Source organism: Medicago truncatula, chromosome 1, assembly GCF_003473485.1.
Source record: "Medicago truncatula cultivar Jemalong A17 chromosome 1, MtrunA17r5.0-ANR, whole genome shotgun sequence".
Lineage (NCBI taxonomy): Eukaryota > Viridiplantae > Streptophyta > Magnoliopsida > Fabales > Fabaceae > Medicago > Medicago truncatula.
Window position 1 is genome coordinate 55,225 of NC_053042.1, and position 63,214 is coordinate 118,438.

The window sequence follows — 63,214 nt, forward strand, 5'->3', positions numbered from 1 at the left end:
ATCAATCATCAACAGTTGAATCAAGTTGTTACCTTGATGTAGAGATTGCATATCTAGATTAGAAAAAACTAAAAGAACAAAGACAAATAAAATGAATAAATGCAACAGATAATAAGAACCAACAAAGAAATAAAAGTGCAGAATCTACATATACCTATAGTTAATCCAAGCTTGTTGCACCAGTCGGGAAAATGTAGGGAACCACGGGTTTTAAGGAAAGGGTAGAGAGTGGGCGTTTATCCAAGCTTGCTGCTAGAGTTGTACTTTGAAATCCTATGAAAGTTCAGATGCAACAAGGTGGGTGTTTATAAGACTTGGTGACACCAGAAACTATGAATGAAATTCCACCACTTGCATATTCAGCGTTAACCTATTTATGAGTTTTTGAATTAAAAAATTCATGTGTTACATTTAGAATGGGTAAAATAGTATAAATAGGACATATGAAAATGTGTCTATGTTTTCTCCAAGTCATATAAAACCTACCTTGTTGCATCTCAGCTTTTATAGGGTTTCAAACAACAACCCTAGAAGCTACCACTCTCTTCCCTTTCCCTAGAACCCTCCATTCCCTACATTTTCCCGAACTGTGCCGTGAGCTTGGATTAACTATTGGTATATTTTTTTGGATTAACTATTGGTATATGTAAATTCTGCACTTTTATTTATTTGTTGGATGTTATTATTTATTGTTTTTATTATTTTCATTTGTGTATGCTTTTTTTAAATAATTTTTACTAATCTAGATCTACAATCTCTACGCCATGGAATAACTTGATTTAGCTTCAATTGTTGATGATAATTTTGATTTCATCATCATCCTTGATGTCATTCTTTTTGTCGGGAAATTTCGCTATATTGGAAATTTTACAAGGATTAAAATGTGTGACTTTTTTTTGTAAGAATTAAAAATGAAATTCATAGTATTTATAGAGACCATTTACTTAATTAACTCAAATTAATATTATAAATATGCGATAAAATCATAGTTTTGATGTAAAATATGACATATAATATCTTTAAAATGAATAAGGGTTATATAAGTTTTTGTTTATAAAAATATAGCGAAATTTCATTTTAGTCCCTTAACAATAAAAAAATAAATGCTTTCTTGTTCACAAAAGTTTTCGCTTTCTTTTTGCTCCCCAATTGATGTGATTTTGATTTTGTTTTTCCTCCTTAAAAGGTGCACATTAATATTAATTAACCAAACATATTTTTTTAAAATACACTCAAATAAGATACCCGTTATTATTTTTCATAAAAGTTAGTCCTTGGCGTGGAATTCTCCAAAAAGTGATGGTTCTAACACAGAATCATTCACTATTTTATACTTTTTCAATATGTTTTGAATCTACCGCTATGTTTGAAACCTCGTTTTCTTCTTGTCAAAAATTAATTTTGAGATTTTTATTTGATATCCATGAATATTAAGATAAAATTAATTCAAAATTTAAATTCAATTAATAATTATTAAATATAAAATATAAATTGACATCAAATAGTGTCGAATAAATCTCAACTATAGGAGTCTAGAAGTCCTAACTCAACTGGCAAATGCCGAAATTGCAAGGCAGGACGCCGTGACCCGGATTCGAACCCGGGACCTCACAGTTGTGTGTGAGTTTATTTTTAGTGGATTACCACTTCATCTAAGACTAAATAAAAAAAAAAATCTCAACGATAGGAGAGTGTGCACCTTTCAATTATGTCAGGCTGAGAGTAACATTCTCAGCTAAGAGTGGTTTTCCATCTTCATTGATCGCATGTTCTTCATTGATCTCTATTAGGTTTAATGTTGAAAATTGCATTTCCTTCACAACCTATACTACAAAAAAAACATAAAAATAAAAAATAAAAAAAAAAAAAAAAATTGTTTTTAGTTGAATTTTGGAATCTTTGAAATTGATAAAAAATTTGTAGTATATTAAAAGTGGCCACCATACTAGAAGTTAATATATATATATTTTAAAAAGTTAATATATTTTGATTGAATTAAATCCAGATTTTTTTTTTTTATTTGCACGCCCTTCTTGTATGTAACATAGACAATCTAATGGTGAGAGAACATTTGATGGTCCAGGATTAAGATAAAGATTTTCCAAGCTAATTTCATAGCTAGAAAAAAAAAAAAAAAACATAAAAACTCAAGCAATATACATAGTAAGCAAACATATTTTTTACATTGGTGCTTCTTAGGTGATTTTAACACCATTTTTGGTGCTCATGAACAAAGAAGCATGTATTGGAATTTTGCTTGGTCCGCCAGCTTGGAGTACCCAAAGTCATGGTACTTTTGTTGGTTTTACCATTGGGGTCCGCCACAGTGGCATCACCGTTACTTTCTGAAGTAACGTTATTATGTAGGCCCAACATGAATAAAGAGTTGTGATACATATATAAATACCAATATAATATTAGTATGTGAGATAAAATTGTGGGATCCAATATGAGTTTCTAAGGTTGCACTATTAGAGTGAAAAATAAGTGAGTTGCTTCAAAATAATGTGACATTAATAGAACCCACAAAATAACTTTGGGTGAATTCACCATTGGAGATATCTTATTCATCTTCCAACTAAGGGTGTCGCTTTTACCTGGGCCAATGGAAGAAGAGGGAGACATCACACACAAAGGAGATTTCATAGAGCCATATGTTGTCAAGATTGGACCACTACTTGAAATACGGTAAGCTGCCTACAAAGAGAACCAATCAAACAAAAGAACTGGTAAGGATACGAGCAGTCAAACAAATTTTTGATGAACCACATTTTTTTTTTATTTGCACGCCCTTCTTGTATGTAACATAAAAATTATTTTTCCTGATGGACAAACAAACGATTAGTGTATATAAATACAAACATAAATGAAAGGAAAATACCAACAAGATACGATAATATGTTAAGAAAACTAATTGTTCGGATCATCCATGGTCAAATTTATGGTGCAACCGATTGCAGACCATAAGATTAATATAGATAAAATTAATCTCTCTTAATCTAATAGTCTAAACTTGCATGCACCATAAATCTAGTTGTAGCGAATCTGATTTTCTATTTCAGGTGACACAAAGTTAACAAAACACTCATAAGAATGACTTTCATTTGAACATCATTGAACATGTATAAATAAGGTTGTACAAGAATTTATTATAACAATAACCACTCCTCCATGTAAAAATGTACAATTCCTTCTTTATATTTAATGAATACTTGACTGGTAATTAAAAAACTGTAAATTTAGTCAATAATCATAACATACCTCAATTCACTACTAACTATTAAGGGTTCGACTTATCAACAACACAATAAAGCAAATGTCATTGGATCTACATGTAAATCCTTAATTTGTCAAATAATTAAAATTAAACAAAAGATATTTAAATAAAAAATGAAACCACAAAGTTATAAAAAAAATATTTAAATTTTCAAATTTTCAATAATTAATCCCTAAAAAGCCCCATTTACTAGTTGCAACAAATTGAACAACAATTAATATCCAATTTAATGATCATGGAACTATTTAAGTTGTTCGAATTGCCAAATTTAAGTTAAGTATGATAATGTTGTCGTCTTTAAGTTATCCAATGCCATCTTAAATTTAAATAACTAGTAACCCTGATACTCTTAAGAAAATCCTAAAACCCTAATATGTGGGCATATATATGAATTTGAATTTAAAGCTCCTTGAATTCAAATTGAAGGTTTGACTCTTAGATCTATAAATAAATTTGTCTTTGGACATGATTAACAAATAGATCACCTATTTCTAGACATGTCTAATTCTTTCATCTACCATTTAGACAAAGAAAACATTATAATTTCTTAAGAATAAATAAATATGTTTATGTCACAATATAGTTGAATCATGATTGACGTGGAAAACAAAATTGAATAGTACAAGAGTGTATACCTGATTCTCCTGCTTGATGTGATTCGGTTTTGACAAATTTCATTGTGCTAGATGTTTATCGAGGTTTTGTCTTCCGCCACTAAAGAAAACCTATTGCAGTCTCAATGCTAGAAACACTAATATTATGGTATTGAGCAAATGTATAGATTGAAGAATGGGCCGATCTTGAGTGTCTAGACCCAAACCATGGTAAACAACATATAATTGAGAGCCAAATTAGACGAAGTTTGTTTTGGCACCTCCCTATTTTTCTTATAAGCTACTCATGTCCACACGTTTTTGCACAAAATACTCTTTTAAAATATTCTATACAAACTACTTTTTTTATTTTCTTAAAATTACACGTACATATGTGTTCCAAAATTATAATTTTATATCATTTTTATTTAAAATTCTATTTTCTAAAAAACAGGTATGTGTTGCAAAATTCAATTTTTAGAGTGTATATACCGAGAAAAACTAACTTCTACAATTAAATATTACCTCAAAACAAAAATTCTATAATTACTAGAGTTCACAATGCAGATGGTAGGGACAGTGCACTTGAATATGTAGAGGTCGATGTTTGAATCCTAGATTTTTTGTTTATTCACCTTTATAATAAAATTCTAGCTATTAGATTACTAAAAAGAAAAAAAAATACTGAGAAATAATTAATTGCTTGGTCAACATAAAACATTCTGGTAACCCCAAACATTAAACAATACTATCACCCTTTTGTAGAGTGTCTTGAGAGTTGAAACTTTGTAAATCTTATTTCAAGCTAATAAAAAAAACAGTTATACTAATACCCATCTTATTTTTGGTACAAAGAAGGAAGGTTGGTAATACTTCATTGTTTAAGAATTTCTAAGTTGAAATCTAACTCCAAATTTTTTAATTTTGTTAGCATACTTTCCCAAATATATCCCAACTTAATCTAAACCACGCTACAACCCTGAAAAACCTCCAAAGTTTGTAAATAGTATGATCTTGAATGTCTGCTTAGAATTGTTTCAAGTTCATAGCAAGGTGCATTCACATGAAGACTAGAGTGGAAAAATGTTGTGACCAGTCCTACTGGCTTTAGGAGGTACATACATGTATCCTGGAAAATAATGTGATTAAGAGCGTAAACTATCTTCTCTAAGCATGTCCTACTTGCTTGGAAGTGGTAAGTCCTGATGTTAATAACCATACGAAGGCAAACGAGACACGTTAGGATTGACGACCATGTACCACATATTGTACATATAGCCTCAAGGTGATAAGCAGGCGCAACTTGACATCTGGAGGGACGACGTTAAAATCCAACTATCTCGCCATGTAAATAGAACCCTTTCTCTCATAACTAATAATTGTTTGTCCTTAATCCTACAAGGAAATAGAGGGAATTCGAAAAATCCTAACCGCGAAAAAAATCTGCAATGAAACCCCATTTAATTTTCTACAATTAACTCAACTACTTTGCACAGTCACATTAAACTTGCAAACTCCTCCCATTTTATATGCTTTTAATTTACTGTTTTAATAAGTTTAGCTAGTTTCCTAGTTTAAACTGCAATCCATGTTGACACAATTTTACTTACTACTTTATAACTTGAAAATTGTTTGGTGCATATGACAAATTTAGTCATCAGATACCTTTTATTCTATTTGATGTCATTATATACTCTTAATTTATCAAAAAAGAAAAGCATTTCAATCAAATATATATTATATATAGTTTTGAAAATGAATTCTGAAAATAGATTGAATATTGATATAGGTTATGAAAAAATTCAAAATATTATCTTTGTGTTTCTGAAAACGTGACCACTCTTGCTTGCTTTGATCTTAAATTTATCATTATTAAAAAATCATAAATAAATATAATTGCGCCCATCACATACAAACAATAATAATAAATATATTTAGAAAGTAAACAGACCTTAGAACCCTAAATGGTCCAATTCATTATCTCCACCACAAATCAATATGTTTCGGTATTTTGCAATTAATGTAAAACCTCTCGCAACAACAAGTTGTGTACCAGCATCTTGAACATTGTCTTATACCACCTGTCTCTTAAAATTGAAATAAAGTGAGCATACCAAATTATTTCACTATCAAACTTGTTTCCTCAATTTTAATTTTCACATTAAACAACCAACGAGGATGTTAATTTCAATCCTTTCTGTATTTCCTTCTCTTGGTATTCCTCTTATTTTTTGATCTTCTTTTACTTCTGCTCCTCTTTTCAAACTTTGCCTTTTCTCCAATTGCTTCAAAACATATTGAATTTCCCATCAAACCATTTTCATTTTCAACACTATAAGGTAATTTGTTTACAAGGATATCTGCAATCTCATGCATGAGTGCATCGTCAACATCGTGTGTGACATCCCCACAGTCATTTTCTTTAGTTTGTACACTATTTTCCTGCAAGAATGAAATATATTTTTTATCACTAGAAATCGAATTTAGTACTCTTAAATTTACAACATTTATGAAGTTTGCACAACAATCACTTGCATTAGGTTTCAGTGTTGCGTAATTTTATGTGCAATACCCGATGATACAAGAATGAAATATGATAATATGTAAAACACATACATAACCAATAATGATTTCATGTTTACGTAAATTAATCTAAAAAAATAAAAAATAAATAACAAGAATTGATGTGTGAAAATTTTGTCACATGTTATTTTTTCATATGATAGATAAAATAGATTAATTGGAAACTAAAACCAAAGCAAAAAATTCACGCAGTTGATTAATAATGTATTTGTAAAATGAGGACTATTGGCATGATTACTAGCTAGAATCACATCGACATAACTAAAAATAGGGAAATAAAACTATTTAATGGTTACGAACAATGTCAGGCCTAAAAATTTTAAGTTGGGCTACAACTCACATCAAAAAATTATAGATAGTGAAAATTTAGTAAAATATATTTGACAAAAAAAGTACTAATATTTGAATATAATAAAATTGGACATCTTTTTGGTAAAAATATGCCTACAACGACCAATGCAAGTACATCCTTAATTATTCATGTAAATTGCATATTTAAATTTCAACACTTTATTCTTTTTACTAAGTGTATGTTGGAATGAATAAGGAGTTAGTTTGGTAAAATCACCATAATTATATCAATTCAAACATGCATTAAGAAAAATAATTTTAGAAGTGAGTATTATAAGTTAAGAGTATTTACCCGGATATTGTTTGGAATGTGAAAATATTCCAATGAATTTTCATTAATTCCTTCTTCAATATTGAGATGGTGCCTTGAATTAGTTCCCTCTAGAAAAGACTTTGAGGCGCCTTCCCCAAATTGCAGTGGATATTGAAAGATCAGCGAATTTTGTAATGCTAATCTTAACTCCACATCTTCAGAAAAGGATGAAAAATCTGACTCTACATTAGTTTGAATCATCTTCGCTTTTCCTTTATGAAGAGAATTTGATTCAGCATCATCATTGTTATTCAAAACATTGTACATACCCTTTATTCCAATTTTCCTTGGTTCGGAAATAACAATGCCTCCAACTATATTAGATTCAATATCACTAACTTTTGGTTCTTCTTTTGATTTTAGGACTAGACTTTCAGCATTTTTGCATCTTTCATCCCATGGTACTTGTGTCTTTCTACTTTTTCTCCTTGATTTTTTTGAGGTCATGCATTTTTGAACAACGACATCATTGGGATGGAAAGTGGTCTCACCAGGCCCTAATTCCTTCTTTGTTTTAGACAAAATATGCATCTTTTTAGATTTTACATCTTCATCGATTGGATCATCTTCTTGGATCAGAGTTAGTGCTGATTTCCTTGACAGTGTATTGAGTTTTCTTTTCCCTTTCCTAGAGGTTTTACTTTCTAGAAGAAAAAATATTTGTTAGGATCCACAGATACTCATGGATAGTCACAATACCAAATAACCAACAAAAGATCAAATCATGATGATAAAGAAATCACCATCAAAAGAACTAATCATTAAATACCATAAGCATATACATTCCTAAACTTTGAGAAGTGAAAAGCAGAATAGTGGCAAAGTTGTTCAACGAGAATTGAAAGAAGCTCTACATAACATCTTAACAACAATATCAATAGTATATTACCTTATAGTAAAATTGTATGCAATTACAGAATGTATCTTAAAGTTACTTGGACAATCTTCTCATTATGGAGCACAAGATAGGGCGATTCCAATTATTTTCAAAGAAGTTAATGCATTTTTAATTCTAACAAAAATAAATTTACATAAAAAAAAAAAACTTAAAGTTATAAAAGAATATTAAAACATCCAATGTTGAGCCTTTTTCTTTTTGCATATTAAGTATACCCAATATATATATATATATATATATAAAAGGAGAATGTTAAACAGTGCCCTCAGGAAATTGGTTAAACAAGTAACTTTTTATAAAAAGTAGTGTAATTATTACTTAATCAAAAGTCAAAACTTATATTTTAAAGACAAATTTTTTATTTATAGTTCCCTTAATCATTGTCGTGAGGGCACTGGTTAGCAAGACCCATAATATAAACATCAATGATATTTTGATACCTCTAATTATCTAACATTCATTCAACACATATTATTCTCTATATATTTTTATTCAATCATATTACAAGCATTTTCTCTCTCTCTCTCTCCAAATATATTTTTAAATATAAAATAAAAAGAAATATAAATACTATTTTTATTCAATCATATTACAAGCATACTCTCTCTCTATAGTGGGTGTATGGGTGTCCAAATATATTTTTAAATATAAAATAAAAAGAAGTATAAATACTAATGATCTTTTTAGTTACCTGTTCTTCTAACAATTGGACCAATATCTTCATCCATATCATCATCGTTGGTCAGATCGATGATATCATTGTCGGTCAGATCGATGACATTGTCGTCCGTCAAATCAATGACATTGTCTTCAGTCAGATCAATGACATCATCATCAGACAGATAAATGACATCATTGGTCGGATCAATGACATCATTTTTATTAATCTCTATTTGCTCATGTGAAGCTTCTAATGGTGGACTTGATGACTTTTGGTTGGAGACATTATAACTGAATCAACCATAAAAAATGCGTTAAGATGTTAATTTCTATCAAATATATTCTTAAGCAAAAATTTGTTTTAAAAAATTATTTTCAATACATATATAATAATAACAACCTTTTATACTTGGTGGTGTAAGACATGGTTTCTGTTACAATCTTATTTACTATACTAGATATTTCTTATCAACATCTACATAGTTAACATCAAATATATAAAACACTAAATTACTACAAATATGTATATAACTTTTATTAATGCATGTGCTTATTTTAAAGAGTTCATGGAGAACTGGTAGCAATAAAGGTTAATGGTTAAGACCGTCTCTAACTAAAATTTGAAAAATTGGGTATATCAGTTGCCTCTTTTATATATCTTTAATTTAGTTCATTTTTAGCTGATGTGTGGATAATCGCTTATATATTAAAGCTAAAAAAATTTGTTCAAGCATGAGTCTCTCATATAACTATACTTACATACCAACTAACGAAACACATCGTCTAACTGTATGGCTTATAAAATTTTCGAAACAAAAGTGCATATACCTAGATCTAATCCCTACCATAAAGGTTGTACACCACTCGTTGGGTAAAGATATTACACAATAAAAACATCTAAGAGACCTTGTGATCTCATCTTCACCTAAAATATATTCTTTTTTCATATGTGACTAATCACTTAGACTTGAACTCCATCAATCTCCCTCAAAATGTGTGTCTCTCTCATATCATTATACTAAACCAATTACACAGGAATCCACTCACACTCCCCATCAAGTAGAATCAAGAGTGTGAGATCACTTGTTAGAGCGTCCAAAAACTACTAAGACGAACAACAAACTAGTGATCATGACTGCCAAGAGACGCTCACGCCTCATAAGAAAGTACCTATTATGTTAGATAATCATATTTGAGTAATGGGATAGATAATAATGAATAACTCTTACCCCACACTGAAAGGTTCACAATTGTGTGTATCTTGATGATCATATTTGGACAAATCAATGAAGAATGAACCGATTTTGACAAATGATCCCATGACTAGCTTGATGACTAAAAATTAGAGTATGCTTTCAAGTTATTCTCAACACCTCTTTTTGTCTCTCTGCATGCACAAAACAAACAACTAGTTTATATAAATATCAACATAATTTTTTTATTTAAAAACAAATCAAATATTAATATTTTAAAAAAAAAATATGCTCTAATAGTCAAATAAAGTTATTGTTAATCAAATTATTACGAGTCTACATAAATGAAATAAAAATACCAATAACCTAAGACAATAATATCTTATGCAAACTTTTTAGCTTAGGATTTATGCAAGGCTTCTAAGAGTCTAACATCAAATATGTGCTAAACAATTTAAGATTTTAAGCATAAATAATACATACATACATGTATAAATATAACCCATTAGAATAAAAAATGTCAAAAAAAAATTCAAGGATTCATTGAGGAGAAATTACATTTTACTTCATACCATTAATTGGCAGTTACACACAAAAAAGCATTTATTAAATAAGTATTTTTCAAATCAATGAGTTCACAACATTGAATATATATATATATATGCTAGAAAGAGTTTACAACATCGGGCGTAAGTTGTTTTTTAAGGAAAAGCTAGGCGGTAAGCTAGTTGATTAGTTTTAGCAATTAAAACTTTAATTGTAAGATGTTTATAAAATATGGTAAACTAAAATTCACTTAAAGAGAGCTAAAAAAAAAAAGCTCTTTTGAATCATCTATAGTCGATTATACAATGTTCAAATTATAGGTCATTAGATTATGATATATAAAAATTATCTCTCTTGATTTAACAATCTATAGCCGGATGCACCATACAGGTGATAGGCCAACGCAATAACTTTCAATAGATAATGAGGCTTAAAGTAAATTTTAATAAATTAAAACTTATTGTATACATATGGGGCCTTTTTTAATTTATAAAAACTTATCCCAGATTATTTTTATTAGTGAACCACAACTTAGGGATTCAGGAGCTTTACCCTTGAATCGACCCTAACAGTTGATTGTAGGGATCTTACTAATTAGTTGCACATTGATGGGTAATTTTTTTTAATAGATCCGCACAAATTAAACAAAATAAAATAATTTGTGTAATTAAGACAAATTACATTAATAGCCAATTTTTTTTTTTTTTTTTTTGTCAAGTAGCCAGGCTAGAACTCACACAATTTAATTGTGGAGAAGTGGAGCGTCCGGGGTTCGAACCCCGGCTCCTGCATATAAAATGCAATATCCCTACTAACTGAATTAAGTTCACGGGGATACATTAATAGCCAATTTAATGGTCAGGGTACCATTTCATATGTTCAGATAGTCCAAGTTAAATCTGATTAAGTTGTAACCCTAAAATGTGAAACTCCTCAGAAAACCCTAAAATCCAAATATGTTTTCATATGAGTTTGGATACCTGATTCGCCTATCTGAATTGATTACACCTGAGCTAAATCAAAATTAAATTGGATACCTGAATTGATTACAATAGAACTTAATCATCATGAATCGTAAACCAAAATTAAATTGTAGAAAGATTTGATACCTAATTCGCCAGTCAGAATTGATTACACCTGAACTAAATCGGTGTTTAGATATTCTCTTGCGCCGCGATAAGAAGTGGTTTCACTCTCATGAGAAGATGAATAGGTTTTTAATTGGGCCGACTATAAGTGTCCATATCCAAACAATGGTGAACAGTATATGAATGAGCAAAATTAGATAAAGGTACTTTTCGCACCTCCTTATTTTTCTTATAAGCTACTCATTCACACTTTTTATACACAATAATCAATTTTAAAGTCTTTTATACAAAATACTAGTTATTTTAATTTTTACAAATGAAACTTAATTTTCAGAACACAACACATTGTATGTATGTATGTATGTGTTTTATGAGTTCTTCTCTCTGCCACAAACTTTTTTGTGGTCTATAATGGAATGATCCACTTCTTTCAAAGAAGGGACCTCTATTTATATATTTTCAAAATTAGATTTTCATTCGGCAAATGTTGCTCGCCTAGCGAATCTGAGCTTTCTTTAAATGGAGGAAAGTGATAGCTCATCCTCAAGGTCACTAAACTATCTTACATTGATGGAAAAATAGATGATCGCCCAACAAATTTTCTCTTGTATTTTCCGTCAAAACTCTCTGGAATCCTTCGCTTTTAGCTTGCTCATCTTAACTAGCAAAAGTACTTTGGATCATAATCCTGGATCTTTATCCTTCTTGGTCATTAATCTCAAAAATCTACAACATATGAAAGGAAATAGTTCAAGGTAGCTTAATTAGCATAAAACTATGTATTTATATGAAATTGGAGATTTTCCTATATTACTTGCAAAATAAGTTATTAAACGCTTTAATTAAATAGGTCAAATAACCAAAATTTGGGATATATACCAACTCTCTCCAACTTAGAAATTTCTTTTGTCCTCAAACAAAAATCCTCAAAAAAATTTCAAAAAGTAAATCAACAATGATGCATATTAAAGTTTGGCTTAAATGCACTTTTAGTAACCCCCTAACTTTGTCCCTTTTTCAAGTAGTCAATTTTGACTCGTGCGTGATTATAGTTGAACTATGCATGATTCTACTAACTTTACCCCCTTTTACAAGTAGCCAATCATTTTGAATCTTTGCACCATGCATGATTCCACTAAATTGCACAACTAAGACAAATGTGCACAACCCTCCTAAGATCAAAACATGAATATGAGAATGACTCGGATTTAAGAAAATCATAAATTACAGCGGGGTGTCTACAAAACAAACTATGAAACTAGCAATGCTCAACAACTCTAAAAAGGAATCAAAGAATCAAAAGTCAAACACATCGACCACGAACAGAAACTCAACCGCAACAACTCTAGCACTGCCGTCGGCAGATCCTGGAGCCATAACCATCAAGAACCCATCCAGATATCTAAGAAAACCGAAATTTTTGAAATATCTACCGTTAAATAGATCTGTGCATACGACATCCAACTTCTACCACTGTGAAGTATGTGTAAATGACCCTTGTATGGACCACCGCCATGATAAAAGGCGGAGGTTGTTGATGCTCACCCAAACAGAGGTTGCTGCGAACAGCCCAAACCAATGGAGCTTTGGAGGACGTCAGGAGGATGGAGACACCGCGAACTAGAACAACCTCAACCAAAATAACCGATGTCGAAAACGCCGACAAATCTAGGATGTGGGTGGTGCGGAAAAAGAATTGATTCTTTTTAAATACATATATTGCTTATCGAATAACGTTAGCAATTCTCGTAGCAATTGCATGTGCAAAACGTAGTTGTATAACTTGTTTTATCATCTATTAAAAAGAAATTTTAAATGAAATATATTTATTATAATGATTTAATAAACGATTTTTCATCTCAAAAGCTCAAAAAATAAAATTTAAATAATATATTTTTCCAAAAACAAACTAATTTGAAAAGGACCCAATTCTTATAATTTGCTTTAGACCTTTTTTTTTTTTTTTGAGCAAAATTTGCTTTAGACCTTATTGGTTGAGACGGTCCATATGTATAATTAATTTGGTTAAATAAATTATAATTTATTGTTTAAATACTTCTATTTTCAATATTAATCAAAGTTAAATGAATTGCAACCAAAGTTGTTTGGGCTCCAGTGGCAATGAGCTCCTTCCAAGGACGTACCGGGGGAATATCGGGTCCGATTCCCAGGAGGAACAACGCTTGGTCAGTGCACATGCCTCTACGCATGAGCCGAATTAGTCGTCTACTTTTGATGGATCGGAAACCGATACGAAAGCAAAAAAAAAAAAAGTTAGATGAATTGCACCCCCAACTCAGGCTCCTAGATCCACCATTGTATACAAACATCATCACACGAATGCGGTTTCGTTTTTTACCTTTGGCTCAACTCATTTGATATTTGATAAGATGTTAAATAATTATAAGATCGGACAATAAATTAATGTTGTGTCAATTTTAAATAAATAGAAAAGAAAAAAACAATTCAAAAGCACATGTAGAAACTTCCACGAAGCCAAGGTATGAAAAAGAGGTATATAGCACGAGAAAGTAATATAAAATATCTACAAACCCAGACAGAAAATAGACATTAGATTATAAATAGAATTGGAAAAGCATTTGGTGTATTGCAATATATTTTTAAGTTAAAAATGCAATATAAAGCATATTTAAAAGAAAATTACAATATAAATTATTATGTAAATAATTAAGCATTCAAACGAAAACAAAATATTGAAATAAATCACGTGAATCAAGACATTCACTATTTGTTTCTATTAACTTGATTTAGTGTATTAAAACTTAAGTATATTAAGTTAAAATATGCAATTGCTAACTTGGTAATAATATTTAGGCTTAAATATGAACATGATCCCTGCAAATATCTGACGTTTTGGTTTTAGTCCCTATAAAAATATTTTTCTAGTTTTAGTCTCTGCAAATATAAAATATTTGGTTTTGGTCCTTGGTATTTTGTTTTAATCCTTGTAAAATCATTTCATATTGAAAATGGTCCCTATAATATTCATTTTAGTCCTCGTTTTGAGGGACTAAAATCAAATATTCTACATATTACAAGGACAAAATCCAATATGAATCAATTTTACAAGGACTAAAATAAAATACCAAGGACCAAAACCAAATTTTTTATATTTACAGAGAATAAAACCAAAAAAATATTTTTACAGGGACTAAAACCAAAATGTCAGATATTTGTAGAGATTATTTTCTTATTTAAGCCTAATATTTACGAAGAAAAAAACATATATAATGATAATATAAATGAATGCGTAGTAAAAGTCACTTGTCAATTGAGTTAAAAACAATTCACGTTTAAAAATGAACACTTGAGTTAATTATGTTAATTATGTAGGAGTTTTTTTTCTTTCGTGTCGGTTTTCAACCCTCATCAATGGTGGACGACTAATTCGATTCATGCTTAGAGACATGCATACTGATCAGACGTTATTTTTTTTTAAATTGAACCCGATATTTCTTAAGTACATAAATGAGCTCCTTATCAATGAAGCTCAAACAATTTGGTTAATTATGTAAGAGTTAATTATGAGAAGAACGCAACTCTCCATATGTCTGTTTGGACCTTGGCTCAAGACCACTTCATAAGGGTAACAGTGAACTATAAAATATATTTTACCGAAAAAAGTAATCTGCATATAAACTTGGCAAAACATACATGAAGACAAAGTGTGACAAATGATGTCATCGATCGTGAGAAAAAACTAAAATAAAATAATATGAGTACAAACCTGTACAGAAAATTGAATTGACTAGAAAAATTTACTTTAACTCCTTTATTTAAGTTATTAACAAATCCAGCTATTTCATACGTAACATAATCATTTTTTAATTAAAAATTTGTTACACAAAACTATTAGATCAAAATAAATAACAAAATCCTTAAAAAAAACATATATTACTTTGGGAAGGTCATACTTCATATACTTTTTCACAAAGAATCAAGTATATTAATTGTATATATATATATATAAAAAAAAATACACATGAGTAAAAAGCATGCGGACAAGAACCTATGTCACTACTTGTAAAAAAAAAAAAAACCTATGTCACTAAACATTTTTAGACGGCAAAATCATTTATCATAAACTTACAATCTTCTGTAAATGTTTAGAAAACCAATCGAAAAATTGAACATTACATTTACTACACTTAGCGGAACAAACCCAAGACACTAATTTAATTTACGCAATAATTCCATCAAAAGATGCCACTTGTCCATCAAAAATTATCTTATTGTAAAACACTAATGGCTTCATAGATAACAACAACCATAGTCAACGTGACTAATCATTCACACTTGAATTCAGCGATCTCCCATCAAGAGCATGGTTGTATCAGCACACTCATGTAGTGTTGTAGGCGTTCCTTTTTCCACATCACTATACTTGATCAAAAACCTAACCTTACTTCCGCTTTTCCACTAAGTTGAACCAGACTCCGTAACACTTGTTAGAGATATCAGAGGAGCATTTAGAGCAACAAGTTAACGCTCCAAGATTATAAGAGATGTTACATCTCTATCCAAAATTTTAAAACATTAGATATACAAACCACATCTCTTATATTCAACATTTTATCCATAATTCATAATCGATGTGAAACTAATCACCCACACTTAATCTCAACAAATTTCAAATTCTTTATGCATTCCACATTCCCATTGGAAGAGATTTCTTCCCCAACTCCAATCCCATTGCCAACCATCCGCACATTAATTTTTTATTTTTTTTTGCTTATAAGAACTCCTCTTAATGAAAAATGTAACAAATATCTTGTATTATAGGTCACATTTCACTAATCCCTATTATTTTTGTTATTGATGTTGATGAATAACAAATATAATTTTTCCTTAAAAAAACAAATAAAAGTTTTAATACTAATAATAATAATATTATTACGTAACATTAAAAAAACACTTAAAATAATAAGAAGAGTTGTGAATGAATAAAAAATGAGGTGAAAATTTGTTATAAGGAGAAAGTGACAAACTTTACTGCTTTTAAGGACAACGAAATGCAACTAATGTACGCAACGAAGAAAATTTTGTCAAACCACGTCACCAACAACCTTTTAAAAACAAAACATGAAATTCCAATAATAACCTTAACCATCTTATCTATTCTCTTTTATCTCCTTCTGTTTTGTTCCTCGATATATACGAAACCAACTGAAGCAACAAACTCAGAAAGCAAAAGTTAGTTGTTTGTTTTTTATCGCTTTCTCTGGAAAATCATCAGTTGTTTTTCCATTCTCATTGTTTGGTTTTTGATGGAAAAGGTTGTTGGAGGAAAGTATAGAATTGGTAGGAAAATTGGCAGTGGATCATTTGGTGAAATTTATATTGGTATGAATTATAAGAAACTTTATTTCATTTTGCATGTTTGATTTTTTTTATTTTTTTGTTTAATGTTTGAGTTGTTTTATGATCATTTTCAGGGGCACATGTTGTGACTTCTGAGCTTGTGGCCATTAAGAAGGTGAGTCTATTGGAAATTGTTGCTTTGATTTTTGGTTATTGCTTAGAATTTTCCTTTTTATTTTCTTTATTTGTTGTAATAATTGTGATTAGGAAGTGATCATTTTGAGTTTGTTATTGCATTTTAAATAATTACAAATACTCTTGGGATTAGGCGTCCTGAGAATAGGCGTATCTTAGTTGTACGACACTCGTATGACACCTGTGTAACACATGTCTGACAACTTAGACAAGTGTCTCAAAGAAACTTAGTTTTCTTTGCTTTTATATATATCTTGGATACTCTCGGACACATTTTAGTCGCATTTAAGGTAATAATAGTGATGATCAATGAGAGAGTTAAATTAAAGACCTTAAATTTGATTACATCGTTTTTATCTTTTCCGTAGTAGATGGATGGATGAAGCTTAAAGACTATCATATCTTGTATTACAATTTTTGTAGTGGATCAAATTTCTCAATTAGATGCATGTTTAAATTTTGATTGTTAATTTACATCTTTTGGTCACTGAACGTGTAAAAAGTCCTCAACTTTGTGATGGTTTATAATAGACATATTCTTGTGTAATAGGAGAAGAAGAAAACTCAACAACCACAGCTACTATATGAGGCAAAGTTATATAACATTCTTAAAGGAGGAAGTAAGTTATAAAAGCATAGCTTCAATTTATGTTGAATCTTGTTTCCCTCACAATATTTTTCCCTTTGTTTTCTCAGTCCTTTCTAATTTATTATAGTAATGGAATTTAAGGTGGTATTCCAAGAATGAAATGGTTTGGTACTGACGGAGACTATAATGTTCTAGTTCTTGAACTTATGGGCCCGAGTCTCGATGACCTGCTTTACTACTGCAGTGGGAAGTTTTCGCTAAAATCGGTTTTGATGTTAGCCGATCAAATGGTAATCATTGATTCATTTATGGATTGGTTGTTTAGTTATCATTGAATGCATCTTTTCCTTTCTGTTTTTAAATTTAGCTTCTCTATATGACCATGTTTTCTGTATGAAGGGTCTGTTTCGATAAACAGCTTAATTAAATGCTTATAACATAAATGTTTATCATAAGCTCTCTCTAACAATCACAAAAGTGTTTATATTAGTAGATATACTCAAATAAGTAAATCAAACAGGCCCTAAGCCTGTTTTATTTCTTTGATGACAGCTTACGAGGATAGAGTATTTACATTCCAAAGGATTACTACACAGAGATATCAAACCAGATAACTTTCTTATGGGTCTTGGGAAGAAAGCAAACCAGGTAGCTTCAATGCTTCATGAGTATTCTTTCAAAAATCAGAAAACTTAAATGGATAGTTTTTCTATGTTATAATTCCTCTATATTTCCAAATTTAACATATGATATATGAATTATGTTACATTCACAGGTTTGTATGATTGATTTTGGACTTTCAAAAGGATACAGGGATCCTATCAGTTACAAGCATATTCCTTACAGGTATATTTTTTATCTAGCTTTATAGTTTTTGTTTGATCTCTTCTTGACATGGATCATATTTATGTGTCGTGAACCATCTTTACAAGCGATGAAACATCTTTCTGTCGTGGATCATTTCTCTTTCTGTCAATGTGAAATCTTCAAAATTGTCATATATTGATTTTATCTAAGGATTTTGCTTGATTCATTCTTAGTGACTTGTGCCTTACCACTTTGAATTTAGCCATCTATGTTTACGTTGTTTAATATTGTTTTATCTTGATAAACTCATCCAGAGAGAACAAAAACTTAACAGGAACTGCACGTTATGCAAGTAGCAATACTCACAAAGGAATTGGTTAGTACATGAGAGAATTTTTCCTTCGTTATTGTCTTAAGATATGACGTAAGCTACAATTTTCACTCACAATTTTGGTTTAACTTCTTCAGAGCAAAGCCGCAGAGATGATTTGGAGTCTCTTGGTTATGTTCTTTTGTACTTTTTGAGAGGAAGGTATGTCTCATCCTATTGATTATACTTTTACCATGCATCATAAAGATGTCGCTTGCGACTCTCAATGGTGCAGGGTTATTTTGGTAAACGTAAGACTTGACTATTTGGTTTTTGCATTTTAGCCTTCCTTGGCAAGGTCTGCAAGCTGCCACCAGAATGCAAAAATATGAAAAAATATGCGAAACGAAGTTAAACACTCCCATTGAGGTATGCGGATCATGTTTCCCCTAAGGTACATGTATTTGGTCTATAAATGTTTTCTGACTATGAATTTCTTGTTCTTAGGTACTTTGCAAGTCATGCCCCGTGGAGTTTGCTTCTTACTTTCATTATTGCCGCTCCTTGACATTTGATCAACGACCAGATTATGGATATTTGAAGCGCCTGTTTCGTGAATTGTTCACTTCTAAAGGTAATAACTGTTTGTTTATTAATCTGCTAGCAACAGGTTCTTTAAGATGGCAATTTACATGTTGGTTGATTATTTTTGTTTCATTGGCATTAAATGTCATTGTAGCATTATTTTGCACTCTATTCATTATCCAAATCATAATAAGTTTGTAGGTATCCATGTCCAAAGAAATTTATTCTCTGAAATTATCATAACTTCAAATGATCTCTGAGATTGATAATTCTCGATAGCATTAGTCTTTTCAAGAAAGCATACAGTTGAGGATTTTCAATTTCAGAAATTACTTTAGAATTTCATTAATGTCAGAGACCAAATTTTCTGATACTTACAGTTTAAGAAACTAAATTGAAATGTAATTCACTTCCTAAATTTATGTTTGGCAGGATATGCTGCTGACTATTTATATGACTGGACGATTTTAAAATATCAGGAGATTCAACAGATAAAGGAACAAAATCAATCAATAGTGCGTCGTTCCTTTTCCAACATTTTAGTTTCAATTATGGCTTCCCTATTTTCATTTGTAGAAATGTGAAATGTATATGGATTTTCTGATAGCTTTCGCATTAAATTTGTACTGATTTTGTTTGATTTCTCAATGACAATTTGTAGGCTCCAGTTGCCGTGCCTACCAGTCTTGAACCAGGGGATGTGGATGAGCATAGAGGTAACTTCATTCTTGTAGTCGAAGTATTGTTTGCGCATTCATTCACAATATTTTCATTATTGTGAAGGAATTTACTCCAGAGCATGTTCTAATGACTTTAGTTCCTTTTTCAGAATACAATGACTGTACTCAAAATGTTGTGCCAAAGCCAAAAATCTATACCGACCGTCCACGTGTGTGTATGAAGCTCAGGGTAGCTAACGTCGACAATCTTGATGATGAGATTCAAACAGATAAACAAGTATACCTCTCTGCATGATGAAGTTATTAGTTATTACTTAAACTATACTGATATTAAAGTTACATTCATATATTTTGCTAAAGTAACTCACTTAAATGGGATATGTTTTTGCAGAAAGTGAATACTGATTTGCCTATTTCCACTGTCATGCCTACGGAAGATGTTCCAAAACCAGAAACGACTGTGGAAACCTCAAACCCTAATGACGTGTTAGGGAGTAAATGTGGTGCTTCTGATGACTTGGTTCCTTCAATACGCCGAGTTTCATCCATCAATTAGACGGTAGGGGACATTTTTCCAACCTAACAAACTTGTGGATTTGGCCAGATTGATGCACGGGCTACAACTCATAGACATCTCGGTAGAATATTTTGTCGTGTTGCTTACTTGGTTTATTTCTCAGTGTTGGAATTTGAATTACTCGCGACGAAGAAATTTTCCACGAATTTGCTATGAAGCTTCATTGAGATTGAAAATTCGAGTATGAGGAGAAGCATGATTTGAAGTTGATCAAAGTGTTTTGACCCATTTTCGAAGATGTCTTTGTTGAAGGGTCTAAGTGCCCTACTAATTCTGTATAAGAAAGTCGAAGAAGAGCTGCAGGAAGACCTTGGCTTGATTGGCTAACCTAATTGCATTTGCTGCTAAGTTGCCATTTTCGAACGAACGGCTGCTAATTCGATATTGGAAGACAGTTACCAACCGTCACAAAAGCAGCGGGATAAAGAAGCGCCAGGACATTAATTTCTCTTCTTGTAGTTTGAATTCAAATCTTGTTAGATATCCCTAGACAGTTACTACACTGCAGGTACTTAGGCTCTTAAACATTATAGTTACTTAATTTTCCTCTAGATTCTAGTATCAGCTATATAGTTAATTTTCTTGATCACATTGTGTGTTAGAATTAGATGAAGTTTATCATAGGCAGTTGCTAGTTAGTTAGGACTAGTTAAATTGGTTGGGATCACATCACTGTATAGAGTGTATCTTACACTCATTGTAATCAACTTTTCTCATTCTATCTATTCCAAATAATCAATCTTTCTCAATTTATTTTTCTTTGTTGGGCTCTACTACTAGATGTAAAAGTAAGTTACACTAGTTAGTTAATCTAATTGACTATATAAGCCTTATTCTGCTCTTGATGATGTGATCAACATTCTCATTATCAATACAATTTGTATATTACTCTTTAATACTTTTCTCTTATCTATAGTTTCCATCAAGAATAGTAGTATTCTGTCAAAAAAAATAAAAATCAAGGATAGTAGTATCTATCATGCTTCTCAACATTGTTGTTTGTTACATAGAATCTTATTTGAAGCACTCTACCTTTGAGTGCTAATCATATATTGCAAGAAATTGGTCTTGAATATATAGTATTAACTACAAAGTAAAAATAATAATTTTGGTGCCCCTAATAAAATGGTGTCTTGGGCGGCCGCCCCCTTCGTCCATGCTCATGCTCGTGCGCATGCTCATGCTATGTGCCATTCTTGTTGATATATATAGTTGTTGATACACATCAAGTTATGTATTGCATGAAAAAAGTTGGAGGACATTGTATGTAGCTATATATTATAGTTTATTTTTGAGGTTCATTCAAACATTTTTTTTACTCTACCACTGCGTGACACACTTAATCTTTGAGGTGTCCATGCTTCGTAGGTTTTGGTACTTCAATATGTTAGAGTAAATGTGGCAGGGAATGAAGGAGGCATGTGAGTAACCTAGGAGGATACTGCTTTATGGAAATTGAGAGCTGAGAGAGAGAGAGTGTATCCAAAATAATCAATAATGGTTTTAAGTGCTCGTTTGGTTCCGCGTTTCGTAGCCTCCAACGCGAGTTAGCTTTTTGAAAGGTGGTTTCACAATACTTTTTATGTTTGGATAACTTCAGAAGTGATTCCATAAAATGTGAATATAGTCCCGAACTCGCGTTTCTGTGAAGCCACAATTCGGAGCTTTTGCGGCAATGTAATGTGATTTGGGAATTAATTTTGTGTTGACTGTTTTGTTTTCCCTAATTACCCATGATTTCTTTTCCTTTTTCCCACAGAGTTATAAATCGTATCCTCCAAACCAACAACACAGGCGGTGATGATTTTGGTTTCACGGCAGCGCTGCTTCAAGCTTTGCACAGCTGCAACCTTCTCTCTCTCTCTAGGTTAGAGATGAGGTTGAAATTGGGCTTCAAAAACCCATTAGAAAAGCCTGTTAATATTTTTATTAATCCTTTAAAAATAAACGTTTGACATAATTTGTTAAGTAATGAGTTAAAAAATTAATATAATATATCTAACTAAAATTAAACTATCTATATATATACACAAAAAAGTTTTTAATGGAACTTTTTATTTTAATTTTTTTATTTCTTAATGAATAATCAAATTAATAATGCAACAAATATTAATACCCATTTTGGTAATTATGCACTCAAAATAAATTTTGATCCAAGCTATCCAAACAACGTGAATTTATAAGAATCACTTTTGTCTTAATTCAAACATAAATCAATTCACGTTCAACTCACCTTTTACTAAAATCAATTCTAACAAAATCAATTTTATCAAAATCAATTTTCTCCACCGCAGAATCAAACACACACTAAACCTCTTTAGGAGCATTTGCTCTCTGCAGTTGGAATTCCATTTTCCACCGTGTTTTCTTCATTTCAGTGATAACATACAGAGTTCTCTTCTATTGTTGGTTTTTTGTGCACATTTATGGTATGTTTGGATTTACGTTTGCAGTGCCTTTTTCGCGTGCCAAGGTGTTCTAGACGTGATAACAGAGAAGCTTTAATTTGAAGAGTTTCAGAAAACGTACGTTGGGTGGGTATCCACTGTAGAAACAAACACACTTGTTTTTGTGTTCAGTTTCTATGAGATGATGACACAACCCTTCTTTAGTCATAATTATAAACACATGATCTTTTATATTTTTTCTGTTTTTTTCTCTAAACTTTTGTTTGTCTTTTTTCTAGAAATTTTAAAGTTGCTTCACTTATGCTCGAATTTAAATACGAGACTCCGAAGTTAGAAGAAACTTACAATTGTGTTGTCTCATCCAATTCTTTAAATATCGACTATGAATTAAGTCCTTTTCTGTATATTACAATATTCGTCTGAATCTAATTTGTAATTTTACTTGAGTGGAGTCAAAAATAAATGGAAATGATTCCTTGCAATAGTTGTGTCATGTAGTTACTAATCTGAACCGTTCGATTTAAATCAAAAGTTGAGACGGTTTAAAATTGAGTTAGTTAGTATAATCTCAATCATTAGATCTAAAATCAGTAGTCAACATTAACTAGTGTGCGAAAGAGTGTCCTTTGATTATAGTAGGGAAATCATCCATATGTTTGACTTAATCATTTATACGTTCCTCTTCACTTCATATGTCAAGTTGATTGGAAACGGAGCAGAAGTAAAACAGTGGACTCTCACCATCATCATCATTATACTACATGATGAAGTAGAGAATGAAATAAAGAACTTGATGATGTTACTTTTGCATGGCTCTCAAACCACTAATAATTATAATAATAATAATAAAAAAGTGTAAAATAGTATATATGTTTGTTTTCATCTGTAAAAGTTGATTGGTCACAAGTAGTGGAATGGCACCATCATCATATTTGTGGGAGTAATGATACATAGACAGTCTTAGGAGACAATACATCCTTTGACACCCACACAAAAATCTGACACGTAGTCACGTGGACTCCGCACAAGCACACTTTCTCTTTTCTCTCCTCCTCTCTCTTTCTAATGCATGGGGTGTACAAGAGTGTATAAGAATAAAGGGTATCTATGTATCATTACTCTATTTGTATCATATGATCGTGTGAAAAGTGGAATGCAAAACATAATGATGTTGCATTTACCTGACGTTTAAATCGCTAATATTGTACTTTTTAAATTAAATATATAAATTATTTAATATATATAAAGAGCAATTGTTTCTGATTATCTTAATTAACCATTCCTCTTAATTAGTCTCCTTAATCATCTTACAAGTTACAAGAACACAATGGTTTGCATTATTTCATTTTATACGTTTTTTAAACGATGTCTTTAGAATAATTGTTAGAATCACCATCTATACAATAGTATCGAAATTTAATTCATATAGACGAACAATGTACATGTATTTTACATTATCAGTCATTTAAAAAGTTAGACTTTTGTCATACTTAACATAAAAATCATGATTGATTAACCGTGACAAGTTTTACACTCATCAAAATTATTCTCTGTATTTTTATAGTATATAAAAAATAATTGGACGTTGTTTTTTTTTTTTTTGACAAGAATAATTGGACGTTGTTAAATGTTAGTATCCAGCGAATCAACGTGCAAATTATTATTAAGTCAACTTGTCCATCACGATCAATTGTCCGACACAGCTTCCACTTTCCAAAAAGTTTGACACAATAATGCATGATAAAATAAGAAAAATTGTACGATCCAAATATGGTCCAATTTTATTAAAAAAATACTTAAAATCATCTAAAACATTTTTTTGAGAAAAAAATATACATTAAAATAACAATAACTACCTATTTTTAATTTTTTTTCTAATTTATTATAAATATGGTAACTAAATTCATATAAATTATTTAGAAATTATAATAAATGGTTAATTTTTCAATTTTAACATATTAAATACTACTTAAAAAAATATGCAAGTTTTTAAAGATTAAAATTATATTTATTTAACATATTAATTTTTATTTTTTCAATAAAATATTAAAAAATGTCATTAAAAAAATCAAAAAATTATTTTAAATGTAAGTTTACAGGCCATAAAAAAAGGTATTTACTCTTATTTTAGTTGATTATTAGTTTCCCAATAAAAAAGTATATATATTTTCGGTACTTTAAGTGTATTTTTTTTTTTTTTTAACTAATCTAGACCATAGATGCTCCCATATAAATTGGCAGCTTCTTTGTTCATTTTTTAACCACTGAGTGTGAGAAGCAATTCATCACACATTGCAAATCAGAAACCATGGCCAAAATTGCGTTAGGAACAACCCGAGAGGCTACTCAACCAGATTGCATTCAGGCTCTAATTGTTGAATTCATTGCCACCTTTCTCTTTGTCTTTGCTGGTGTTGGTTCTGCAATGACTGCTGGTATATATATATATATCTATCTATCTCCTAACTCAAAATAGTACTATACTATAACACTTATTTTTGTTCTTTACTAAATGTTCATAATTCAAACTCTGGCTACTAAGAACATTCATAATGAAATATAAAGAAAAGGGGTCTTATAAATCAAATGTATTTGGTCTAGAGTCAGTTAAATTAATCTTTTGGAGAAAGTATGGATCTAAGACTAATTCCTTGAAATTTATTTCAATAGATAAGCTAAGTGGAGATGCCTTAGTGGGTTTGTTTTTTGTGGCTATTGCACATGCTCTTGTGGTGGCTGTAATGATCTCTGCTGCTCATATTTCCGGTGGCCATTTGAATCCCGCCGTGACTTTGGGCCTCCTTGTCGGAGGCCACATCACTATCGTTCGTTCGATCCTATATTGGATTGACCAATTGATAGCATCTGCAGCTGCTTGTTATCTTCTTCATTATCTCTCTGGTGGATTGGTAAGCTCTCAACTCTTCATATATTACTTGGTTAAGAATCATCATTTTTAAGGTAAAAAAATTTGAGTTGAGACTAAAATTGTAATAAACATAATATTTGAGGACCAAAACAATTTGATTTTAAAAGGAGAAAACTATTTTTTGGAAGATCAAAATGCAATTAAATTTATTATTATTTATGTTGGAAATATCCTTGTCCATACAATTGAAAAATATTTATTGATACAAATATTCTTGCTTTTTAAAGGGAAAAAGATAATAACCTTCTTTGTTTTTATTGTTTGAAAGCTAATTAAAAAAATATTGCACATTGAATCTTGCATGAATTACAGACAACTCCAGCTCATACACTTGCAAGTGGAGTAGGGTACACTCAAGGAGTAGTTTGGGAGATTGTGTTGACATTCTCTTTGTTGTTCACTGTGTATGCAACCATGGTTGACCCAAAGAAAGGAGCACTTGCTGGCCTTGGCCCAACCTTAGTTGGGTTTGTGGTGGGGGCAAACATCCTTGCTGGTGGGGCTTTTTCGGCAGCTTCAATGAACCCGGCAAGATCTTTTGGGCCTGCTTTGGTTAGTGGAAATTGGACAGATCATTGGGTTTATTGGGTTGGACCACTTATTGGTGGTGGGCTTGCTGGTTTCATTTATGAGAATTTCTTCATTAATAGAGATCATGTTCCTCTAGCTGTAGATGAAGAAAGCTACTAAGAATTAAGATTAGGTTTTTCCTTGGGAACTTTGCATAAAATTTGTGTTACTGTGCTTTAATGTACAAGTGCTTTATTTTTGTGCTTGGTAGAGAAATAAAATATGATTTCTAGTATTATATTTGTGTGTAGAATAACATGTCAATACTAATAAAGACTTATCAATACTAGTTGACTAAGAGCAACTTTAGTTCATGATGATATACTATGCCCAAATTTCTTATAGATGATGACAAATATATAAAACTTGCATTGGAGTAAGCTTGATATGATATGACAAAGGGTGAGATAAAACTTAGTATGCATCTACTATAGAATCAACTTCCAAAAGATATCAAGCATTGAAATCATTGACAAAAAAAAAAAATCAAAAGCATTAAACTTATTATTTTATATCAATATCATTAATATTTGTATTTGTCTAAAATATAATTTGTTGTTCATGACCAGAAAAAAAAAAAAAAAAACATGTAATTTGTTGTTTATTGTCATGTACTATTTTGTATTCCATTAAAAATGCAGTTTTTGTGTATTATTGTTGTGCATTTTGTTGTTTATTGTTTAGGTAAAATTTATTAAAATAATATAAAATACTTCAGATGCCGCCTCAATTAACATCAAATTATTTTTTGGTATATAAATTGATGTTTATTGTCTTTATAAATTGACAGCTTCTTTGATCATTTTTCTTGAGTGTAAGAAGCAATTAATTGCACATCGCAAATCATAAGACAATATGGCCAAAATCACTTTAGGAACAACCCAAGAGGCTGCTCAACCTAATTGCATCCAGGCTCTAATTGTTGAATTTATTGTCACCTTTCTCTTTGTCTTTGCTGGTGTTGCTTCTAAAATGGCTGCTGGTATGTATATAATATAAAACATTTAGGTGTCCCGGTGTTGGACACGTGTCAGTGTCTGGCACCGACACCTATAATTAATCTAAATTATATTATTTTTTTAAACTATTATTTGGGTCAGTGTTCGTATTGTGTCTGGTGTCTGTGTTTCATAGCTAATAACTTACTAACATTTGTTTATATAGAAAACTAATGAGTGTGATACCAAAGCTTACCGTTAAATTAACTCAGACTTCTAAGATTGATTTCCAAAATTTATTTCATTAGATAAGCTAAGTGGAGATGGTTTAGTGGGATTATTTTTTGTGGCTATGGCAAATGTTCTTCTGGTGGCGGTAATGATATCTGCCGGTCACGTTTCCGGTGGCCATTTGAATCCCGCTGTGACCTTCGGCCTCCTTGTTGGCGGCCACATCACCGTCGTCCGTTCTATCTTATATTGGATTGATCAACTTATAGCATCTGCAGGAGCTTGCTATCTTCTTCATTACCTCACTGGTGGATTAGTAAGTGTCATTTTTTATATTCATTCTATCAATTTTGACAAGAATTTAACAATTGAAATTGTTTTACTTTACTTTCATTTATTCAATTGATACTTACATTTCTTCTATTCAAACGTAATTGAGATGTATATGTCTATGTATAAATCGTTAGTGAAAAAACTTAGTTTTTTTTCAATTTTTTTTTTTGACAAAAAAAAAAAAATTGTGTATATTATTTGATATTTTTCTCAATAACAAACATTTGTGTATATTTCCTTAAAAAAAACATTTATGTAAAGGGTCATGCTAACAAGTGACTTGTTAAGAAGTTAAAAATGGAATTAAGTGATGAATTCAAGGTAAAAAAGTCAAATTTTAAAGTTTAAAGGTGTTAAATGCATAATTTTCAGGATAAAGTTTAGAAATTAAATTAACTTTTTCTTACTTTGAATTCATCACTGAATTTCATTTTTAGCTTCTTAACAAGTGTCCTTAGTGCATTTGTAGCATTTTCCTTATGTAAATACACCCTCCGGTCACTAATATAAGTAAAATTTTGATTTTTAGATTCATTCATTAAATAACATATGTAGACTATAATAAAGACTACATACATCATTTAATGAATGAATCTAAAAATCAAAGTTTTGCTTATATTAATGACCGGAGGGTGTATTGCTTATAATTTTTACAAAGAAAATTACACAAGAATGGAAAATGAAGCTCATTCTGAGGATCTTTTAACAATAGAATAAGAGGCATTAATTTAACAAATTTAAAAGCTCTCTTCATGCCCAACCCCTCAATAAAACTTCCATCTCGACTATAAAACCCCTCCAAGCAATTTCACCCCTAATGTTCACCTCACAATGTCTGAAAGGAACAACATTTCATGATGCTTATTACCATGACACGAAAGCAAACAAATCTCAATGTTACGAATATTCTATTCATGCTCAATCATTGCACGGACATTTGAACGATGTCAAATGCTTTAGCCACCTCCTTTGAATCCCCTACAATAGTCCAATCGTAAAGATACCAAGTATGAAGAAGAAGCTTTCAATTATCTTAGATCGGGTGAATAAGCGGGTGTAACACAAGTGCAAAAGGAAGTGGCCCAATAGAGTTGCCTTATTGCACTCCATTGGATGACAAAATATGTTCATCCCCACGGTATAATATCACTTCCTAACTATAAATAAACTCAACCCATAAAGAAATGGATGGGCATCTCACCTCGCACACTAGTGCCGATGTATCTACCAAGTTGAAAGAATTCGAGAAATCTATCGTGAGCATAGCTAAAGAACCATCTCCATGCCATTGGCTCAACACCATATTAACATCATAAAAAATGGCCTTTGCACCACCTAAAACCCCAACACCAAACTAAAAGTCATTGAGATATTAGGCCACATCTTTACGAACTTATTTCATAGCAATCTTGGATACCGGACGCCTGCAACTAGTACCTACTACAATAAGGTGCATTCCACGAACTAGTGCAAAAGCTACAAATTATACCAAACTCAACGAATACCTTATTCCTATCCATAAGTTAACCTTAGAGTGATAGCGCATAAAATATCTCTTGCCAGAACAAAACCTTTTCCACACAACGCAAATAATACGTGTTGGGCCCACAAACCATCTCTACCACATGATGTCCTTTTGGGGAACAATTTAAATAAGGGAAATATTAATGAGTGCTCCCGGGGCACTCATTAAGAACCTTACATAGTAAATTTTTATGAAAGTTTGTGTAATCGGTGCATTGAAAATTGAAAACTTTTACATTTTTCAAGAATAATTACTTAATTTAGCATGATTAACGAGTGTCCTAGGGGAACTCGTTAACAAGACCCATTTAATAAACCTGAGAACAATGTCAACTTAAATCACATGGAGACCTACAAAAAATATGGTGGTTGGCTTGGAGGGAGGTGACATGTACGAGTGTTTATCGCCCAAAACCTCCATCGTATCTTTGTTATATGGGCCCACATTGGATGATCCCAAGACCTTCACAGGCGTTGCAATGTGTCCATCTGCAACCATAGATAAGTATTGTTTGATATTATGACCCTTCTTTTGTCTTTATCCTCAAAATAATCTTCTCCATAACTCACACCAAATTGCTCATAATCTCCCAACTCACATTCAACCAACTTGGCAAGACCACCCACTACTCTCCATTTAGCCAAGCAACCAAAAATGTGATATTGTTGCAAGGACTTGTGATTCTTGAACCTGCAATCTTGCCTAGTTCGAGGCTTTAAAACCTATAATGTGCGATGAGGAAGTAGTGACAACTGAAACGAAGCTCCTATATAAATCGGCTTAGCATCCACATGATAAGAGCATCAGGGTCTTTTCTAGTTGGTTTTGAAATATGTAGAATGTGGCTCTTAAACTCTCATGTCTCATTAGTAACACAAACCAGACCATCAGGGTGGTGACATGCACGGCTCATGGTATGAAAATTTATACACCTTCCAAATATCCATTGCTCAACCATCCTCATAGACTTTTCAAACGCCATAAACAAACTCCAATAAGTCTTGAGTTCTTCTGATCACGTACTTTTCCATTCATCCCTACTCCCTTTTGTTGCATCTAGGCAACAATGAACCTCCGAAACGGTCACTGAAAATCTCATATCTGACAAGAAGTCATCGGAGAATGAAAAAAACAAAAAATTAAAATACTACATATATTCTTGAATAACTTATATTCTTTTTTATATTTAAAACTATTCCATTCAATACAATTGATAAAAAAAATAATGATCTAGATATTCTAGATTATAAAAAGAAAATAGATAATATTATTTTGTGTCTTTTATTGTTGGAGAACTAATTAAGAATATGATTGTACATTGTATCTTGCACGATCAACAGACAACTCCGGTTCATACACTTAAAAGTGGAGTAGGGTGTACTCAAGGAGTAGTTTGGGAAATTGTTTTGACATTCTCTTTGTTGTTCACTGTGTATGCAACTATGGTTGATCCAAAGAAAGGAGGATTTGCTGGACTTGGCCCAATTTTGATTGGATTTGTTGTAGGGGCTAACATCTTGGCTGGCGGGGCTTTTGCAGGTGCTTCCATGAATCCAGCAAGATCTTTTGGGCCTGCTTTGGTTAGTGGAAATTGGACTGACCAATGGATTTTTTGGGTTGGGCCTCTCATTGGTGGTGGACTTGCTGGTTTCATTTATGAGAATTTCTTCATCAATAGAACTCATGTTCCTCTGCTTGTAGATGAAGTTAGCTACTAAGAATTAAAATTAGGTGAATGTGATTTATTTTTTTTATTTAGTAGAGAAATAAAAAGTGAACTTGATTATATGTTTCTCTATTTGGGTTTATGTTGAACCCAAACTTGCTTAGATGTTGAGTTTGGTTTGGGACACTTGACTTGTATACCTATGTGTGAACACTTCTATCAAATAGAAGTAAAATGGAATTATTAAAAATAAAAAAATTAAAGCAAGACATGCTCCATGATCTATTTTGTAATGTAAAAAATAGAAAACTCAAAAAAATTAACTTTAAAGTGTTATAAGAAGTGCTAACAACACATTCTTAATAAATATTTTCCAATTTTTTAGTTAAAAAAATACATATCTGTCAATTTTTTATAAAAATAAATATTTTTCAACTCTTTTGTTGGTTGAGTTCTATCTAAATTTAGTGGAACTTGTGAATTTTAATTAATAAAAAAATGTGTTGAAAGTGTATATTATACATAGCATTATAATTTTTTAGGAATATGTTATATATATATATATATAAAGTATTGTTGACATTATAACTTTCTTGTTAAATCTCTTATTACAAAGGGAAAATAGTCATGGTTATTGGGTGGACTTTGACCATGAAGTAAGAACTATTCCATTTAAAAGTTGAACTCTATTTATCATTTGATAGAATCCATTAACCATTTGAGTCAATCATTTCATCATATAATCAAGTATTATTGTTTCCTAGTTTTTTAAAAAATACCTCAATCAATTGAATGTCATATTCAATTATCCAATATACATATAGATATTTTTTTCGGGTGAGGTCGATATTTTTGTCCATTTCCAATCAATTTTTGCATAAAATAATACATCTGTTTACTTTTCTTTTCCACAAGCAAAATTAAATTTGCTGACTGCTCTAATGTTGCGGTGTCGTTCATAAACCTAAAGTATTATTATTACTTGTCAGAACAAGAAAGTTTCATTATGCCACTTTGATTGTGAAAAACTTTAGAGTATACAATATAAAATAATTCAATATTGTCACATAGCTTTTAATTCATGTTGATATTGTTGGGGAGCTAAATAGTAGTAGTAGTAGTAATTAGTAACACCGTTGAAGGAACGTTCAATTTTGATATTTGTGCCACAATATATTAAAGAATTCTACAAGCTACTCAAGTTTCTGTTTTGTTCTGAAACTGCATGCAAAATAAAGACAAAAGATAAAGAACAAATCTTGGAACCTCTTTGAACTTCAAGTTAACTCTTCTTGAGAATCTTTGCTTCAAGTGTGTACCACACAAGGTACATTTTTTTCTTTCTTTTTTTGGTAAAGTTCATATTTTCCTATGTGCTTTCTCTTTTCTTGTTTTCTATGTATTTTTTGTTATGAAAAATATTCTTTTTTTTTTTTCTTGGTTGTTTTATTTGGTTTTGCATGTTAAATTTGGTGTCATTAAAATTGAGCCTTTGTTGTTTGGTTAGTGACAAGTCACATTTTGGTGAGTTTTTGTTGTGTTTATGTGAGTTTCTTTCATTTTCTTGTTTTTTGTTTTGATTTTTCATTCTTGACTTTCTCTACATTTTCTTAGGTCAGTTACATTTTAGTTTCAGTCCAAGTACATATTTGATTTTCTGAGAAAATGGTAAAATTTTCTTGATATTTTTTGCATAATTTTCTTTAACTTAGATAGAGACATTCTTTCAATCTTGATATTTGATTCTTTTAATTTTTATTTTTTTGCAGAAGTGATGCATGCAAATTCTTGTTAATTGATGATAGTTGAAGAATTTTAGCAAAATGGGTGGAGATTTTTTGTCAATGTTTCATCTAGAAACAAAGAGATTAATATGGCTTATTGGAATTACTTTTTCAATAATCTTAGCTTTTCAGTATGTTGAACCAAATTATGGCAATGTTCTTCTCTCTCTATTCTCTGCTGATAGAATACCAACATCATCAGAAAGTACAGATACCAATGTGACAATTTTGAATCATGCAAACTTTACAGATGAACTTTCCATTCAGAAAGCTAATGCAACTATAGATACTGTTTCAATAACTGGTTTTGTCTTGGAACCAATATTGTCACAAAACAAATCTCAAGAAAAAGTAAATTCTTATTCTCCTTCTCCTGAGAATGCTCCAACAAATTTAAGTCCACCTTTTGGTTCTACGACAAATGTTGGTCCGAATATTACAACTGCAGTGTTATCAAATGATGATAACATAACGAATTCCATAAAGAATGAGAGTTTTAGTCCATCGTCGCAAAATGGTGGCAATGTACAAGACAAGAGTTCTTCTATCAGCAGCACTGTGCCTAAGGAGCGTCAAGAAATTCATGTACCGATTAAAGAAGTCACGACAGTGTCTGAAATGAACAAGTTATTGCTTCAAAGCCATGCTTCGTATCGATCAATGGTATGTGACAATTTTTACAATTCAGTCTTCTATAATGTTCAAATGTACTAAGCTTATGTTTTCTTTTAATGTATTTTAGAAGCCGAGGTGGTTTTCAAATGTTGATCAAGAGTTACTACAGGCAAGATCAGAGATTGAAAATGCACCAATTGTAAAGAATGATCCAAATCTTTATGGTCCAATTTATCATAATGTTTCCATGTTCAAGAGGTATTACTCAAAATTTTATTTTATTTTTCCTTTGAAAACAACTTATAGAAGTATTTTCTAGAAGTCAATTTTTTGTTTCTGAAATTTCACAAATATGAATGTGTTTTGTTTTGAATGATTTTAAAAACCGACATCAAACCGGCCAGGGTTCAACTGCCTTAAACTGTTAAACTGGGACTGACCGTGATTGAACCGCCAAAATAACCGAACTGTAGTAAAGGCCAATTTAACGTCCAGTTCGGTTTATAGAACACTTCTTCACACTGAAAGAAATTAGTAGTGATTACATGAAATATGATAGTTATTGGTGTTGCTGAATTGACATTTAAACTTCAAATTTCCGTGTGACTGTAATTTTCAGGAGCTATGAATTAATGGAAGAGAGACTCAAAGTGTATGTATACAGAGAAGGAGCTAGACCTATACTGCATTCGCCGTTTCTCACTGGAATCTATGCTTCTGAAGGGTGGTTTATGAAGCTAATGGAAGCTAATAAACGATTTGTTACCAAAAATCCAAAGAAGGCTCATCTGTTTTACTTGCCATTCAGTTCTAGGATGCTAGAGGAAGCCTTGTATGTGAAGAATTCACATAGCCATAAGAACCTGATTCAATATCTACATGATTATGTAGACATGATTGCGGCGAGACATTCTTTCTGGAACAGAACTGGAGGTGCTGATCATTTTCTAGTTGGTTGTCATGATTGGGTAATGACTTCTCTTTGTCAATTTATTGAAAGTCTCGTATTTTAAATTGCGATGGCGGTTACTAATATGTTGTGATCCTTAATATGTACGGTAGACAAATGGTCACAAATGTGGCTAATGCGACTACAATTGCAGTCACAATATAGTATAAAGTGTTGTCAAGAAACGGTTGTAGCATTGTAGCATAGTGAAATTTGAAAAATCTGCAATTTTCCGCAATATGTGATTGACGACATTGCCTTTGTGATATAGAAACAAAAGCATAGGTATCTTGTATAGCATTAGTCTTGTAAATATTGTTTTATTTTCTGATACAAGATACTTCTCTTCTATGCAGGCTCCATCGGAAACAAAATTACGCTTGGCGAACTGCATAAGGTCCCTCTGCAACGCCGATGTAAAAGAAGGATTTGTCTTCGGCAAAGACGCGTCTCTTCCTGAAACATACGTCCGAAACGCTCAAATTCCAACAAGGGATCTTGGTGGCAATTCATTTTCAAAGAAGACAACATTAGCCTTTTTCGCAGGGAGCATGCATGGTTATGTAAGGCCAATACTATTGAAACATTGGGAAAACAAAGATCCTGACATGAAAATCTTTGGAAAATTGCCAAATTCTAAAGGAAACAGTAACTACATTCATTACATGAAGAGTAGCAAGTACTGTATTTGTGCAAAAGGGTATGAAGTGAATAGTCCAAGAGTCGTGGAAGCAATTTTCTATGAATGTGTTCCGGTTATTATATCGGATAATTTTGTGCCACCCTTTTTCGAGGTTTTGGATTGGGAATCCTTTTCTGTCATTGTTTTGGAGAAGGATATTCCAAATTTGAAAAATATACTACTTTCTATTCCGGAAAAGCGGTATCTAAGCATGCTAATGAGGGTAAAAAAGGTACAGAAGCATTTCCTTTGGAACAAGAATCCTGTCAAGTATGATATATTTCATATGATCCTTCACTCTATTTGGTACAATAGAGTCTTCTCTGCCACTAGTTAGATAACTTGGAGATAAAGTAGGAACAGGTTGTATATTTTTTTCTTTTGGGATTCTTAGCTGAGAAATTTTCGTCATGAGTAAAAATATAGATAAGGTCATTTATTTGTGAATTTGTGTATATCTTTGGAGCTTTGGGCCTTAATAAAGTCGCAATCTAACACGAACTATTTACTGAGCAGTGAACACTACTCGAGAGACGCTAGCCAAACTTTTCTTCTCGATGAAGACATCTTAATGAACATGGCTTTCGAATCTTTATTGATAAATTTTTCCAGTGCATTATTGTATATTGTAGTTGGAATATCTTCCATGGATTCGAGTAAATCCATGCATGCCTCCACGGAATAGCGACCTGATTGATTATTTTGAGCTTTATAGCATTCTGCTTTTGCTTTATATTACTCTGTCATCGCGCTCGTTAATTGGCTTAAAGCTGCATCGATTATCTCTGTTATAGAACTCTCTGCATCTTTACGACACAGCTAAACTATACATAAATAACGTACTTTGTTAATGTGAGAAAATAGCAAAATCAATGCGAGAAATCTATAACATACTTTGTGAAAGCTTCTCTTATATGATATGATGTGAATGATGCACAAGCTTTAGGTGCATCCGTACAGAAACATTTGTAGATTCTTATGGATTCTATATACTTGCAGCACACGTATAGTTGAATGGCCTATATGCCCACCAAAATAATGACAACAATAAATATTTAAACCTAGAAATGATTTGGAAAGTAATACCGACACTTCAAATTAAAGGTGTGTTCAGGTGTCAGACACATGCCAATGTCTGACACTCACATGTCTCAGTGTCAAACGTTGACACTTATGATTACATACAATCACTTTATTTTTTATTACTATCGGTGTCTATATGTCTGTGTTGGTATTGTGTCCAATATCTGTGTAAATTTGTATTTGCAAAAACAAATCATCCAGGAAATTCATCAAACAAGTTTTGTACAAGGACTAATATATATCAAACAATTGCAAATTTAATCACAATGAATAATAGATTCAACAACACATTGCTAATCAAGATATATACAAAAACAGAATCAGAAAATCCAAAACTTATAAACGAACCATAAACAAAATGCATAGATTACGCTCCTAAGAAACGAAAATGGAAAATGTTGCTATGAGTGCGAGATGCACATTTATCTCAGTGTTCAAAAAATTGAAAACGATTGCAACATGAAGAACATTTTTCAGCAAAGATTGAAAAGGAAGTAATCAGATATAAACCTTTATCATATTCTCGAACACTGTCAAGTGTAAAAATAATAATTTAGCTACTTACACCCCCTATTTTCATGGTTACATCCCTCAAACATATCAATTTAACAATCATACCTAAATTACCCCTAACCTGATATTTGATCAATGACTTTTGTTTATAGAGAAAATTTGTTTGGTTGGTAGGCGAGAACTTACCTCATGTGCCTGATGAATTCCTCGATTAATATTAGTTATGTTAAATGATGGTGAAAACTTCATTTTAAAAACATAATAACCAAAAATAATAATTATATATTTGATCGTTGGACCGATAAAATATAATATCTAATATGAATTGAATTTTCAGCTTCATTCAGGTTGTCTTCGATTTAATTCCTACACCCTTAACTTTGAGTGAGGTTTATTTTAAACCATATCAGTATTTTCCACTTTGTCAAACTTTGAACCCTGGACTTTTAACATATTTAATTTCTTAGCTCAAGCAAGTAAATTACTCATCCCAAGTTTAATATTAAAGTTATAGATATATTCCACATAACCATTGTTCATGGGTTGGCCAACATATAACATACGAAAACATTTTGATCATTTTAACTAGATTTTGAGAGTGATATTTTTAAACTGATAACAATCATTGAGAATATACTTTTTTTTTATTAATGGAATTATACTATTAAATGCTACATAAAGGGCATAAGTGTCTTTTTAGAGGAGACTTTAATCACAAGTTTTGAACATTTCAGTTAAACAAACATTTACCAACAACTCTGAACGTTTCTTCTGCTTCTTGAGAAAAAAGCTGATGAAAATGGATCACTTAGGTATAAGATTCAGAATGATATAACTAATAAATTAATTAAATGTTCAATTAATAAAATCCAATTTATATCATATAATTGGTATAAGATTCATGAATGGCTACAGAGACCAAAACAAGTATTGTGAAGCTCAAATCAAATGATCCAGATGAATCTTTCAATGGAAAGAATGATCCTTTGATTGTTAAGAAGAAATTAGCCACCTCAAACAAGGTTCCAACTGATTCAAAGATGAAGAAATCTGTCACAAAATCTGAGGTATCAATTTCAATTAGTCCTCAAAATTGAAATTTATAATTTATGTCATGATGAATGAATTAGATTCATGGAATTCTGGATTTATCAGGGACATGATTTTGTTGATTGTTACATACATTAATATCATGTGATTTAATAGAATTATATTAGTTTTAAATTTTGGTCTGCAACTCCAATTGCGGCCACAATGTGAAAGTTTTGTATGTCTCTTCCACCTTATTAAGATTGTAAATGTGTCGCGTCTGCATCACAACAACATTGGTGAATCGTGACACTACGACAACCGCAACTGCGATAACCATTTTAAATCTATATGAACCTTTTGCATGATAATATTAATAGAATTCTCACACCATGAGTTCATGCAATTGTGTTTTTATTTCTTAATGTATATTAATTCAATTTCAATTAGGATTGTTGTGTAGCTAAATGTGTTTTAATTTGGACAATTATTTGAAGGTTAAATCTAAAACAACATCATCATCATCTTCAAAAACAACATCAAAGACAACTACTACAAAAGTAAGAGAGAAGAAAGTCTATAGTCTTCCTGGGCAGAAACATGATCCCCCAGAAGAGGTATTTGATTTGTGTCAAAAACCAATTGAATTTTCAAAAAAGTTATAACTTTAATGTGTTTATATGAGATTCAATTCATACTCATTTGTGTGATTTTTAATGCCATTTTATTGACAGAAAGAACCTCTAAGGATTTTTTATGAGTCATTATCAAAACAAATACCAACAAGTGAAATGGCAGAATTTTGGTGAGTTCCTTTTTAATCTTACAATTATTTAACCATAATTTTGAATCTTAAATCTCTAATTAACATTAATGATAAGTAGAAGGATTGCATACTTCTTCAATTGTAACAAAAACAAAAAAAAAACATACTTCTTCAATTGAGGAGGCACATAATAGATTGAAAGTAATGTGGTCTCTTGTTTCCCTAGAGCTGTCAATTCAATTATAAATCATTGGCTACCACTTTAAAAATGTGTTAAATTTATAAGGCTGATAAGGAACAATAAAAAAGGATGAAATACCTTTGTATTATGCTTATACTTTGAGTCTCGCTAACAAATGTCCTTAGGTGGTACAAAAAATAAAACACTAACCATTAGAGCATGTGCAACGGTTATTTTTCAAATAACTCATTTTGGATTTTATAGACTACTAATAGGTGCTCTCACAATGTCACATCATACTTATACAACTCATACATATTTTGTGTTGTCGGTAAAAAAATCATGCAACTCTTAATCAACCCACATTTTTATATTTTTAATTTCACTCTATCATCGTCACATATTCAAATATTAGTTGATTAATCTCTATGATACCATACCTTATTTAAGATACTTCAACATTTTCTATGATACACATTATACTATATCAAGTTTCGCTGATGGACTGAAAATTAAGATACGGATTCATCAACCTATAGAACCCTCTACGATACTCCCATCGGAGATGCTCTTATTATTTATATTAGTATTAGACTCATAATCAGGGTTGTTTATGAGATTCTGGTGGCCGACAGGCAAAGTTACAAATTAGGCCTTACCTAATAAGTATATTAAAAAAAATGAATTCCTAAAGTGTGAAAATAATTTTCTTGAAGATGATATTTTATTACGTTAGGAAATGTGATATTCAATTCCCTAATATGTTCTTTTTCAATTTAAAATGTATATAGTTTTAGCATTCTCTAATATTTTTCTACTTAACGCGAACCCTTAATTTTATATTTTGAGGTGCAAATTTTGAACTTATAGTTTTTGGCCTAAGACGACCGTCCTCCTCGCCCTACCTCAGATACGGCCTTGCTCTTGATTATAATCAAATAGGATAACTAGAACTTATATTTTTTGGCCTAAAACGATCGTCTTCCTCGCCCTACCTCAGATACGACCTTGCTCTTAATTATAATAAATAGGATAACTAGTCATGATAATGACTGAATCATATAAAAAGCAATCATAACAGACAATCTAAACAGATATTTTAAAATAATATCAGGATTCTTTATGATGTTTTCATACCATCTAACAATTAGAGATATAATATAAACCATATAAAATATCTGTATTTGGAGCCTATTCTTTAATCATTTATATTACAAACTTAAAACATATTATATATTTTAATGTGCAGGTTAATGGAACATGGAATGTTGTCTCCAGAAAAAGCCAAGAAAGCATTTGAGAAGAAGCAGAAGAAGAAGCAAAAAGAGCTTAGGGCAGGAAATTCTATAGCTGAAACTTCCAATAAACAAGAATCTAAAAATGGAGACATAAAAGCCAAGAAAATAGTTGTTGAGAATGATGGTGATGATGTTGATGATGACGACGACGATGTCATTTTAAGCTCTAAAAGAAGAAAAAGGTAGTAAAATAGAAAGCCTCGCATTGGCTATAACAGTTTTTTAACAACGCATCATAGGGAAAAAAGAAAGATGTTAAAAGACAAAATATGACGATAAACTTCTTAATTAAGTGCTTATCATAAAAAGTTAATCTATTTTCGTATATCCTATAAACTATTTTTATAAACTAATCCCTCTGTCCTGTATATAAGCACCATTTTATTAGAGATAAATGGTGCTTATATATAGGGACGGAGGGAGTATTTTGGAGAGCTTATGAAATTGTCTGAAACAGTTAATATACATGTCATAAACTATTTCCGTAAGCTCTTTGAAATAATGAAAACAACTTATGAACATGTTTATAACGTTAAATAAGTCAATATCAACATGCCTTGTCAAATAGCTTAACTGTTATTAGATCAAGACACTGTTTATGTTTCTAACTTTTACTTAGGTAACAAGGAAAATAGTTTATGTTATGTTACTTGGGCAATCTAGCAATGAAATTGATATCTTGGACTGTCTTTATACTTTGTTCTGTTTTGTGTTTTTGATATTATGGCTAAGCTTGCTTTGAATAGTCATTCTTGAAAGTACTCTTCCAATTTTGAACATAATTATTCTGAAAAAAGATTCAATGATGCCAGAAAAACATAAGGGTAAGTTAAATCAGTACTCACAATTGGACATGAGTGAATTGACATGTGTTTTTAATTTTTGTACTCCATTTTGATTTCTATAGATTTTATGTTATAATAGCTAAATATTTTTTTAGTTTTAACTCTTCGATAAAATGGTTCTGATAATATGAAATTTGGCCAAATAATAAATTAAATATGGTCAAAAGATTGTCCAGCTAAGATTGAAACTCAATCGTTTTTAATAAGTTAATTAACCAGTTGAGTCGAGCTGTTGATAAGTGAATCATATACGACTCTAACTCTAAGTCGTGATTTTAAATTATTTCTTTCCATGACATTAAATCTCTGATTCTTTCCACAACTTTAAATCTCTAGGCAGATTATGAGACTAATCATCGGCGTGTGAGACTTAGTCATACAGACTTACTTAAAACTTAGTGCGTGTCAATCATACCTTAATTCTTCCAATTTCTCCATAATTTTCCACTCTTATCAACATCATCTTTGAAAGTGAAACAACTCATAATTGCAATTTGTTTGCTACACAATCTGATCAGATACGTTTTGTTCATGATAAAATGTGAAAGTGATTATGACTTTCGGGTGGCTCAAAATTAATTCTGGTGGTTGACACTTCTCTAACCATAAGGAGTAATTTGACAACGTGTTTAAATTAACATTTTTCCTAATTAAGCCAGACATATTCAACAACTATTATTTAAAAGAGAGAATTTGAAAGGTACTTGTATAGTTGTATTCCGTCGTATTATTATAATGTAATGTGACACTGCACCTAAAGTTATTTTATAATGTCACGAGATTAATTTGGAATGCACCTTTGGACTAACGGCAAACCGAATTAATTAACTGATTTAGACAAGAACCTGCACTACGTTCAAGACTAAGCTTGCAATAAGGAAATTACTACTAATGCATTTACCTAGAATACCGTGGCACATTTTTAATTAAGGAAACTAAATAGCTTTTCAATGAAATAAAACATGTACTTATTTTTTAACTTGGCCAAAATCTCGGTTTCATTTTGTTCTTTTTGGTGTAAATTGGGTATGTATCCTCCGTGTGCAACTGCAGAGATTAATCCCTCGAACATTATGGACCCAAATAGGTGGCAAACTCTCTTCAAGAGTTTTAACGCTGCTGCATGAAATGGAATGCACCTCATGATTCTGAGTTTGATAGTAATGGTGGGATAAAGTCTAACTAAAGATTGTTACCGTTTAAATTGGATTCGAGTTCTCTCAAATAATTAAACTCATTAACTATTCGAATACACTCATTCTCTTAACGAATATCTCAATTTGAATCTAAGTTTGACACCTGTTAAATTCTTAGTAGGTCTAACAAACTTTTAAGCTTAAAGAGAATTTATATGTAAAGTCTTTTTCCTTTAAAAAAAAGTGAAGTCATTTTTCATAAGAAGGTAATAAAAAATAAAAGATTTTGTATAAAAATATTAATTAGTCATAAAAATATTATGAACACTCTTTTCTAACACTCTCTAACACGCATTCTCTTATTGGATGAAATTCATATGGATTTTACCACTTTATGTGGGTGCAGTTTTAAAGTGTGATACTCATACAGATTTCATCTAACAAGAGAATAAATATTTAAGAGAGTGTAAAAAAGAGTATCTATAGCACTTCTCACATTAAAAATAAATTAAAATTTAACTAAATTTTCAAACATATAACAACAGGTTCCAAACTTTGAACAGTTAAATAAGAGTTTTTGCCTCAACAACCATGTGCAAACATTTATGTAATTATTTAGTTTTGATTCTATTATATATTACAAATAGCTAACTACTTTTCATAATAAATGATCCTTTTAGTGAGCCCTCACCCTTGGGCCTACCCTACACTTATTAGCCACATCTTATCTCCCATTTAGATGTATTATGATTATGATTCAAGAGATTAATATTTGTAGTTGTCTATGAGATATTTGATTTATGAGAATATTTTAATAAGAATCCACTTCCCACCAATAAATATGCATTTGAATGAAGTATTTTTGAAATTATTTTTTTAATAGCAAATTATATTCAAGACGAACAGTGATCAGCGATTCAAATAATACAAACAAAAAGCATCGTATATAAATAGAACATCCAAAAATAAACACCATAAAATATAGAGGTAATTAAAACTTGCATATAGAAAGTTCATGTGTACAAGATATATATATCCTGCAAATATATCACCTGAATTTCCATGTGAATAGAACACGAGAGAACATCAAAAACCATGAGAGACCATATTATATGCATGAGAAATATTTATTACTATGTCTTTAATTTGGTAATGAGAGGACCCACTTTAGTATACCTAAGTAATTAATGTGGGAGAAGTGTGTTACATATCCTCTATGTATGGGCAATGCATGTGACACTATACTATTAGCTAGTAAGCGGTGAAGTTGCATGTTTTAGTGATATCTCACTCACATTACATTTGTTTCTCAAATCAAATAATTAAATCTAGATAGCACTTTATCCAATGAAAAAATTAAAAGGGTTAGGGCACACACAATGTAACTAATTAATTTGTGGTATAGTACTAGTAGTACTTTATAATATCCATGTCATATCCGAGATTGAACTACATCTAGGTTTTGGTAACATAAATGAGAAGATCTACAAACATAGGAATATGGGATGATTAATGCATTTTCTTTTGTCACAGTTAGATGTAAATGCCTTTACTTTTGACTTGGTAGAAACTTCTTTATTCACTACAAAGAGAGGTATATGAATAATTACATGCAGAATATCGTGTGCTTTATCATAAGTACTTGTAAAAATATTGTATAACCAAATAGAGAATATAATTCAAATTCTTTTATATATACGTTTTAAAAAAAATGTTTATTGTCAACTAAATTATTGTTTTTATATAACTTCTAATAAGTATTCTTAAACATCATAATCAAATAAGTTTAAAATAATTTATGAACATGTCATTAACTATTTAAATAGGCATTATTCAAAATTTACATAAGTACTTATGTCACAGGATAAACCATAAAGAAGATCTTCAAACAATATTGAATGGTGTGCTATTCATCACATACTCATTGATTAATTAATCACAAGTAGTCAAAACTTGATGTGAAAATGCATTCAAGAAGTAAATATGGCGTTTAATGAAGAACACAAATTGGTGCATAGACGAAATGGTAAACAACCATTGAAACTCATACATAAGTGGATAAACCTAGATTCGAACTCCAATTATGGTATCTAATCTAGCAATTTCAACATTTTTATCAGTTGAGTCAGAACTTATGGATAGTGGTATGGACCAATTACGAGCGCGACAAGCCAAGACCCAATAAAGACTGGCCCACAATGGCGATGGACCAGGCTAAGCTTCGTGTGCAGCACCGCACGAGAGCACCCTCGGGTCCACTTTTACCTCATTTCGCACATATTCACCTTATTCTCTTACGGGCTTGAGCGTCAGAGTACTAACGTATATGCAGACACAATTCTCCTCCGTCGTGAAGACCACCGCAAAGGATCAACCTCCACTGCGACAGATCACCAAACACAAGCGCATCTTTTCTCAATCTTCATTGGACAGATCAGACATATTTCATGAAAATTTGATCAAATGTTTCTTATCATACTTTTAATGCTACTGACCTCCCTATATCATACAAACAATCTCCTTGTCAAAAAAAAAAACATACAAACAATCTCAATTGACTCACCAACTCATATCTTAAATAGGAGTACCCATGTCTGGCCTTTGGATTAAGATTCATGCCTGTATATGGCCCATATGGGTCACCTTATATTGGTTGTTTAATCGTTTTCTCAACGAAAAAATGAATAGTAATGGTTTAGTTCCAAAAGGTTTCTTCTGTACACCGTGCGGTTCAACTCATAACACGTATTAAGACATGTACTATAGATTGAAAGTACACTTTTTGGATCTAAAATAGGTATCCATCAACATAGAGAAACAGCTCATTTCATTGGTACAATGTCAACTTCTTAGTAGTGACCAAACGTTGATTAACATTAACATACATATAGAAAAACAAAAATGGGGACAAAATTTCAATTTCCGTTTTAATGAATGAAAAATTCACTATGATTGTGTTTCTTTAACTTATTATTAGTTAATGGAATCATCATTCACTAATTGGCATTGTATAAATTACAAGGATTTGTAAAATTGTGTCATAAAAAAAAAGTTATGACGTGCGTCGAAAATAAAATGTTTGTCGTCACAAATCACGTTGATGTGATTTTGTATCATTGAATTAAGATTGAATGATTCATGTTTCAATTTTAAATGTTGGATCGGTTTTGAAAAATTTAAATATGAGTTTTGTTTTATTAAGATGCCTGAATTAAAAGGTTTTTATATATATCAAATAATTAAAAATATAAATCACACCATATTGCTGGTTAAAAGAGTTAAGAAAGAATCATGAATGAGAGAATGATTAAGTTACATAAGTAAGATCAGAATATGTACGTTTAGGATCGATGAAAGTCGAGAGATGCACAAAACATGAATGAGAGTAGTGACTTTTTTTGGTGGTGGACGAGGTTTGAACTCCGGACTTTGCATATATTATGCATTGTCCTTACTAATTGAGTTAAGTTCATGAGGACAGATAGTGACTTTATTATAACGAGTAACCCTAGCATATTTCTTGTCTATATTATTATAACAATGAATGCTAACAATACTCACTTATCAACACTCTTTCTAGCACCCTCTCTTTTCAATAATCAATGCAATGAAATTCGAAATATTTAACGTTTTTAAAGAATAATTGTTTATTTTAGAATGTTTAAAGAGTATGTAGTCACACGTTAACGAGACTCAATAGAATAATCTAACGGTTACTCCTAGAACTATGAGTGGATAAAGGTTAGGTCGGACTAAACTTAGCTTAAACCCTGATGTATCAAAAAATTTAAGATCTAAGTCTGACTTTTTAAAAATTTGATATGACATGCTATTATGTTCAAAAGTCTATTTCATATGAATATCTATAAATAGATAATGTAATCTAAGTTTAAATATAGTAACGAATCAATAGATCATTAAAATTAAACTCATTTTTTATATTTAAAATGAAGTTTTAGAGAATTTGACTATCTATTATATTATATTACAATTCTAGTTTATAATAATACCATTAAATATATATGCAAAAAATTAATGTCTCTTTTTTTTTTTGAGAAAAAAAAATTAATGTCTCTTAATAAGCTTAAATTACTGAAAATGTTAACAAATTTATAATTTAATTCAAAGCACATATATAATATAATAATGGTAGTAATAAATAATATTATTCATATTTACTTAAGTAAGCCGATCAGATAGGCTTAGGAGGTTTTTTTTATGACTCGTTGGCGGCCTAACTTTTTTTTAGATAAATAGGCTTTGAAAAAAAAAACAAATCTTATATATTTAAGAAAAACGTTTGGCCTGACCTAACCTATCATAAGCTAGATCATAGATCGTTATAAGTCGGTCTATCATATTCTCATCCCTATCTACAACCCATTAATTCATACTTCATCCGTCTCAAATTAGATGTTCCTTTTGAGACACATAAAAATAGTAAAGATGACACCTATTTTGAGACGGAGAGAGTAATAAAGTTCAATATGATTTAACAATTAATCCATGTTTAATAAAAGTTGGCCATAATTATAGATTATGTCAATCCACCAAATTGATTTATTAAAATAATTAATCTTTTCCTCATGAGTATAGCTCAAATGGCAGATGCAAGATAGGTTCGAAACCCGGACACCCTATTTATTCAACTTAAAAAAGGTGAATTCAAACTATTAATCTGTTTGACCATAAAAAAAAAATCTTTTTTATGGTGATTTATTAAAATAATTAATCTAACGCTAAGATCAAGTGATTGCTTAAAAACATGATTATTCCGATTTTAGAGAATCTGAATCTTGTTGGGTCATCTAAGGGGAGCTCGGGGGATTGTCTACATCGAGGCCAGAACAACCATACAAGTGAGAGGCGCCACACTCTTACCCAAAACCTTAAGGCCATAGGTTTATGGGTCCTCTTACTTATAAGGTGTTCAAACCTTTACTTTTCTATCCGATGTGAGACATGATTACTCACACTTGCACACAACACTTCCCCTCAAGTGTGAGTCCATCTATTCATCATGTTCCCCCATCAAGCGGAAGCTCTTATCTTGCTTGTATCGCCGTTGCTGGCTTCTCCACAAGGGACTGACACAATGAGCTTATACCGCCGTTGTTGGTTTCTCCGCAACGGACCGGCTGCCTCGGTCGTACCCTTCGTCGAACCGGGACTCTGATATCACTGTTGGGTCATGAGGGGAGCTTGGATAACCGTCCACATTGAGGCTAGAACAACCGCACAAGCGAGAGAGACGCTATACTCTTACCCAAAACCTTAAGGCCATATGTTTATGGATCCTCTTACTTATAAGGTGTTCAACCTTTACTTTTCTATCCGATATGGAACATATAACTCACACTTGCACACAACAAATCTTAATGTGATATTTCTTAATATATTTTTTCCCGATAAATGTAATGTGACATTTTTTTCTTATTTTTTTATGAAAGGAAACTTTTTTTTTAAGGGGAAGGAAACGCTTTGTTTCTTTTTTTCTGAAAGAAGGGGAAGGAAACTTTGACTTTACTTCTGTTATTTTTTATTTTTTTTGGACATTTCTTAATAATAGGAATGGGAAACTTTGACACTGAGATATCAATTTGATGTATAGAGTTAGTCTATTCCATTTAGTAAAGTTAAATTGCAACTCTTGACATAATAGTGCAAGATGAACACAATTAGATGGTACACCAATAACACCATACGTGCAACACTGGGGCCACCTATGAAGTATGTGACTCCTTTTTGGTGCTTGAAAAGTGGGGGATGATATTGATATCAATATTACATTACAACTACTAGCTAGATTATGAATTTGGACAATCACTCCATATGGAAAATTTTGATACAAGTAGCTACCACACTAAATTTTTTCTAGTTTCTTACAAGTCTAAAATTGAGAATTTAAACAAACAAAGATATCACTGCACCTTCTAGGAATGGCAAATAAAATATATATAGTAAAATGGAAAATTTCAAAGAAGGGTCCAAATGCCTAAATGCCTACATCATTGCTGGCTCTTACTATAGGGTTTTAAAGGCAATCACATGCATTGGTTTGTTACATAATAATAGCTCATATACATTGAACACGCTAATTATATAGGTGTGAATATATGAATTAGATATATAATGAACTAGTAGTATTTCTAATTTCTAATCAAATTAAGTAATATAATTGGTTAATTCACAACAAAGTAGTAATTTATAAATGATCATAACCCATGACTGAGAAAAAGATGGTTATAGTTAGTTCAATCAACTAAAGCTTATAATTTGCTTTCTTAACTCTTCGTTCTTAGGGAAATGAGGTCTTATAAACTAAATTTTGATCAATAGTTAAGTAAAGTATATGGTTAATGATAGTTTGAGCTAGGATCCAAATTCAGATTATTTTAAATGGTTTGTTATTAGGTTTTTTCTAGGTTGCCCCCTTATGAATTGGTGGAGGTAATTTACCTCTATCAAAGAAAAGACTCATTTTCTTCATCTTTATTATTACAAAGGGTTACCATTTTCATTTTATGAACATATTAAACTTGTAACATCCCAGACGACTTTTCAAGATTGCCAACTAACCCCACAAAATCCCTCTCATTCCGATGTGATTTGATTTTCCTAGAAGCTACCAAAAGTCGCTCATTGTCATGTCTTGTACACCGGCGACCACTCCCCGTCCTCGTCAACCTCGGGCATTACAAAACTTCTTCATATCCTTCATTCTACATGTGATCTTCATCTCTTTCATTCCAAAATCGGATCATAATTGTCATTAGAGGTAAATTACCACATTTCATCATCATTAGGTAATGCAGGCCTCATTGATAGGTTTTTTCTTACAATGAGTTACCATTTTTATTTCAAGAACATCTAACTTCTTCATCTCCTTCATTTAACATGTGATCTCCATCTTTTTCGTTCCAAAATCGAATGATATTTATCGCTAGAGTAAAGTTACCCCTAATTCAACAAAGAGTAATGTAGACGTCGTCTTGCTATTAATTGAAGTTCATTAACCATTTGAATACACCTGATTGATTACATGAACCTTGATATGAAATTCTTTAAATTATGGCATAATCCTTTAATACCCTTGTGCGTAATCAAAATAAACAGGGACACAAATAAAGAGTTAACGTAACACGGTTCAAATATAAGGTATACATAAATGATAGACTAATTATATTGTTTAGTGTGATCATTTTACGTCTATGTTACCGTTTTCAAATCCACCCACCAATCTTGCTTCTAAAATGCAACGAATTAATTAAAAGTTTATATAATATCATAGTGTGTCATGCACACATAAAAATATTAAATATTGCAATAGGGAAAAGGGGAAATTGGAGACAATGCAACGGAAATGATACGTAATGAAGTTGAAATTGGGAAAAAGATGTTCAGTGTCCAATCTTGCAATTCACAAGGATAAATGAACAGTGTAACATTGGTGAAATAATTGAAATTCTCGTTAAAGATTAGGATGGACCGTTGAGGTAAATAGTGGATCTCCAAATTCCCCATAATTATGAATAAATATACATTGGACCATGTTTTTATCTCCAACTAAGTCGTGTCATGCGCAAATGCAGACAAGTTAAGAGTCATAAATAGGATAAAAGATTAGAATTGTTTGTTCACACTTCTAACAAAACTGAAACACACTAGAAAAGACGTAAATGTCTATCGACAGTTAACTGTCGTCGGTTAAAATTCATCACACTTAACTACCGATGATGTTATATTGATAAATTACTAGTGTGTCCTAGCATTGAGTGAAGTGTGAACAACATTCTTCATAAAAAATAGCATGAACAAGTATTTAAAAGTGGGATAATTCTTGTCTCACAAAACGATTTTGTAAAGTTGTGTTAGACTCAACTATAATTTTTAATATAGTATTAAATATCATGATCATCATTTATATTTATGCGTCAAGTCAAATAATTTTAGACGTGTGTGAAAGTGTTAAGAGTCTCACTGCAAGATGACTTGAACAATTCTCTCTTGACAAATAATTGATGAGCTCACCCACAATTAAAAAAAAAATCTCTAAAAAAGTAATTTAGAGAACACCGAATATTTTTATTATAAATTTCTTTTACTTTAAGAATATTTTTTTAAATATTTCTTCTAAATAAAGTTATTCAAAATTATTTATATGAAGTTTTAAGTTGAAATCTTAAAGTAAAACTCTCTTTGAAATGAAAAAGTTTTAAATTCTTAATCCTCAGATTGGAACATTACACACCATATAAATATACATACAATAATTTAAATTTTAAGCTAACTATAATATTAGCTTTAGCAACAAAAAGATGAATTGTCAAACGAAGTTGAAGATAGTAAAAGAAAATTATCTTAGCTGTGGTTGCGAGTTTAGAGGGAAAGAGAGGGGAAGATTTGAGAAAAAAGGAATGAGCAAAAGGGGAGGGTTTTGGGGGGTTAACTTTTCTTCATAATACTAAACCCTCCTCGTTTGAGGAACTAAAAAATTGTATTGATGGAAAGTTTTGGAGGATTTTGAAGGGTTTATATGAATTCTCCAAATTTAATCTGTTATTATATTATTTTTGAAATTAAATATATGGTAATTATATTCATTAATTTATCATTCTCTAAAAAACTACTCTTTTAAAAAAATTGAAAGATTTCTTCATTTTCCCTCATATTTTTCACCCCTCAAAATCTTTCCTTCCTCTCCCCTCCAAATTCACAAACAAAGCATTAGTCTTCCATGATTAATGTGGAAGTTTGTATTACAACCGAGAGAAGTCCTTTCATTTATCGAAAAATGAAAACCCAAAAAAATCACAAGCATTTTAGAGATTAATTTTGTTTTTTCGACTCTAATTGAACTTTTTCAATAATAAAGTATCACTTGAATGTGAGATTACCAACATCGAAGATTTAAATCCATATTCTTTATGAAGTTTGCCTTAGGTCTTCTATGGAATTCAATCTTATTTGAGGCCAAGAGAACAACAATGATGATATCTATTTTCGAGAGTTTTCTTTATTTTTTATATTTCAAACATCTCTTACTAATGCATGTATAAGTAAGAAGATATGATTTCCTATTTGTATGGTGTTAGGACTCTCCAACATACCCATTCTCATAAATTAAATTTTGAATAAACTTTAATATCATTTTAATTATTTTTAACCTAATTCAATCATACAATACCGGTTTATATCTCATAATTATAAACACATTTTTAATAGCACCTAACCAAAGTGACATAGTGAACAGTATATAGTGTACACTTATTAGAACCAAAAGGAAATTTGCGTGGCATAAAGAACGGAAGGAGGGGGGGTGACCCATAGTATTTGTGCCCACTGAGTCTTGCATTGCAGGGTGACCCATTTCTCTTGTGGGTCCTACTTCAACTTTTTTTTAAGTGTTTTATGACTCATTGAAAACTGACCCATATTAATTAATTAAATATATAAACTAAAAAAATTTATGCATATATAGCAGATCAATTTCATCACTTGCATTGCATGTCTCGTTAATATCTTTCACCTTTTTTCTCTCTTTCCAATTTCCACCAACTAAGAAAAAATATAACACAACAATGAGAGTTTCACCACAAAATTCAGAAACCGAGAGCACCTCAAATTCATCACCATACACAACAAACTCAATTCAAGAAGACCAAGAATCCAACAACAAGAAGTTGAAACGCAACCGTGATTCCAACAAACACCCCGTCTACCGAGGTGTTCGCATGAGAAATTGGGGAAAGTGGGTGTCCGAAATCCGCGAGCCACGTAAGAAATCGCGGATTTGGCTAGGCACTTTCCCCACTGCTGAAATGGCTGCTAGAGCGCATGACGCTGCTGCGCTCTGCGTTAAAGGAAAATCCGCCATTCTAAATTTCCCTCACTTAAGAGATTCTCTTCCAAAACCTGTTTCTTTAGCCCCTCGCGACGTTCAGGCCGCGGCGGCTAAAGCAGCTCAAATGGACATTGGCAAATTTGAGCTATCATCATCTTCTTCTTCATTGTCATCGTTGTCAACATCTTCGTTGACAACGATGTCAACATCAACAAGTCTGTTAATGAAGACAACAAAAACTCTGTCTTCATCAGCAGACTTGTCAGCTACTTCTGAAGAACTTAGTGAGATTATTGAGCTACCAACTTTGGAAAACGGTTATGATGATGTTGGGAAAGAGGAATTTGTCTATGTTGACTCACAAGCACAAGACTATGCTTGGATGATGTATCAGCAACCAATGACATGGCTACAAACAACACAAGAAGAAGATGGTTGTTGTGTTGGTGATGATGGACTTGTTAATAATGGTGTTGTAACTAGTTTCGAGAGTTTTATGTGGAATTACTAGGTTCTTGTTTTTGTTTTTCTTTCTTTTCTTTCTCTCTCTTTGTTCCTGTCTTTTCTTGTGAATGCTTTTCTTTTATTTTATCTTCTTAATTTGATTGATTGATATAATTATAGTTATATCTATAATTATTAATGTCACTCTTCTTCACTTTCTTTTTGTTTTTAATTTTTTTTTTTCCACTTTTTGGATTCTATGCCCTTTGTGGTTTTTTTTTATAAGGGGCCATGGTATGATTTATGATTTTCTGTTTCTTTTATGTTTTTTTTAATCTAGTTTGTTTTCTTATGTGTATTAATAGCTTTCTTTTGTCTGTTTGTAAATGTTTATTGAAATGTGGAAAATGGTAATAAATTTTTCTTGTTTTGGCACAAACTATTGAGTCAATGTGCCCTACATAATAAATTTTTAAAATAAAATTACCCTATTCAGACTTGAATTTCAAGAAATCAGAAGATATTTTGATTGCCTTCAATATTTGTGTATTTTGCTGGAAAAACAATACTGACCAAAAAGAAAGAAAAATTATTGTGGTGTATACGTACAATACATTAGGGGAATATTCATGATGATGTTGTTGCCCATTTTCTAATTATGTTTGGATTAAAAAAGATAAATATATTGATAAATCTTTTTAGACAAGTTAAGTAGATTTAATCAACTGACATGTACATTATTATTATTGCTGTTTAATATGAGAAACCACTTGAAATTTTCTATCAACGGTTGATGTATTTATTGTTTTTTGATTTAGCTTCATATATCTTGTATATGCACATAATTTCAAGCAGGTATTTCATGTGATCAAATGTCAAAAAGTGTTCTTATCACACATATTACAGAACAAATTTTATAAATAAATAAAACACAGTACTGATAATGGTAGTCTTTTTTAATGGATATTTTTATAATTTGATTTCTTTACATTGAAAATGAAAACAATGATTATGACATAAATAAACTAAGAAAACACTTGATAAGTGATCTCATTTCCTCTAAACCTAGTGTTTCAAAGGATGATAAACATTTAGGTGTTTATATTTTGTAAGTTGCAAATGGTTATTGGCGAGAGTTAGTTTTGAAATGTAGCCAAAAAAACACTTTTGTTAAAAAAGTAGTGTTGGAAAAACACATGGTATTAAGTTTTAAGATGTATGATTCAAATGGTAAAAGACTACAAGTAAATTTGAATAGTTGGGAAGTAGGTTCAAATCTATAACCATCCACTTCTCATTATTTAATGTGTGCATGAGTTTGCTAAGCATTTTAGAAATAAAAAAAATTTAATGATGCCTAGATAGAGGATTGAGATTCTCTACCTTCCAACTTTTTACCTATTGTAATTTTCTTTCTATCTATCTCTTAATCAATCATCCTCTCTCTTTAAAATTGTTGCATATGAAATTTGAATTATATTTTGAGCAATATACCACTTATTTCTCGAATCAAGTAGGTTCATTTTGAGATGGAGACATTTTGAAAAATTCATAATAACTCAGAGCCTATTGAAGAATTCAACGAATTGGCACGTTTAGTGGAACATTAGTTTGAGATAGTTTAGGTCAAGTTTCAAGCTATCAGAAACGTATAAAAAAAAAATATCGGCTTAAATACAGTTTTGACTCCCTATTTCACAATTTGGTGATTTTGGCCTACTGTAAAAAATAAAAAAAATATAAAAAAAAAAACAATAACAATTTTGACCCTTAAGTTTACCCATTTTGATCATTTTGACCCCTTATTCTAATTTTGACTCAGTCAACGCACACATGACACCTCACTTATGTGAGTAGAATGTCACATGTGTAATTTTTTAATTAAAAAAATAAAAAGCCACATATACAACAAAGGAATTAAATAAATGAAAAAGAACAAACAAAAACAATAATTTTTAACACATGAAAAAATGCTCCCTCAAGAACTCTCTCCCTTTCTCTCTCCACCTCCTCCTCTCTCTCTTCCTAACAACCCCCATCACCACTTCTCCGTACTTTCTTTTCCAATTCCAAACAACACACAAACATGTCATCTCCACTCTTCAAAAATAAAAGTGAGATTGAAAAATAACACATTATATATATCCATATTGATACCACCAGGATTCCCCCATTATGGAAAGTAGTTTTCCAGGATCCTTTTTCATAAGAGAAGTTGGAATTTGATTATACCATATAGGAACTAGTAATAATTGTTATGTACATGGATATGTGACAAATTATATGAATCATTATATTCCTAACACCATTTTACAACCCCTTGCACAATAAATAGATGATAGTAATCATGAAGAAGAAGAAGTGGTGGTGGTGGTGGTATTCGTAATAGTAGTAGTGGTGGTGGTGGTAGAAGAAGAAGAAGACGAAAAAAAGGAAGAATGATTGTAATTTCGAGTAAAAATAACAATCCACATGGAACACACATATAGAAATAATTGTAGTAGAAAGAGTGGAATATATATTTGGCTCAAAATCTCACTAGTTATGTTATACATAATTGTGTTGGTGAACATTTTTGAGTATCTTCCGCAGCAAGACCAATCCTCCAATCTTCTTGAAGGTTACATATGGCATGAGATTTCCAACAGCTCCAAGATCACATAAAGATTCTTCTACATAGACGTTTTCCACCTTCACATGTGCATTGAAATACCATGGATCTTCTTCTTTCTTCGGAACCTGCATTTTATAAATAACACAACAATTTTTCTTAGAGTAATAAACTCTTCATATGAATGTTTTTTCTCTAGTTTTAAGATGTCTTGAAGAAATTGAATGTAACAGAGGCTTTCTTCGAACATCTACTGAATCGGCATGTTGACCTTAAACCTTTCTAAGGCTTTGAGTAGCTGTTGAAAATTTTAATGTTGTCCTTAAACTTTCAATGGACAATTCTTCTCTTTTACTCTTTCCCTTACTCTTGATTCTTTTATTCCACCTCCATTGCTCCTTTTTCTTTGTAACTAAGGTGTGTTTTACTATCCTTTGTGCTTCTTCGGTTTGTCGAATTTCACGTTGTTTGGGGAAAAAAAATTGTTCATAACCCTAATGTAACTAGGATTATGTTCAAGAGTAGCAACAATGAGAAGAGTAATGTTCATATTTTGCATCAATTCTAGGAGTGCTTGTACTTTCTCCTCATTTCCAAGCTTCCTTTTCGATGCCTTAGCTTGTAAAATCAAAGGAGTCTTCACTTCTTCTTTCTTCACTTCTTTACCATCGACCACCTTTTCCAGTTTCTCTGGATCGAGCTTACCTTTCACAACCATTTCTAATATCCCTCTCCTTGTTTCTTCAATGTAAGTGAGTTAAGTAGAAATTTTCCCATTTTGTGTCACCAGGTTCTTAATTGAAGCCTTGGTATTTCTTTGAGATTCTTCATAATTCATCGAGATTGCATCAATTTAACTTTGAGTGGTCTGCATATATAAGGTTAGGAATTCTTCAAGATCTTTCTTTGGTTGTTGTTGGTTGGTTTCTTGCAGTGGTTGGGAATTATTGTTTCCTCCCCAGGAGAAATTTTAACAAATTTGCCAATCGGAATTGAAAGTGTTGGAGTATGGATTTCATTGCTATTTGGTATACGCACCCATATACTTGACTTGCTCTTCAGATAACCAGAAACTTGCTGGAAGGCATGCATCACTTTCACGAGCTTGCTCACAAAAATCGCAGCTTACACCGTTGATGGACAACTTTGCTACTTCTTGCACTTCTAACCTCTTAGCTAGTCAATCAATCTTGTCACTAAGGAGTTTGTTGCTTACCAGTAAGGCATCATGAGTTTTCAAACTTAGAACTCCCTGCTTCTTTACAACACCCATATTCTCGCTTTAAGGACGATACACGTTTAAGGACATGTTTTCTATGAACTCTCGGATTCATGTTGCAGTTTTGCTCTTCATGGTACCTCCTGTTGATGCATCTAAAAGCATGAGCGTTATTGACTTCTAACCATCTTTGAAAGTCAATGAAATTTCCATCTCTGAAAATTTGTACTCTGGACAACGCTTGAGGAGTAACTTGTACCTCTCCAATGCATCCTAGAGATTTTCTTCGTCTTTTTGTTGGAAACCGACTATCTCCTTCCTTTTTTTTCAAGGTATTTGGTTGTTGGGAAAAGGCGGTGGAGGAATGCTTTCTTCAGATCATCCCAAGTGTAACAGCCCGATTTTTGTTAGAATTATTTTAATTGTTTTAAATACGTGTTTCTATGTGCTTGTGTGTAATTATTTATCATTGAGTGCATTTTAATGGATTTTAGTACAAAAAGGGTAATTTAGTCATTTTGTGAATAAGGGTAAATTAGTAATTTTATGGTGAGAGTTATTTTGTAGTGTTTCAAGTGAGAACCATTATTTTACTAAGTTACTAGTGTGGTAATTAGTTTTGAGCCGGTAAGTGATCGTTGTTATTATTTTACCGTTAAGTGAGTAGAAACATTTTTGAATTAGTGAATGAGTGAGTTAAGCCTACTAAGGCAATAAGGGTTAAGCCCATTTGAGATGAGCCTATATAAGTTCTAGTCTTTAGAGAAAGATAGGTTTTCATTCATTTCATAAAAATTTGAGAGAGGTAGAGAGAGAAAGTTCAAGAGAATGAGCAAAAGGGTCAGAAGGGAGTAAGCTTGAAGAACCAAGAGGTGATAGAGATTCTAGGAGTTAAATTGAAGCTTTTGCTATGATTATTGCTTATTGAGGTAAGGGGGTTAGATTTCAATCATAATCTCTTAGTTTAATTTCTTCCCTAATTCTAAGCATAATTGCTTATTTGAATAAGTGATTATTTTGCACTAAGTTGTTGAAATTCGTGCTTTTGTTATGATGATATGTTTGAGTACATGATATGTGAAAAAGGGTATATTGTGAATTGTGCTCTAATTGTTGAATTGTGCTATGTTGTTGTTGAAATGCGGTGAGATTCATGTTTAATTGATATTGTTGTTATTATGAGATATTGTTGTTGATGATTCATAGCTTGGGTGTTCATAATCATGGGTTTGTGATGTGAATTAAGTTGTTGTTGTTGGCTTTGTGAAAATGGGTTGATTTGGTGAATCATGTTTAAATGACATTATGAGTAAAACGATACGAACTTTGCAAAACTTGAGATTTCAGTGAGTTGGCCTATGAAACGTTGATGTATATACTACTGCACTCATATGTGATTTGTGTATATACTTAGTTGAGGTTTCCCAACTTGTTTGTTTTGTTTTATCGGATAACTTGGAAAATGGTAAAATGATACGAACTTATCATAATTTTGTGATTTTGATGATTTTGTCGTAGTCGGCCGGTGAAACGCACATGTATATTCAACTACACTCATATGTGATCTAAGTTTATACATAGTCGAGGCCCTAGAGTTTATTTACTTGGTTTTGGCTCAATTGTCTCAATTATTTTAAAGTTGTAATATGAGAGACAAACTTTGTCGAAAATAATCTTTAAGACCAAATACTTGGCAAATCTTTTGTGGATAGTTTGTTATGATTATATGAAGATATGTGAATGATTGTTAGGTGTTGAATATGATGTTTATCATAAAGTGTTGTATTTTCTCTTTTACTTGGAGTTGTTAAACTATATGATATAGTTGATGGTGATTAATGCATATATGTTGATTGATTGTGATATTGTTGGTGAATACACATATGTTAATTGATTGTGATATTGTGGGTGAATGCATATATGTTAAGTGATGGTGATTGCATATATGCTAAATGATTGATGATGATGTGGTGATGACTTTTAATTGATTTATGACTTGATTGATTGCGTGGACGTAAATATTTGATAATGAAATTGTTGTTGAGGTGATCAATATAAATGGAGGTTATCCTTTATATTGTTGTTTAATATTATGATGTGATTTTGCATTGTCGAGTCTTTGCTTGTATGTCCATGCATCATAGTCATGTTGAGTCTTGATGTTGTAAAGGTGGGTTACTCTTTTACTTCGGTGATAATGTAAGAGGAGGTGTACTCTTACATAAGATGTTCTGTTGGCATCTTGAGGTGACGACCTTTGAGGTGATTTGGTACCACATGCATATATGTGTCGTGTATAGGCGCATATCATATTGGCATGAGTCTTAGTTGTTGCACATGAAGGATGATTGTTAATGATAAGTGTGTTTGATGAATACATACTTGTGACATTTGGATTTATTGGTTGATGAATTGTGTCATAATTGAATATGTGACTTGATGAATTTTTGCATTGGTGAAATTGTTGAATGATGTGATTTATGTGGATTGTGTATATGTACATTGGTGGATTTTGTTGATGGTTGTAAATAAGTGATCTATGCTCTAATTGCATATCTTGCTTACTTGTGCTTATACACTTGATGAATCTACTTAATGATAAATGTTTTGGTAATAGTGATGAGGTGAGAATTATATATGTGTATATACATATATGTTTTGGTGATTCCTTTGATAATGATAATTACTTGCTTATAACTTTGAAATGATAATTGTACTTGTTGAGTTAAGTATGCTAAATGAAGAATAAGGTGAGTAATCATTTCTTGATTGTTGTTGATGAATGATGAGCTTATGTCGATGACTTGATTAGTGATTGAATATGTTGCTATGCTATGTTAGTAATTTGATAGCTTGAAATGTATGTGATGGGGGATAACAATCATGTGAGTTTAGTATTCTAGGAGGGATGGTTATGTATATATGTTATGCATGAAATCCTTGAATGCTTATGTTTGTTTATGTTGATTATGATTGATGTAAAGTTTATCCCTAGTGTTTTCGGCCGCCTACCTGTCTGTATGGATGGGTAGACGAAGTGCATGACTAGTTTGCTTTTGGTGAGTTGCTTGGATAGCGGAAGATAATCTCCGTTATCGTTTCTTGGGGTCTTAGATTAGGCTCTGATTAGGACGTTGGTCTTTATGTCTTTGTTGGATTTATTTATTATTGAGATTTTACCCACATGTCAAGATTTGGAGAATTTACATGATGATGTATTTTGATCTCATGGCATGTATACTTTGGAGATGTATGATCTATATCCGCTGCCACTGTTGAGAATTTTTACATATGCATGTTGTTTGGATTTTTGTTGATGACATAGTGTCTATTTCTTGAATATTTATATTATTCGCGTGTTTTATCGCTTTAACAGAAATAGGGCGTTACACCAAGTAGCTACGGTGCCACTTGGAAGTGCGTTGAGCCAATCCTTTGCTCGACCACTTAAAGAGTGGACAAACAAACAAAGCCTGTTATCAGACTCTGAAACTCTTGTTGGGTTAATGGTGTTGCAAGCTTCTAAAAAGTGTGTTAGATGAGCATTACAATCTTCAGTTTCCACACCTTAGAATTGGTTCTCCCTTAAAGCGGCGAAAACTGCGTGTTTGATGTCAAAGAGAACAGTGTTCACTGGTTGGAACCCTTGGGCGACTTCATCAATGTTGTCGAGTCTCCCTTAATCTCTTAGTGGTATGCGTTTCGGTTCTCCCATCGCTTCGTCAGATGAGAAGTCACTAAGACTTGGAAGTGGAACAACTGCTGATTCTCTTGCTTCTCAGATTGCTTTCCGGATAGCTCTCTCTGTTTTATTGATGTCAGAGTCAAATAGCAAGGTACCTGAATCTGAACCACACATAAAAAAGCTCGCAAGGGATTTAAGAAGAGCTTGTGATAGAGAATTATACTAACATCATATGTTATTCCATCATGAGGGTATCATTTAAAGTCAGAACAAAACTCTGTATGATTAGTTCACCAAAATTTGTACTGGAATGATCAAACCTAAGACCACATGAGCACCATTTAAAAAGTAGGTATTCGACTCAATGACCGACTAACTCGTGGGTTCAACCCTACAATCTACTTGTGGGGAACATTCAAAATCAAAGCAAAGTTTTGTATGGACTAGGCCACCAAAATTGATACTGAAGGGAATCAAATTTGAAACTTTAAAGAAGAGCATACTCAAAACCCTCGTTTAAAAATAAGGAAATTGCTAACGAGTGTTTTTATGACGCTTTTAACAACCTACAATAGTAAGTTTTTATACAAATCCATGTATTCAATGTATTAAAAATTGAAGTATTTGACTTTCTTATTAATTTTTTTTTTTTGAAAGATTATTAAATATTTTTTTAATCTAGAATCATTAAAATAATGTGTATTAATTAATGGACGAAGACAATGATGGGGATTTTTACTTGAGTGGTGATGAAGACAATGGTGGTTAGCTTCCCCCTAATAAGTGATACAGTACATTTTTTGGTAGCTTGCGATTAAATCAATCAAATTGAAGGAAACAACATGGATACTTACGGAATTTGATCGTTTATTGCCATTTTTGGAATATTAGGAAAATTATTGTTACTATGATATGACTAAACAGAAACAGCCAAATTGGGGAAGTCAATCGCCTACATATTTGATTTTGACCCCTTTTATATTTTATACTCAATATTTTTTTTTGGTTTGTACTCAAATTTTTTTTTTTTTTTGAGGGGACAAATTTAATTTATTATTAATTATTTTAAAAATAACGGACATTTATATAGCCAAATATTTGTGTCGTTGGTTAACAGTTTTTGTAGAAGCTAAGCTGAAATATTATATATATAATATAATATACACACATATACACATAAAAATACATATCTTGTTACTTGATATCGGTAAATTGGCGATTGAGCTTGAAGTGAGAAAAACCTTTCGATTGAGGAAATGTTAGTCGATTGCATGAACAACCAAGCGAGAGGAGCTGATGTTTTTTCAAGGTCACTAGCACAATATATGAGTCGCAAATGTTCCATACTGAGTTAAAATATAGTGAGACTGAACAATGATGCACCAAACCTATATATCATATTTATAGCGCCACTAACCACAAACAGAGATGAGGGGAGATGCATGATCAATTGATCATCGTGGAGTTACGCTCCAAAAAATTTGTCGCAAATAATGTCATGAAGAAGGAAACCAAAGGGAGATTCACACACTATCCAGAAAATTAGCCGAGCAAAAACTCATAATTTTAAGCCTCTTTTTTTTTTTTTTTTTCCAACCAAAGTGTAAGCAATGTTGATCTGCTAATATGCATAATTTTTGACAAATTGTATTTTATTTGATGCAGTTTTGGACAAATTGTTTGAAAGTATATTTTCGGATGATACAAATATAATATTTTTCTTTTTTATTTTTGGGCGAAATTAATATTACTTTTAGACGTGTTCACGTTGGAAGATGAAAAGTTTTTCCCAAAATTATGAGTTAATGTTTCATTTTATTCACGTTGGAAGATCAAACGAAAAATGAACAAAAATAAGATGGCAAATATTGAGGTATATATGATAGTTTTAATAAAACTGACATTAATTTGTACGATCCATTCTCATTTCTCTGAAATAATTATTAAGGGCTAGATTACTATCTATGTCCCTAGTCCATCCAAATTGCTTCCAAGAGGAATGATAGTTTTTCTTTTTGCCTAGTTCATGGTCATATCATCTAAAAGAATCATGTAAAGTTTTTTGTTTTTTGTTTTTTTTTTTGTTTTATTAACACTTAAAATATTTTAAGGGTTAAATATAGTTTTAGCCTCTTTAAGTATATCAATTTTTATTTTTAATCCGCTTTAAAAAAAAATATTTTGAACTTTAGTCTCTTTAAAACTTTTACTACCAATTTTAGTCTCTTTCTTTTTACAAAAGTCAACGTTACGTGTTTCAATTGACTTTTTTTTATGATGTGTTATTGTAAATATCCTAAAATATCATGATCTTTTTTTTTTTTTAACAAATCAAAATGGAATTATATTACTAAACCAACGATGATCACCCCACATAAGATGTGCAAAAGGGAAGCAACGCTAAAATATTTACAAAGACATGATGCCTACAACACAGCACCACACAAAACAAAATAATTACAACAGAACACCCATACAAGAAATGAGGTGTTTCCACCAGTCGTGCTATGTATAAGCAGAAGCCACCTGTTTAGACCTCAACCATAAGTAAGAATTATACTTTACTATTTCGATGAGGTTTAAAGGATCAGACACGGTATTTTGGAAAACCCGAGTATTCCTTTCCTTGCATATCGTCCAAATAGTGGCAAACCCCAAGTATCATTAACTTAATAATTTAACTATTTAATATTTAATTCCCTCTCAAGATAAATCTTAAATTTAAAATTATATATATGTTAATCAATATTAAATAGTTAAATTAGAAAACTAATGATATTTTAAAGTTTTATCGATGGAATTCTATAAAAAAATGTCATATGAAAACATGTGATTTGACCTTTTGGTCAATTAACATAGAGATTAAAAGTTTACCTCGTAAGATGAATAAGAAGGGTCACACAGATAACAAAAATCTATTTACCTCATTTTCATGACAACGTTAATATTTATTATCATATTGTCTTTCATGAAAGTTTTTCATAACAACGTCAATAATATCTTTTATATAACCTAGAGAAAACCTTTTGTAAAAAAAAAAAGGCTACATCTACTTGTCTAATTTCGGTATATTTAAAAGCCAAGTCGCTTGAAAGACATGGAGGTCGGCAATGGCTTTCCATTCTTAGCAAAACGATTAATTAAATATATATACGATACGAGATTCAATCAGAATCTTGCATAAAATTATTTAACTTGTTGAAAAAGATAAAATATAGCTAGACCTTTATTCTTTCCCCCGAGACGTATTTGGAGAATACCAGATTCGATTTTTAGGGAAACAACGCTTGATCAGTGCACATGTCTCTAATACGAAAGCCAAAAAAAAATAAAAAATATAGCTAAAAACTTGTAAATTAATTA

General features: G+C 31.4%; 6 protein-coding genes across 8 annotated transcripts; all 6 read left to right on the forward strand.

Annotated features, from left to right (window-relative positions):
• Positions 1-16,691: 16,691 nt before the first annotated feature.
• On the forward strand, positions 16,692-21,320 carry LOC25481844 (casein kinase I). 3 transcript variants are annotated; one of them, XM_013610216.3, is made up of 15 exons: positions 16,692-16,866; positions 16,959-16,999; positions 17,570-17,639; positions 17,750-17,898; positions 18,161-18,256; positions 18,384-18,454; positions 18,730-18,791; positions 18,884-18,947; positions 19,070-19,154; positions 19,233-19,359; positions 19,743-19,825; positions 19,972-20,026; positions 20,140-20,267; positions 20,382-20,549; positions 20,671-21,320. In XM_013610216.3, exons 1-14 carry the CDS (start codon positions 16,791-16,793, stop codon positions 20,544-20,546), a joined length of 1,272 nt encoding a protein of 423 aa, XP_013465670.1. In that variant the 5' UTR covers positions 16,692-16,790; the 3' UTR covers positions 20,547-20,549; positions 20,671-21,320. The 3 variants fall into 3 exon arrangements, with proteins under 3 accessions (XP_013465670.1, XP_024631236.1, XP_024631237.1); XM_024775468.2 differs by having other exon boundaries at positions 16,693-16,866; positions 20,382-21,320; XM_024775469.2 differs by lacking the exon at positions 16,692-16,866 and having other exon boundaries at positions 16,961-16,999; positions 17,736-17,898; positions 20,382-21,320.
• A 3,897-nt stretch (positions 21,321-25,217) lies between these two features.
• On the forward strand, positions 25,218-26,794 carry LOC11432805 (aquaporin TIP4-1). Its single transcript, XM_003588321.4, has 3 exons — positions 25,218-25,410; positions 25,646-25,884; positions 26,217-26,794. The coding sequence occupies exons 1-3, from the start codon at positions 25,284-25,286 to the stop codon at positions 26,592-26,594; spliced, it is 744 nt and encodes a 247-aa protein (XP_003588369.2). The 5' UTR covers positions 25,218-25,283; the 3' UTR covers positions 26,595-26,794.
• A 500-nt stretch (positions 26,795-27,294) lies between these two features.
• LOC11424458 (aquaporin TIP4-1) lies at positions 27,295-31,379 on the forward strand. The gene is made up of 3 exons (XM_003588330.4): positions 27,295-27,456; positions 27,721-27,959; positions 30,842-31,379. Exons 1-3 carry the CDS (start codon positions 27,330-27,332, stop codon positions 31,217-31,219), a joined length of 744 nt encoding a protein of 247 aa, XP_003588378.2. The 5' UTR covers positions 27,295-27,329; the 3' UTR covers positions 31,220-31,379.
• A 697-nt stretch (positions 31,380-32,076) lies between these two features.
• Positions 32,077-35,800, forward strand: LOC11423147 (probable glycosyltransferase At5g03795). Its single transcript, XM_003588331.4, has 5 exons — positions 32,077-32,494; positions 32,937-33,614; positions 33,694-33,824; positions 34,186-34,534; positions 34,872-35,800. The coding sequence occupies exons 2-5, from the start codon at positions 32,991-32,993 to the stop codon at positions 35,532-35,534; spliced, it is 1,767 nt and encodes a 588-aa protein (XP_003588379.2). The 5' UTR covers positions 32,077-32,494; positions 32,937-32,990; the 3' UTR covers positions 35,535-35,800.
• A 1,762-nt stretch (positions 35,801-37,562) lies between these two features.
• LOC25481845 (transcription elongation factor SPT5) lies at positions 37,563-40,817 on the forward strand. Its single transcript, XM_013610217.3, has 4 exons — positions 37,563-37,860; positions 38,320-38,439; positions 38,557-38,627; positions 40,019-40,817. Exons 1-4 carry the CDS (start codon positions 37,699-37,701, stop codon positions 40,251-40,253), a joined length of 588 nt encoding a protein of 195 aa, XP_013465671.1. The 5' UTR covers positions 37,563-37,698; the 3' UTR covers positions 40,254-40,817.
• A 10,725-nt stretch (positions 40,818-51,542) lies between these two features.
• LOC11434620 (dehydration-responsive element-binding protein 3) lies at positions 51,543-52,550 on the forward strand. Its single transcript, XM_003588336.4, has one exon. The coding sequence runs from the start codon at positions 51,630-51,632 to the stop codon at positions 52,401-52,403; it is 774 nt and encodes a 257-aa protein (XP_003588384.1). The 5' UTR covers positions 51,543-51,629; the 3' UTR covers positions 52,404-52,550.
• The last annotated feature ends 10,664 nt before the right edge of the window (positions 52,551-63,214 follow it).

Coding starts and splice junctions, on each gene's coding strand:
- LOC11423147 (XM_003588331.4), top strand. CDS start 32,991: ATGGGTGGAGATTTTTTGTCAATGTTTCATCTAGAAACAAAGAGATTA. Junction 33,615..33,693: donor ATGCTTCGTATCGATCAATG/GTATGTGACAAT, acceptor AATGTATTTTAG/AAGCCGAGGTGGTTTTCAAA. Junction 33,825..34,185: donor AATGTTTCCATGTTCAAGAG/GTATTACTCAAA, acceptor TGTAATTTTCAG/GAGCTATGAATTAATGGAAG.
- LOC25481844 (XM_013610216.3), top strand. CDS start 16,791: ATGGAAAAGGTTGTTGGAGGAAAGTATAGAATTGGTAGGAAAATTGGC. Junction 19,155..19,232: donor AGTTAAACACTCCCATTGAG/GTATGCGGATCA, acceptor TCTTGTTCTTAG/GTACTTTGCAAGTCATGCCC. Junction 20,268..20,381: donor AGATTCAAACAGATAAACAA/GTATACCTCTCT, acceptor ATGTTTTTGCAG/AAAGTGAATACTGATTTGCC.
- LOC25481845 (XM_013610217.3), top strand. CDS start 37,699: ATGGCTACAGAGACCAAAACAAGTATTGTGAAGCTCAAATCAAATGAT. Junction 38,440..38,556: donor AACATGATCCCCCAGAAGAG/GTATTTGATTTG, acceptor TTTTATTGACAG/AAAGAACCTCTAAGGATTTT. Junction 38,628..40,018: donor AGTGAAATGGCAGAATTTTG/GTGAGTTCCTTT, acceptor TTTAATGTGCAG/GTTAATGGAACATGGAATGT.
- LOC11424458 (XM_003588330.4), top strand. CDS start 27,330: ATGGCCAAAATCACTTTAGGAACAACCCAAGAGGCTGCTCAACCTAAT. Junction 27,457..27,720: donor TGCTTCTAAAATGGCTGCTG/GTATGTATATAA, acceptor TTATTTCATTAG/ATAAGCTAAGTGGAGATGGT. Junction 27,960..30,841: donor ATTACCTCACTGGTGGATTA/GTAAGTGTCATT, acceptor CACGATCAACAG/ACAACTCCGGTTCATACACT.
- LOC11432805 (XM_003588321.4), top strand. CDS start 25,284: ATGGCCAAAATTGCGTTAGGAACAACCCGAGAGGCTACTCAACCAGAT. Junction 25,411..25,645: donor TGGTTCTGCAATGACTGCTG/GTATATATATAT, acceptor TTATTTCAATAG/ATAAGCTAAGTGGAGATGCC. Junction 25,885..26,216: donor ATTATCTCTCTGGTGGATTG/GTAAGCTCTCAA, acceptor CATGAATTACAG/ACAACTCCAGCTCATACACT.
- LOC11434620 (XM_003588336.4), top strand. CDS start 51,630: ATGAGAGTTTCACCACAAAATTCAGAAACCGAGAGCACCTCAAATTCA.